Below are 72089 nucleotides of genomic sequence, written 5' to 3'. Positions count from 1 at the left end.
TCGATATGAGGTGGAACGTGCATATGACAACTGTGATAGGGGAGCCGATTGGGCGACTTCGGCTTACTGGAAGAATTTTAGAAAAGAGTAATTCACCTCTAAAGAAGACCACATATAGGACGCTGGTGCGACCCATTCTTGAGTACTGCTCGTGTGTTTGGGATCCGTACCAGGTCAGATTGAAGGAAGACAACGAAGCAGTTCAGAGGTGGGCAGCTAGATTTGTTATCGGTAGGTCCGAACAACACCTACGTGTTACGGAGATGCTTCGGGAACTCAAATGGAAATCCCTGGAGGGAAGGCGACGTTCTTTTCGAGAAACACCATTGAGTGAATTTGGAGAACCGGCATTTGAAGCTGACTGTCGAACGATTCTGCTGCCACAAACATACATTGCGCCTAAGGACCAAGAGAGTAAGATACGAGTAATGAGGGACAATCGTTTTTCCCTCGCTATGTTTGCGAGTGGAACAGGAAAGAAAATGACAAGTAGTGGTACAGGGTACCCTCCGCCAGGTACCGTACTGTGGCTTGCGGAGTGAAGATGTAGAAATGGAAGCAAGGTGAAGTGTCACTGCAAAAAGAGCGAGAGAATTTATTCGTATGAGATGTAAACTCTGTCTGGTTGCATACCTCACTGAACTCTGTTTATGATACTGTACCATACAGATATTAGTGCAACAAATTAATTAACTCGGCTAGTCAGGAGGCACTTGGCGTTAATTATGTTGTGTATTGTTTGTGGCTGTACTACACACTTGCTACAATGAACGACAGACACTTCACGTGATAACTTATCGATCAATCATTAAACAAAGGACTAAATAAAATACTATGACAGAAGCTAGACGGAAGATTTGCCGTATCGACGTTCTGTCATTCTTTTCGCTTATTTAAAAAAATATATTTGCAGATGTTACTGATGTATTGTAGACTACTGTTTTATACACTACAGTTGATTCTGCTTAATTTCTAAACCGAGCGAGGTGGCGCAGTGGTTAGCAACCTGCGCTCGCATTCGGGAGGACGACGGTTCAAACCCGCCAAACCCGCGCCCGGCCAACCTGATTTAGGTTTTCCGTGTTTTGCCAAAATCACTAAGGCAAATGCCCGGATGGTTCCTATGAAAGCGCACTGCCGACTTCCGTCCCCATCCTTAGCTAATCCGATGGGACCGATGACATCGTTGTTTGGTCCCCTCTTCCAAACCAACCAACCTTAATTTCTATGTGACTTTCAGTTTTTAAAGCACAGTTCCCATTATTGCACGAGAATTTTGGTTTGTTGACGTAACGTGATAGAAGGCAGTGATGTTAATCACTTTGCTCTGAAATAGTAAGGATGCTCTGAACTTCGGTCGAGAATGGAACGAGCGCTATACACAAAAATTCTTTGCCTCTTAGTTGCGTGGTATGCAGAATCTGAATTAATTGTGTATCCTCTGCAGAAAAATTACTACACTGCTCAACAATAGCGTATTATGCAACCATTTTCCACAGCACCATCCATCTATATGAAATTCGTATACAAATGAACTGTGCCTGAAATGTTTACTATGGACAAATTTTTTCATCACTTGTTAATACAACACCAATCTTTGACACTTTCTCTGTTGTCTGATGTAACGAAATTTCTTGCGTTATATTTGGTTTACTTCAACGTGAGTATTATTGCAAAATATTCTGGAGACCTTCTATACCACCTGCGTGTTCAGAGTTGGCGTTTTTCTAGACTTTCAGGTTCACCTTTAGCGCTAAGTTGTGTCATCGAGTTGGAAACACTGATCATAGTCTTGTTCCTAAGCCGCAATGAGACTGCTATGCAGCGCATTTGCGTCACTGTCAACATTATGTCGGTTTTACAAGCATATAAACGACATACGAATAAGGTTCAGAAGAAACTTACCCTGTATAAAACTCACTCAATTTTTTTTATCTCATCAAGATGCATGTGAAAATAGTCAATAGCACTTACGTTTAAGAAGAAATAAATTTAACATGTGTACTTACGGTGTTTAATCCATGTTAATCTACATTTTTCTGAATTTGACGACAAGTAACTTTACTCAGGTGCAAGGAGTGAATGGTCATTGAAATTAATCATATCAACCCCAGCATGTATGTGTTTCATGTTATGATAGCACACGACCAGCACTCTCCAGCTGTACACAGATAGGCGAGACTATTGGCCTTAAGTGACTATGGTAGTTTAGTGTTCCCTGAACTTTTGGTTTTCATATGCCCTCATGAAATGGAAGCTAGGAGGAATGAGCAACCTCAGGACGAAAACGGGTTGTTAATTAGAAATATGAAGAACTTGATGTTGCTAACACTTGTAACAAATAGTGTTTCTGAGATGGAACTAAACACATTTTGAATGGTTATCTACGAGGAAGGCAGAGACGCGAGTCAGAGATATTTATAGTAGAGAGTCAGTGAGTGTTAGAGTAGACGCCAATTGTGTGAAAGAAGGGGCAAGAAAATTAGAGTAATAAGAAGAATATGATTGTCAACTAGAAAAGATGTCAGTGATCAGGGTGTAATTGTGATGTAGTATGCAAGTGACAGCGACCAGAATACGTGCATGAAAATAAGTCTAACAAATAACGCAGAAAGACAGTGATTAGTGAAGTGTTGGGCGTATATACCACCTACGTTCACAACAGTAGCATATGCAATTGTAATTTAGTACAATATAAATGTACAACTTACTATTAATTGAATAGTATGTTTAGTCTTTACAGAACTGTGACTTATGAAATTTTCCTGGCGTATTTCTTCTTCTAATAATTTCCGGCGTCTACAAAATTCCCGGTGAATGTGGCTCTGCATATATTGGCCAGACGACAAGAACTGACCATGAACGATGTACAGAACATGAAAGATACACCCGTCTGCGGCAACCGTCAAAATCGGCAGTAGCAGAGCACTGTATTTCTTTGGGACATTCAATGGAATACAATGGAACAAAAATGTTAACTCCGGTTTCCAGATTTTGGGATTCCGTAATCAAAGAATCAGTGGAAATAGGTCTTGCCGATAATCTTATAAATCGTGACAACGGCTTTCAGCTGGATAAAAACTGGAATCCTGTCATTAAAATTATACAATAACAGCGGAATCGACAGCGTTATTCGATACTAAATGATTAGATGATCTTTTACTTTCACCACTGAGGGCAGCACATACAACTCGGCTATGCCGCGCATGTCCAACACCTGACGCATGCGCTCTAGGATGCCAGTACATTTCGCATGCGCGGCATAAATACCGCGACTGCACCTGGGCTCTTCAGTAGTTGTGTACTCACCTGATGATGGCCGGACGTCTCTGGGCCGAAATATCGTGGCAGAATGTCGACGGGATCCGGCTGCATACCCGGAAATTATTAGAAGAACTGTGACTATTCTACGCTTCTCCGAGTCGGACAATAACTGTAGGGTTAATTACAAAATTATATTTTGTAGAATGCAAATCCATAACGAACTGTACTGACTCGCAGCCTATCGATCTACACACAGATCAGGAGCCTATTCATAATCTAATGATACGTATTGGCCCCCTTCCATTTTTGATAATTTATGTACGGTATACACAAGTATATGCACTTATCTAGCCTCTCGCATCCCCCACCTGGCACAAGTTCTTCCTATACCGGTGGTACTGGCCCGCCGAATCCTGGCGGCACTAGGATATTTTGTGAGCACGGGTCTGCTTTTTAAGGTAGGATACGAAACCCTCACCCTTCCTCGTAGTCGTGGAGGTCTTGGACTAGTCCACGTACGCGACCGAGCAGTGGCTATTTATGTAACCACAATGATAAAGATGTGGACACGACACCAGACATGTCTGACGGGCACCTTGATAGACGAACTCGCTCCACCTTCGCGTTCGGCTCCGGTAGCGGTGGCTCACATCTCACCATCGCTTACCCATATGCGAACCTTTTTTGTGGAACACAGTTATGTACATATGGAACTACCGACTACCAGGACGGCAACGGCACGTGATATATATCACATCTTGACTCGACGACGGCCGAACAATGTCATAGAGCGCCGCCAACCAACAGTTACGTGGTCAGTGGTATGGCGTACAGTGCACCATCCACACCTTGATACGGGAACGCGCGCACTGTGGTATCAGGTTGCATACAATTCATTTGGCGGACGAGCCACTGTGTCCGCAGTGCAATGTTATAGACACAGAGGAGCATCGCCTGATATGCGGTCCTTCAGCGGACGTATGGTGTTTGGTCAAAAAAATGATCGCCTTCCTCCTTCGGGTGGGGCCGCAAACAGTAGAACCACGCACATTACTTCTCCCAGATAGGACATATTATCCCCGAACAAAGACAAACGCAGTGACTTGGATTCGAGGTTTGACTGTGCGTTATCTTTCCCGAGACGGCAATAAGAATGTGCTTGACTTCTGGGCCTTATTACAGGAACATCACTCGCAGCTTATGAGACATCCGAGATATCGAACATATTACGCAAATTTTTTAGGGAGTGCCTTGCTTGATCCCCCACCCAGTTGGGGTGTCCCGGGTAGGAGAATGTAATTATTGTCTATAAGTATTAGAACAAGAAAGGACCAGGACAGTGGAGAGGATCCACAAACACACGTGAAGACGTACCGCCAACGTATGGTATGACGGGATTAGCGAGGTACGCGCCTGAAAGAGGAACGTAGACCGTTGTTGTTTTGTCCTGACAGAAGCAGGATTTTTTTTTCACTCTTATGTAAAAAAAAAGTGGAAGTCCACTTATTTACGTTTCCCAGAAAAATTTTATTTTATGAAGTCATCGTCTTATATATTAAAAAAATGCTAGAAGCAGTTTATGTTTGTTATTGCAAAAAAAGGTGGATAGAGTGGTGTCTGCCATTAAAAAAAAGGGGGTCAACGTGACAGAATGTCCAAAAAAAAAAAAGTGGTCAGCGCGACAGACTGTCAATCCAAAGGGCCCGGGTTCGATTCCCGGCTGGGTCGGAGATTTTTCTCCACTCAGGGACTGGGTGTTGTGTTGTCCTAATCATCATCATTTCATCCCCATCGACGCGCAAGTCGCCGAAGTGGCGTCAAATCGAAAGACTTGCACCAGGCGAACGGTCTACCCCACGGGAGGCTCTCGTCACACGACATTTCATTTCATATGCGCACAAAGTGCTACACCCAGGTAATTGCAGGAGTTGGCCGATGACAACTGTGACCCGTTGATATTATAGTCACAGGATACTAAGTGATTTCGTTTTGCGCAGTTCACAGTTTTAAATATCTAAACATTTAAAGCAAGGTGCTAATATTTGTACCATCTTATCAAGAATTAACTGAATAGTTATGGAGCTTTTTGCAGACATTACTTCACTACAGATAACTGCAGCGGCTGCAAAAAGTCTGCAGTTACTATTAACATTGTCCGCAAGGTCATTAATATGTAACGTGAACAGCAAGGGTCCCAACACCCTCCCCTGGGGCACACCTGAAGTTACTTCTATATCCGACGATGATTCTCCATCCAAGGTGACATGCTGTGGCCTTCCTACTAAAGAGTACTCTATGCAGTCACAAATTTCACTTGATACACCGTATGATCTTACTTTTGACATTAAACGTAGGTGCGGTACTGAGTCAAACGGTTTTCGGAAACCAAGAAATACTGCATCTACCTGACTGCCTTGATCTAAAGATTTCAATATGTCATGTGAGAAAAGTACAAGTTGGGTTTCGTATTATCAATGTTTTCGGAATCCATGATAGTTCGCATGGAGAACTTCATTTTATTAGAGATACCTCATTGTCTTTGAGCTCAGAATATCTTCCAAAATTCTTCAACAAATCGATGTCATGGATACTGGATGGCAGTTTTGTGGATCACTTCTACTACCCTTATTGTAAAAGGGTATGACCTGTGCTTTCTTCCAGCTACTGAGCACGGTTTTTTGTTCGACGGATCTATGGTAGATTATAGACAGAAGAGGGGAGAACTCAGCGGTAAATTCAGTATAGAATCTGATAGGAATTCCATGGGGCCGTGGAGCTTTGTTCAGTCTGAACGATTTCAGCTGTTCTCAACATCACTGACAGTAACACTTATTTCACTCATTTTCAGTGGTACGATGATTAAACTGGTGCAAATATCTTGGGTTTTCCTTTTGTAAAGGATCGTTTGAAAACGGAGTTAAGCTTTTCAGCTTTTGATTTTCTACCCTCAGTCACACTTTCTGTCTCGTTCGCGACTGACGGGACACTAAGTTTGGTGTCACTAAAAGCCTTTGCATACGACCAGAATTTCTTTGGTTTTGTGAAAAATCGTTTTTCAGTTTCCTTACTGAGATACCTTATCTTGTTTACTAAAAATATATGGTTGTCCTTTGTACTTTGGTAATCATTACTGGCACATATGTGTCATGGTTACTGATACTAGTTTTGATGTGGACATCCTAAAAGAGGATTGGTATTGTGTCCGCTGCTTTTCCCGTTCTAGGTAGTTTTCAGAGACGACATTTACTAATCTTTCACAAGATGTATCATCACGCCCCCAGTAAGAAAACTGTAATTTTCCCAATTCATTGTTGGATGATTAACGTCTCCACCGATGATTACAGTATGACAGGGGAACTTATGTACAAGCGTATTGAGGTTTTCTGTAAAGTTTTCGCTTACTGCAGGAGGTGAGTTTTGGGGGGCGATAGAAAGTCCAATTACTATTTAATGCCCATCCCTGATACTAAGTCAACAGTCTCGCAAGCAGCTTCAATTTCTATTTGATTATCTTGCCTACTGCGGCGAATAAACCACCTCCTTCGCTAAGTTTTCCCCAAAAATTTCATCGCCTTCAATTTCGGTTTTCAGCCAAATTTCTATAACTAGAATTATGTTAGCTTCACTGATTTTCACTGTAATACTCTGACCTGTAGGGGCGTTCTTTTGGACCTCACACTCATACTTCTGGAAGTCCTACGACAGTCGTTATCTGGGCTGTATGGAGAGTCGCCTAATCTAAAAAACTCTTGGTTGCACCCACACACAGTTAGTTGGATAGCAGCCTCTGATATGTAGTGGACACTTGATCCGTTTACGGGAACCCTGTATTTCTGAACCGTATAGCGCAAGTCCAGGAAGTCGCTACCTAACTTGTCACAGGATCCTCGAAGTCTCTGGTTCAGTCCTTCCACTCGACTCGGAACCAGGGGGTCACGATCTGTTCTGCGAAGTGTGCTAAAAATTCTCCTCGAGCGAGGCTGGTCTTCTCAATCTTCTCTGCCAGTCGCTGGAATGATAGAAGTATGATCTTGTCACCCGGACGACAGGTATCGTTTGTTCCAACATGCGCCACAATCTGCTGTTGGTTGCACACTGTTCTCTCAATGGCTGTAGGAATAGCTTCTTCAAGATGTTCGATGAGCCACACTGAGTGCACCTGGTGTTCCTTTCTGTCCCTCGCTGTCATTTCACTAAGGGATACCATTATTCGTCGTACGCATTTCACTAGAGATACACCAGTAAATTAATCATTTACGAATCGCCTTCGCACAGACGAGCTGTAAGCTCATAAAACATTTGAATAAGTATTTTTCGCCTTTACTTTGCATTCCCCATGCATATTCAAGTAAATAACGGTCAAACAACTATTTGCACAGCCTTGATCCACGTAAGTATTTTTTAATAGCAGACCACCAGAGGATATGGAGGCCAACAGGAACGGGAAACAACTCTTGGATTTCTGTGCCATTATGGGCTTAGTAATCACAAACTTTTTTTTTAAACATAAGAACATTCACCGGTATACTTGGGAAGGCAGGGGAACCAGATCTGTCATTGACTATATAACAACAGATAAGGAATTCAGGAAGGCTGTGAGGGACACACGTGTATTCAGGGGATTCTTTGATGACACTGATCATTATTTAATCTGCAGTGAAATTGGGATTGTGAGGCCGAAAGTGCAGGAGGTCAGGTCCATATGTAGGAGAATAAGAATGGAGAAACTTCAGGATAAGGAAATCAGGCACAAGTACATAACAACGATCTCAGAAAGGTACCAGTTAGTTGAATGTAGTCAATTACAGTCATTGGAAAAGGAATGGACAAGGTACAGGGACATAGTACTAGAAGTGGCTAAAGAATGTCTTGGAACAGTAGTGTGTAAAAGTAGGATGAAGCAAACAGCTTGGTGGAATGACACAGTCAAGGCAGCCTGTAAAAGTAAAAAGAAGGCGTATCAAAAATGGCTACATACTAGAACTCAGGTAGACAGAGAAAGTTATGTTGAAGAAAGAAACAAAGTCAAACAGATAATTGCAGCATCCAAGAAGAAATCTTGGGAAGACTTTTGAAATGGGTTGGAGACTATGGGTCAAGCTGCTGGAAAACCATTCTGGAGTGTAATTAGCAGTCTTCGAAAGGGAGGTAAGAAGTAAATGACAAGTATTTTGGACATGTCAGGAAAACTGCTGGTGAATCCTGTGGATGCCTTGGGCAGATGGAGGGAATATTTTGAAGAGTTGCTCAATGTAGGTGAAAATACGATCAACAATGTTTCAGATTTCGAGGTAGAATGGGATAGGAATGATGATGGAAATAGGATCACATTTGAGGAAGTGGAGAAAATGGTCAATAGATTGCAGTGCATTAAAGCAGCTGGGGTGGATGATATTAAGTTGGAACTCATCAAATACAGTGGAACGTCAGGTCTTAAATGGCTACACAGGATAATTGAAATGGCCTGGGAGTCGGGACAGGTTCCATCAGACTGGACAAAAGCAGTAATCGCGGCAATCTTTAAACATGGAAACAGAAAAGATTGTAACAACTACAGAGGTATCCCTTTAATCAGCGTTGTGGGTAAAATCTTCTCAGGTATTGTTGAAAGGAAAGTGCGAGTATTAGTTGAGGACCAATTGGATGAAAATCAGCGTGGGTTTAGGCCTCTTAGAGGTTGTCAGGACCAGATCTTTAGCTTACGGCAAATAATTGAGAAGTGTTACGAGTGGAACAGGGAACTGTATCAATGCTTTATAGATCTAGAAAAGGCATATGACCGGGTTCCTAGGAGGAAGTTATTGTCTGTTCTACGAGATTATGGAATAAGAGGCAAACATTTGCAAGCAATTAAAGGTCTTTACATGGATAGTCAGGCAGCAGTTATAGTTGATGGTAAATTGAGTTCATGGTTCAGAGTAGTTTCAGGGGTAAGACAAGGCTGCAACCTGTCTCCACTGTTGTTCATATTATTTATGGATCAATGTTGAAAACAATAGACTGGCTGGGTGAGATCAAGATATGTGAACACAAAATAAGCAGTCTCGCATATGCGGATGACTTAGTTGTGATGGCAGATTCGATTGAAAGTTTGCAAAGTAATATTTCAGAGCTAGATCAGAAATGTAAGGACTATGGTATGAAGATTAGCATCTTCAATCGAGAAATGTTATAAGGGGGCTATGCTCCAGACTGAACGCTGAAAGGCATAATCAGTCTTAAATGATGATGATGATGATGACCACGTTCCTTCAGCGCTATTTGTACATGCTTCTGTTCTTGGACCCTTGGAATGAAGGCTATGGATTGGGGAGAAGGGCCTAAATCTTTCATCTTTCAGGCACTTACACAAACTTAAACAGATACTATTGTCGTCCCAAGGAATATGTATCCTTTTAATATGTCCAAAACTACCTCCTTTTCAAGAACACGAAAAAAGATTATCAGTGGCTGTTTCAGTAGCGCAGAATATCAATCGCCCCACTGCGTAACTGCGTCGCGCAAAATTTTTTCCCCCAAATAGGAATTTTTCAGTTTCTTCAGTTACTTCTTTCCCACCAAATCTACAATTTTTTTTCTAATCACATAGAGCTAAAAACGTCTCTGCAGTACTCCTTTCAATCAACTATGCATTGCTTACCAAGTTGTAACTCGTAAGAAAAATACGATGGTTGAATGAAAAGTAACACCTCCACCTTCATTAATTGGGTTTAGATGGGAATATCTTAATAAATCAATCGCAGAAATAATCCTTAGAATTTGATCTTTAATCACCAATATTCACTTTTCCACATAATCACCAGCGAACTGGATAGATTTCTGCCAACGATGCACAAGTTTTCTGAATCTGTCACGGAAGAAGTCGACATTCTGTTTCCGCAACCACAGTCTCACAGTTCTCTAAAATTCTTCATCAGAATCATAATTATGTCCCCATAGATCGTCTTTCATTATCAGGAACAGATGGAAATCAGACGGTGCTAAATCTGGACTGTATGGAGTATGCTGTACGGTGGTGAGATTCAAGTCTGTGCACTTTCATTTCAGGAGTGAGCATTCGCGGTAGAGTGCTACGACAGTCGTCCTAAATAAATCTGTCAACATTTTACTTGTGAAACTCGATCGTTGCTGTCACAGGATGTCCAACTCTTTGTTTGTCACTCAGGTCGGATGGTCCCGCCTCAGCATCTTTAAACTTACTCGCCCAATGACGCACAGTACTCGCATCAACACAGTCACCATAAACTGCTTTCATTCTCCGGTGAATCTCCTTTGAGGTGACACCTTCTGCTGTCATGAATTCAATAACTGGACGTTGCTTAAATCACATTGACCGGCCATTTGCGCAGGGTTCCATACCTGACACTGTAAAAACACAACCATTCAATGCTACGGCTTCTCGCCAACTGGAGCTGTAGAGAAGAAGCTACGGAGCAAGCCAATACCTGCCGCATACCAATGCTGCCAATTGTTGAAGAGTTACGAAGTTGGAGGCATTACTTTTCAGTCAGCCCTCGTATTTGGTACTAAATTTAAACATCTAAAAGTAAGCTTATGTCAAGTGTATAGTGGTACTTATCGTTAGTTTTCTACCTGCAGTCGAGGAACCTATCCTTACTGGGCGTTGTTTCTCGTGCCCATTATTTACTATTACGCGACACTTCCATATAAAACCTTCATTCAAACCCCTCTTCTGTACCCACATCATTTGTCATTGGCACACCAAACACCTCTCTTTCGCGAAGAAACCGCCAGCTATGACCCAGGTTTGGACTTGTTTTTCAATTTTCAGACTATACTAAAAATCTAAATCAATTCCCTGACTCATTGTTTCACCTAAGCATAAGAATTCACTACACTTTCTAAACCAATCACTAAAAAGCCGCCAAACTATTAACTTAGTGACAGTAGCCAAAGAGTTCGTTAACGATACCTTAGAAATAAGCCTAAGATCACGGCTTAGCGCCAAAATCTCCAAATGATTGCAACCTGTACAATATAAAGCGTACATTATACACTGGCGGGCCAAAACATTTTCACCACCTACTTAAAAGTGTGTTTGTCCACTTATGGAACGCAATTCAGCATTGATTATGCGTGACATGCATTCGAGAGTGCTTGATAGGTTTCCAGAGGTTCGTGGCACAAGATGCCCACTCACGGGTTGCACACTTCCCGTAATTTAAGACCGGTTGGACTGTGAGCGCGAAGCTGGCGCCCGATGCCACCCCAGTTGGGTTTCATCGGATTCAGGTAAGTCGAATTTTATGGACAAGACTTCAACGTTAGTTCGTTGTCGTGCTCCTCAGACCACTGCAGCACGATTCTGGCCTTGTGACACGCTCAAGTATCCTGCTAGAAGATGCCACCGCTGTTGGGGAAGACATTAAGCGTAACGAGTTGCAGGTGGTCCCTAAGAACGTTCACCTAGTCGACGGCTTCGATTACGACCACAGGTCCCATAAAAGTCCAAGTGAATGTCCACCATAGCATAATACTGCTCCCACCGGCCTGTGTGCGTGGCACGCTGCATGTTTCGAGCAGCCAAAAATGGCTGTGAGCGCTGTGGCACTTAACTTCTAAGGTCATCAGTCCCCTAGAACTTAGAACTACGTAAAGCTGACTAACCTAAGGACATCACACACAACCATGCTCGAGGCAGGATTCGAACCTGCGACCGTAGCGGTAGCGCGGTTCCAAACTGTAGCGCCTAGAACCGCGCGGCCACCATGGCCGGCCTTCGAGCAGCCCTTCGCCTAGATGACGGCGTACCTGGACAAGGCCATAGGCCTGCTTTAACAGTGAACGGTTTTCATCAGACGTGGTTACACGATTCCTCTGGTCCGCGGTCGAATCTCGATAATCCAGTATCCTCTGTGATCATAATTCACGATGTTGTTGGGTCAACATGGGAAAACGTCGGGAGATCTCTGCTGCGGAACACAGAATTGTGTGCGCTGAACGGTGTGCTCCTACACACTTGTGCAGATGGCAGCACTGTACTCTGCCGTCAGATCTCCCACAGATCGCCGCCTATCGTGCTTTAGAGGGCGGGCAAGCCTCCGATCCCTATGTTCCGTGAAGAGGTATGGATGTACAACTTCTTGTCACCGAGTCGTGGTTTCAGCATTCTTCAACCACTTTCCATAGATGCTCACGACAGTAGCACGCGAACAACCGAACAGCTTCACCGTTTCCGAGATGCTCGCCCTCAGGTATTGAGCCACAACACTCTGGCTTTTGTCACAGTCGCTTAAGTCGGCGGGAATCCCGCATTTGCGCCACTTATCATTACTAGACTGATTCCCTATTCGTCTGTGCTCCGCTCATATACACTACTGGCCATTAAAATTGCTACACCAACAAGAAATGGAGATGATAAACGGGTATTCATTGGACAAATATATTATATTAGAACTGACATGTGATTACCTTTTCACGCAATTTGGGTGCATAAATCCTGAGAAACCAGTATCCAGAATAACCACCTCTGGCCGTAATAACAGCCTTGATACACCTGGGCATCGAGTCAAACAGAGCTTGGATGGGGTGTACAGGTACAGCTGCCCATGCAGCTTCAACATGATACCACAGTTCATCAAGAGTAGTTACTGGTGTATTGTGACGAGCCAATTGCTCGGCCACCATTGGCTAAAATTTGCAAACGCGCGAAATTTGGCACGGACTTCAATGCGAGATGCCTTTAATAGGTTCCACTACGAAACATTGTCTCGAATTTTGGTAGAAAATCCGAAGAAATTCTGGTCGTATGTAAAGTACACAAGCGGCAAGACGCAGTCAATACCTTCGCTGCGCAGTGCCGATGGTACTGTTACCGACGATTGTGCCGCTAAAGCGGAGTTATTGAACGCAGTTTTCCGAAATTCCTTCACCAGGGAAGACGAATGGAATATTCCGGAATTTTAAACACGAACAGCTGCTAGCATGACTTTCTTAGAAGTAGATACCTTACGGGTTGCGAAGCAACTCAAATCGCTTGATACAGGCAAGTCTTCAGGTCGAGATTGTATACCGATTAGGTTCCTTTCATATTACGCTGATACAATAGCTCCCTACTTAGCAATCATATACAACCGCTCGCTCACCGATAGATCTGTAGCTGCAGATTGGAAAATTGCGCAGGTCACACCAGTGTTTAAGAAGGGTAGTAGGAGTAATCCATCCAACTACAGACCTATGTCATTGACGTCGGTTTGCAGTAGGGTTTTGGAGCATATACTGTATTCAAACATTATGAATCACCTCAAAGGGAACGGTGTATTGATACGTAATCAGCATGGTTTCAGGAAACATCGTTGTTGTGTAACTCAACTAGCTCTTTATTCGCACGAAGTAATGACCGCTATCGACAGGGGATCTCAAGTTGATTCCGTATTTCTAGATTTCCGGAAAGCTTTTGACACCGTTCCTCACAAGCGACTTCTAATCAAGCTGCCGGTCTATAGGGTATCGTCTCAGTTGTGCGACTGGATTCGTGATTTCCTGTCAGGAAGGTCGCAGTTCGTAGTAATAGACGGAAAATCATTGAGTAAAACTGAAGTGATATCAGGTGTTCCCCAGGAAAGCGTCATGGGACCTCTGCTGTTCCTGATCTATATAAATGACCTGGGTGACAATCTGTGCAGTTCTCTTAGGTTGTTCGCAGATGATGCTGTAATTTACCGTCTAGTAAGGTCATCCGAAGACCAGTATCAGTTGCAAAGCGATTTAGAAAAGATTGCTGTATGGTATGGCAGGTGGTAGTTGACGCTAAATAACGAAAAGTGTGAGGTGATCCACATGAGTTCCGAAAGAAATCCGTTGGAATTAGATTACTCGATAAATAGTACAATTCTCAAGTCTGTCAATTCAACTAAGTACCTGGGTGTTAAAATTACGAACAACTTCAGTTGGAAAGACCACATAGATTATATTGTGGGGAAGGCGAGCCAAAGGTTGCGTTTCATTGGCAGGACACTTAGAAGATGCAAAAAGTCCACTAAAGAGACAGCTTACACTACACTCGTTCGTCCTCTGTTAGAATATTGCTGCGCGGTGTGGGATACTTACCAGGGGAGATTGACGGAGGACATCGAAAGGGTGCAAAAAAGGGCAGCTCGTTTTGTATTATCACGTAATAGGGGAGAGAGTATGGCAGATATGATACGCGAGTTGGGATGGAAGTCATCAATGCAAAGACGATTTTCGTCGCGGCGAGATCTATTTACGAAATTTCAGTCACCAACTTTCTCTTCTGAATGCGAAAATATTTTGTTGAGCCCAACCTACATAGGTAGGAATGATCATCAAAATAAAATAAATCAGAGCTCGAACAGAAAGGTTTAGGTGTTCGTTTTTCCCTCGCGCTGTTCGGAAGTGGAATGGCAGAGAGATAGTATGATTGTGGTTCGATGAACCCTCTGCCGAGCACTTAAATGTGAATTGCAGAATAATCATGTAGATGTAGAATGTGCTGGCCAGGGCAGCAGTCGAACTTTTTATGTGTCCAGAAAGGCCCGTACAGAACCTGCAACATGTGGTCGTGCGTTATCCTGCTGAAATGTAGGGTTTTGCAGGGATTGAATGAATGGTAGAGCGACGGGTCGTAACATATCTGAAATGTAACGTCCACTGTTCAAAGTGCCATCAGTGCGAACAAGAGGTGACCGAGACGTATAACCAATGGCACCCCATACCATCACGCCGGCTGATACGCCAGTATCGCGATGACGAATACACGCTTCTAATGTGCGTTCACCGCGATGTCGCCAAACACAGTTGCTACCATCATGATGCTGTAAACAGAACCTGGATTCATCCGAGAAAATGATCTTTTGCCATTCGTGCACCCAGGTCCGTTGTTGATTACACCATCGCAGGCGCTCCTGTCTGTGATGCAGCGTCAAGGGTAACCGCAGCCACGCTCTCCGAGCTGATAGTCCACGCTGCTGCAAACGTCGTCGAACTGTTCGTGAAGATGGTCGTTGTCTTGCAAACGTCCCCATCTGTTGACTCAGGGATCGAGACGTGGTTGAACGATCTGTAACAGTCATGCGGATAAGATGCCTGTCATCTCGACTTCTAGTGATACGAGGCGGTTGGGATCCAGCACGGCGTTCCGTATTACCCTCCTGAACCCACCGATTCCATATTCTGCTAACAGTCATTGGATCTCGACCAACACGAGCAGGAATGTCGCGATACGATAAACCGCAATAGTGATAGGCTACAACCCGACCTTTATCAAAGTCGGAAACGTGATGGTACGCATTTGTCCTCCTTACACGAGGCATCACAACAACGTTTCACCAGGCAACGCCGGTCAACTGCTGTTTGTGTTGCAAACTTTCCTCATGCCAGCATGTTGTAGGTGTCGCCACCGGCGCCAACCTTGTGTGAATGCTCTGAAAAGCTAATCATTTGCATATGACAGCATCTTCTTCCTGTCGGTTAAGTTTCGCGCCTGCAGCACGTCATCTTCGTGGTGTAACAATATTAATGGCCAGTAGTGTACTTCTGTTACAGAGTCACGTGCCCTCGGCGCCGTCAGGCAGCATACAACCTCGCCGTGGACACTGGTCATAATATTTTGGCTTATCAGTGTATATCGATAACACACCACTGTCAAGATATAGGGTTCCTTTACAGAATGAAAGCAACAAAATGAACAAATAGTGCGATATAAATGTAATAAAATATATGTCATTGCCGTGAGTGATACTTCAGTTACCAATCAGGAAAAAAGAAAATTTTACACTATCATACAATCATAGACATGAGTGATGGGGTATAGAACTCAATACCTTAAGACAAGAGCTTCAAACATGATTGGAATGGCGTAATTAATGTTTATAACCTAACAGCTGAAATGTCATCTTCCAGTCTAGCTTACACAAACTAAGGTACGTATATACCTCACAGTAACTACAACCAATCTTTTTGCTTTCACATTCGTTGGCTTCGGCAACTCACAACTAAACTGATGCATTACGACCTAACCTAGACTTCGGGCTATGATACAGATCACTCTGCCAGCCTTCCCAGGTTTTTTTGCCACCACATTCGTTAGCTTCGCCATCTCAGAAACAAGTAGTTGTATTCCTATCTGAACTGGATACCGCGCTACACTACAGTTCAGTCTGTCGCCACTGCCAAGAGTATTCCTTTCACATTCGTACGCTTCACCAACTCACAACCAAACTATTGCATTTCAACCTAATCGAAGCCTCAGACAAAACTACATGTCAGTCTGTCACCAAGGCCAGGTATTTTGTTATCACAATTGTTGGCTTCGCCAGCTCTCAACCACCAAACTGTTTCTTTGCGCACCACCCTAGCCCTGAGGCTACAACACTGATCAGTCTGTCATCACAGAAAGGTTTTTCTTGCCGTCACATTCATTTGCTTCGCCACCTAACAATCAAACTGCTGCAGTCTAACGTTTTACCTAAACTAGACCTCGGGCTCTGCTAACGATCAGTCCATCTCCTCAGCCAAGTTGTTTGTTATCTTCATTCGATTCGACAGATCACAACCAAACCACAACACTTCAACCTAACCTAGACCTAGGGTAAGGTAACTGATCTGTGTGCCATCATAGTCAGTTTTCTGGCAATCAAGTTCTATAGCTTCGACAACCCACAACCAAACTGATGCATCCCAAACTAACCTAGAAGTTATGCTACACTAAAGATCATTCTGTCACCACAATCTAATTTTTCCTATGAATTCTGCTGCTTTCCATCTTCTTTTTTCTATAACTTCTGTTGCTTTCCATTAGAACATGCTATACATGGTACTAGCAATAAAAGAGAGCCTGGGTGGCTGACTAGTGGTAATTATATCACAATGTTAGAAGAAGTCACAATCAGCTACAGTAGCCCATTACAAACAGTATTGTAAGGTGCTTAAAATGTTATTAGGAAGGCAAAGAGTATGTGGCATGTAAACAGAATGGCTTATTCACAGAATAAAATTAAAACCATGTGCTCAGTTGTGAACGAAGTGTCTGGTCAACAGCACAAGGTCGACGATATAAAGTCAGTTCGTAGTAAAAACATTTCTGTTACAGATAAGTCAGATATATGTACAGTATCTAACATTCATTACCTGAGCATTTCTGGTGAATTAAATAAAAACTTAGTTTCTACAGGGAATCGTATAAACCTCTTGGCAAATATCTTTCCGAGACTGATGTCTGAAATACTCCTCTGTCTTACTGACAATGGGGAGATTGAGTCAATAACTAAATCACTGAAGATTAAGGGCTGTCATGGATATATGGAGTGCCTAGCGGAATATTAAAGTACTGTGCTGTACATGTTAGCCCTGTACTTATCCATATTTGTAATTTTTTCTTTAGGAATGGCCAGTTTCCTGAACGATTAAAGTACTCAGTAGTAAAGCCGCTTTATAAAAAAAGAGGAGGTGATAATGAAGACAATTTTAGATCTATTTCACTGCCGTCAGTGTCTGCTAAAGTTATTGAAAAGGCTGTGTACGTAAGGGTAATTGATCATTTTATATCACATAATTTGCTATCAAATGCACAGTTCGGCTTTTAAAGTCGTTTAACAATAGAAAATTCTATATTATCTCCTCTCTGTGAGGTAATGGATGGGTTTAAAAAAAAGTTTCGAACGCTAGGCATATTTTTTGATTGAACTACGGCGTTTGATTGTGTTGATCACAAAATATTCGTCCAGAAGTTGGGCCATTACAGAATACGGGGACTAGCTCACAATTCGTACAACTCTTTCTTTAGCAATTGAGAGCAAAAGGTCAGTATTCACAGTGTCGAGAATGGCTGTGATGTGGGGTGTGAGTGGGATACGGTCAACTGGGGGGTGCCCCAGGAATCAGTGTTGGGGCTACTCCTGTTCCTCTTATATAAATGATATGCCCTCTAGTACTGCGGGTAACTCTAAAATATTTCTGTTTGCTGATGGCACTAGCTGGTAGTACAGGATGTTGTATGCAACACTGGCTCGGTATCAAATAGTGCCGTTTGTGACATAAGTTCATTGCTTGTAGAAAATAAACGAACGCTAAATCACAATTTTCATTTCACAGAATGGGCATATGATTAGTGAACCAAACAGTTCCATTCAAGCCCAACCTTGACCGCAGGCAATGTTACATTTTAGTCTGCCACTACGCTCAAGTTTTTCGTTATGATACTCATTGCCTTCTCCACCTCACAACGAAACCGTTATGTTCAAACCTAACCTAGACCTTAGGCTACGCTACAGATCAGTTTTTCAATGCATTCTAGTTTATTCCCATCACATTCGTTAGCTTAGCCAACTGATAATTACACGTTAGATTCCGACCTCGGATATGATACATATTAGTCCGTTAACACACATAATTTTTACTAACACACTCATTGGCTTCGCCAACTCACAACCAAATTGTTACATTTCAACGTAACCTAGACCTTTGGCTACGCTACGAATTAGTCTCCCACTACCACTTCCCCCTCCCCCCCCCCCCATATTACGTTTACATTCCTTGACTTTCAACTCACTAGCTGGCTGTTGCAATCCAACCTATCTATACTTTGGGCTACGCTATGGGTCGGCCTGTCGCCACAACAAGATTTCTTGATTCACGTTCGTTTGCTTGACCAACTATCCACCAAAAACTTGCATTCAAATCTAACCTAGACTTCGATAAGTGTGTCACTGCAACTACATTTTCTCCTATCGCATTAGTTGGGTTCTCGAGCTGACATCCAAACTGTTGTGTTTTAATGTAACCTAGCCCTCAGGCTAAAATATGCTACTGATCAATCTTTCAACACGGCCAGGTTTTTTGTTATCACATTCGTTGGTTTCGCCAAGGCAGAGTCACACTGTTGCTTTCCAACCAATTCTTGACCTTGGGATGCGCTACAGATCAGTCTGTCGCCATAGCCAGTTCTTTTGTTCAAAAATGGCTCTGAGCACTATGGGACTTAACTTCTAAGTCTGAGTGGCTATCTTTTCCAGATCACCATCTATGTCATACTCCCCATCCCTATCAATATTATTACCAGCCCCACCCACAATCACTGCCTGATTCTGTTTAGTAAAATACATACATAACCCCCCTATGTTAACAGTCACCTGAGCCAATCCTGTGAGCCAATCCTGCATTAGGCTTCACAATGCTGGTGACCTGGTACTCACTCCCCAGCACTTCCTGCAACTGCTGGCCTACACCTCTGCCATGAGAACTACCTAACAGCAGAACTTTCTTCTTCCTCTTCGACTTTGCAACTGTTCTATCCACCGTAACTACTGAGGTCTGCTGCATACTTCCTACATCTACAGCTACTAGAGATTACTCTCCACTAGACTCTAACAGTTGGTCACATCTATAGTAAACAGCAATAGTAAAACTATCTGAAAATCTTCTTCTCGTAGCACATCTCTTGCCAACAGCCAGCTCCCATTCCCCAACCCCCTTCTCCCTCCTCATCCTATCTAGCTCCTCCTGTGCGTTTTTCAACTGCACCTGAAGAGCACAGATCTTACGCTCCTGCTCCTCTATCAACTTACTCTTGCCATATAACCTGCAGTTCCAGGAGAGGATCTCACCAGAGTGCCCACTGGCTTCCCCACTGCATTCCCCCAGTGAAAATACTTCGAACAAGTCTCACACCGCAATACACTACTCACGAACCTACGGCAAAGCCCAGACTTCTCGCTCATGGTAAAAGTTTACTTTTTCTAAGTTCCGTTACTACAATAAGAAGATGTTAAAAACCTGACTACAATAATCATAAACTTACTCTACAAGGGAAGTAATTACTATTATTAACAGTATTAATAAACAACAAATGTGAATATAACAAAAGACCAATACAGAAAGAGAATCAAACGTCTAATGACACAGTAACGAAGCTGAAAACAGTTCCCAAAAGGTTCTTCTGAAATTATTTCACCAGAAAACACAAAAACCTTCGGTTGAAGACTACTAAAGTTCCTAAATGAACCACTATACACAAACAATTAATTAGTACTTAGCTTTCGATGCGCCACTACAGCTGCAACTGGTCAGCGCGGAATGTAAACACAGGTAAGAGGTTACGTTGTTCGATACGAAACACAAATATCAGGTCACAACACAAGAAAGGCAGAGTTGAATGAAGAAACCACTAATAAGTCACTTATATAGTAAATATTAATACAAAAACCGTTAAAATATGTATCTGAAACCTCAAAATACAAAAAAACTTGGAGAGCGATCTCACACCAAAGAAGAAGTGTAGACTATCTCTTAGAGAGACGTCAAGCGAATTTTTATCTACTATTTTTAAATAGATATATTTTGCGTTTATTGTTGGTGTATTTGGATGTTGCGGTGGTCAGTCTCGTTAGAACGACCTTGTGGTCAGTAGTTCCTGTATATGTCATGAGACTTCCTATTTACTCAGGATTATTTGTTGCTAAGAGATCAAGTACGTTTTGCAAACATTTACACTTTGAGTGGAGTACGGAATTAATTGTTCAAAATAATTTTCAGAGAAAGACTTTGGCATGATTCGATTTCGAACGATGTTTTATGTCTATCGCCGCCTTTAAACGTATGTTTTAGCCAACATATCGAGAATACATTGAAGTCACCACCAACTATAATTGTATCAATGGGGTACCATTTGAACGATACTTAGGTTTTCTTTGAATGTTCAGGAAATGAGCCGGGAGGAGGGTGGTCGGTAAAAGAAACTAATCATTAATTTTTTTCTGATTATCAAGTGTAACCTCTAATCATACTAACTCCCAGGAATAAGTATATGAGTTTCGCTACAAGATAAAATTTGTCTAACAGCAAGAAAAACGCCATCACCAACTGTATGTATTCTTTTCAGAGTGGCATTGGGTCCTTATTTCCGGTGTTAGGCAGCTTTTGGTACCTATAACGATTTGAGCTTCAGTGCTTCCTATTAGCGCTGGAACCTCAGCTTGCTTCCAAATACAGCTACGACGATTTACAACTACAGTACTGATTGTTGCCATGTCTACCCTCTTCCTGCGTTCGTCCTGCACCCTTACAGCACTTTCCCGTGACCCTCTAACCTCTAAACCACCCAGTCCCCCGCACAGACCCCGCTACCCGTGCAGACACATCCTGTGTGTAGTGGATCTCTGACTTATTAAGGGGAACCTGAAATCCCCCCACACTATGAAAAATCTGCAACCTACATTGTCGCAGAATCGGCTGAGTCTCTCAAACATTGCCTCCATTCGCCCTGTACCAGAGGTCCGCAGTCGCTCTTGTTGACGATGCTACAGAGGGTGATCTCCGTCTTCATCTCGCATGCAAGATTGGCAATCTTTGCCAATTCAGGTAGCCACCTGAAACCAGAGAGAACCTCTTCTGGTTCAAAGCTACTCACGGCGTTAGTTCGACATGAGCCATCACCCGCATGTGGATGCACCCTGTGATCTTCGAGGCACTCGTTCCTCATTTGGAATGACTTCTGCCAGTATGAACACAGAGCGCATACTGGATTTCTTCCCCTCTTTGGCAGCCATATCCCTATGGGGCCTCATCACACGCCTGACACTGGAGCTCCCAACTACCAGTAATCCCACCCCTTGTGAATTCCCAGATCGTATGGTTCTAGAGGCTGCATCTAGCTCAGATAGCTCCCGAGAACCGATTGTCAGAGGAACTAGGGAGGCCTCTAGATCGGTCCTTCATAAAGTGTTTTACTGCCTGCTATACCTTGAAATGACCTTCCAGTCTGTGCACACAAGGGATGTGCTTTAGGTACATTCGACGTCTCAGCGATTTCCGTTGGCAACAGCCTCAAGCTGAGTGCCCGAAGCCAGCACTGCCTGATACTGTGAGCGAAGCGTCATTAATTGAGCTTGCATCTGAATCCAGCAATCTAGACTGAAGATGATGGAGTCATAGACTGCTCGGGAGATGCTGCCCAACTAACGCGGTTTACAACTGTAACTGACTGCTCACACGAGAACGAGGCCTGTCGCGATGCAAATGATGGCAATATACACTAAATGCGTAACAGTGGCTTCTAGATACACAGACACGCAAAAATTAAGTAATTTAGACTACAGTTCACACAGTCGCTTCTAGTTATTAGAAGCTCGTTACAACTCACAAGGGGAACACTGTGCTCTGATTTCCTACTGAACAGACGACAGCCGATGTCCACCTGAGGTCTGCCTACAGGATGTCGAAGCCAACAAATATGATAGGAGAATACCTGACTGTGAGAGAATGAACTATAGTGTAGGCCGCAGTCTAGTTTACGTTGGAAACCAATAGCATGACTGTGAGTTGGTGAAACCTACAAATGTGATGGCAAAAAGCCTCGCTGTGGTGACAGACTAATCTGTATCGTGGCTCCAGTTTGTAAGTTTGGTTGGAATGCAACAGCTTGGCTGCGAGATGGCGAAGCCAGTGCATATGGTAGTAAAATACCTGGCTGTGGTGACGAACTGATCTGCAGCATAGCCAGACGTCTAGATTGCATTGAAATGGAACAGTTATATTGTGAGTTCGAGAAGGTAACCAATGTGACAGGAAAAACCAGAGATGTGATGCCTGACTAATCTGAAACCTAGGCTGAAGATTAGTTTAGCTTGGAATTTAACAGATTAGTTGTGAGTCAGCAACGCCAACGAACGTGATATTTAAAAACTCGTCTGTGTCATTGCTTGAAGTCAAGGTGTGGTTGGCAAGCAACAGTTCGGTTATGAGCTGGCGAATCCAACGACCGCGAAAGCAAAACAGCTGGCTGTAGTGGCAGATTGAACTGCAGCGTAGCCCGAGGTCTAGCTTAGGTTGTAATGCAACAGTTTGCTTTCGTGTTTCCGAAGACAACAAACGTCACAGGACACAAGCATTCTGTGGTGACAGGCTGATCTCTAATGTAGCCTGAGTTCTAGATAACACAGGTATGCAAAAGTTTGTTTGCGAGTTGTCATAGCCAACGAATATAACAGTAAAAAAAACTGGAAGTGCTGAAAGACTGATCTCCAGCATAGTCAGGGGTCTAGGTTAGGCTAAAGTGCAATACTTTGGTTGTGGGTTGGCAAATCCAACGAATGTGAAAGCAAAAAACCTGCCTTACGTGACAGACTGATCTTTAGTGTAGACCCAGGTATAGTTTACGTTGTAATCCAATAATTTGCTTCTGAGCTGGCGAAGGCAATAAATGAAACAGCAAATAATCTAGTATAGTGACAGACTGATTTTTGGCATAGTCCGAGATCTAGGTTATACTGTAACACGTAGCGCCAAGTCTAGGTTAGTTGGGAACGTCAAAGCTTAGTTGTGAGTCGGCAAAGCCAACGAATGTGGCAGCAAAAATCCTGACTGTGGTGACAGACCCTTCTGTATCATAGCTCGAAGTCTAGGTTTCCTTATATTGCAGCAGTCTGGCTGTCCTCTAAATAAACCAACTAATATGACAGCAGGAACCCTTGGTTGTGGTGATAGACTAATCGGTAACACAGCCTGAGGCCCGAGGTTTACTTAGGATGGAATGTAATAGTCTGGTAGTCGAACTCAATATATATGATAGCAGAAGACTTTCTGTCGTAACAGACTGGGCTTCGTGTAGCCCAAGGTTTAGGTTAAGTTGAAATGCAATGGTTTGGACTGAGGTAGCGAAACCAACGAATGTGATGGCAAGAAATCCGACGGTGGAGGCAGACTGCTAGGTCACATAGCCTGAGTTCTATCTTCGGTTGGAATGGAAGAATATGGAAGTGAGTAAGCGAATCAAACGAATGGTATGCTAAATATCCTGGCAGTGGTGACAATTTTATCTGTAGCATAGTCTGCATTCTAGGTTAGGTTAGCTTGCAACAATTTTGTTGTGAGTTGGCCAACGATTGTGGCAGAAAAAAAGTGATCTGTAAGGTGCACAACATCTGTGTTAGTTTAGGATTCAGCAGTACGGTAGTGATTTAGAGAAACCAAAAAATGTGAAAGCAAAAAAATTGACTGTGGTGACGGGGTGGGATGTAGCATATACCGAGTCTAGCTTTGGTTAGAATGCAACAGTATGGTTGTGAACTGGGGAGGCAATGAATGTCAGTACAAAAGAACTGCCGGCCGTAGTGACCGTGCGGTTCTAGGCGCTACAGTCTGGAACCGCGCGACCGCTACGGACGCAGGTTCGAATCCTGCCTCGGGCATGGATGTGTGTGATGTACTTAGGTTTCGATGCGCCACTACAGCTGCAACTGGTCAGCGCGGAATGTAAACACAGGTAAGAGGTTACGTTGTTCGATACGAAACACTCACAAATATCAGGTCACAACACTCGGACTGGCTTCACGAATGTGCATTTCGTGGAACTGTTTCAGCGTCCCGATCGGCCTCATCTTAATACAGCCGTCAGGCGTAATAACATGAGACTTGGAGTGCGCTGATGACAGAAAGAATGGGTCACATTTCAGTGGTGTCGGTGGATTGTATCAGCAGGACGGGTTTCACTAGACATGGACTGCACCTCAACAGATATGGGAAAGGGAGGTTGGCAAAGCTTATAGGTGACAGCATAGGTGGGGTTGGTGGGATCACTCATGGGAAAATTCCTGCAGTGGTGGGTGTTAGAGCTGCACCTTTTTTTGGCTGAAGTCAGCTGACAGGTATTCCTGCTTAAGGGAAGTCTCTCTAACAAAGGAACCACTTTTGACAAAGCTTAGGTATCCGAGTAATGAGGGAATTAGAATATTTCATCAAAATATACAAGGTATTAGAGGTAAAGTTAGTGAACTGTTTATCGATGTTGACTCTGAAATTATTGGTATATCTGAACACTTCTTAAATAAGGAGATAATCCAGAGGCTTCCTTTACCAGGATACAGGTCGGCTGGCAGCTTTTCGAGGAGCTCTTTGAGGTGTAGCAGAGTCGCCATGTATGTGAAAAACAGCATCCTATTTGTGTCAATTGATGTTTCAAAGTACTGCACTGAAAAGTTGTTTGAATGTTGTGCAGGTGTGGTTCAATTTAACGGAGCTAAACTTCTAACTGTTGTTATTTATAGATCCCCAGACTCCGATTTCACAACATTTTTGCTAAAGCTACAGGAGGTTCTTGGTTCACTTTATAGGAAATACAAAAGTTAGTTATATGTAGTGACTTCAATATTAATTGTATAAGTGATTGTGCAAGGAAGAGGATGCTGGTAGACCTCCTTAATTCATATAATCTTATGCAAACCGTATTCTTTCCAACGAGTGTGCAAGGGAACAGCAGAACAACCATAGACAACATTTTTGTTCATTCCTCATTACTAGAAGGGCATTCTGTTAGCAAAAAGGTGAATGGCCTTTCAGATCATGATGGACAAATTTTAACTCTAAAAGATTTTTTTGCTGCAACACGTGTTAAATATAGTCATCAGTTGTTTAGGAAAGCTTATCCAGTTGCTGTAGAGACCTTTGTAAACCTTATCAAGGAACATGGGTGGCAAGATGTTTACAGCGCTGATACAGTAGACGATAAATATAATGCTTTTCTCAAGACTTTTCTCGTGCGCTTTGAAAGTTGCTTTCCGTTAGAACGTTCAGAACAGGGTACTAGCACAAACAGGCAGACTGGGTGGCTGACTAGAGGGATAAGAATATCTTGTAGAACAAAGTGGCAATTATATCAAAACGTTAGAAACAGTCAAAATCTAAATGCAGCAGCCCATTACAAACAGTATTGTAAGGTGCTTAAAAATGTTATTAGGAAGGCAAAAAGTATGTGGTATGCAGATAGAATAGCTAAGTATCAGGATAAAATTAAAACCATATGGTCATTCGTAAAGGAAGTGGCTGGTCTGCAGAGACAGGTCGAGGATATAGAGTCATTGCGTAGTGGGTATGTCTGTGTTACTGATAATCACATATATTTACAGTATTTAATAATCACTTTCTGAATATAGCAGGTGAACTATATAGAAACCTACTCCCAACAGGGAATCATATAGCGCTCTTAGAAAAAAGTGTTTCGAAACTGTTACCTGAAATGCTCCTCCATGATACTGACAAGAGGGAGGTTGAGTTAATAATTAAATCACTAAAGACCAAGAACTCTCATGGATATGACGGGATATCTAGCAGAACAGTGAAGTGTTGTTCTATGTATGTTAGCCCAGTACTTAGCCATATCTGTAACTTTTCCTTTAGGAGTGGTCGGTTTCCTGACCGATTAAAGTACTCGGTAGTGAAGCCACTGCATAAAAAGGCAGACATTGATATGTCGTCAATTTTAGACCTATTTCTATGCCATCGGTGTTTGCTAAAGTTATCGAGAAGGTTGTATATACAAGGTTACTGGAGCATTTAAATTCACATAATTTGCTGTCAAATGTTCAGTTTGGTTTTAAAAATGGTTTAACAACTGAAAATGCTATATTCTCTTTTCTCTGTGAGGTTTTGGACGAATAAAAAAAAGGTTGCGAACGCTAGGTGTTTTCTTTGATTTAACGAAGGCTTTTGACTGTGTTGACCACAAAATACTACTGCAGAAGTTGGACCATTATGGAGTAAGGGGAGTAGCTTACAATTGGTTCGCCTCTTACTTTAAGAACAGAAAGCAGAAGGTAATTCTCCGCAATACTGAGAATGGTAGTGATGTTCAGTCCCAATGGGGCACTGTTAAGTGGGACGTTCCCCAAGGGTCGGTTCTGGGGCCACTGCTGTTTCTTATTCATATAAATGATATGCCTTCTAGTATTACAGGTGATTCAAAAATATTTCTGTTTGCTGATGACACCAGCTTGATAGTGAAGGATCTTGTGTGTAATATTGAAACAGTATCAAATAATGTAGTTCATGAAATAAGTTCATGGCTTGTGGAAAATAATTTGATGCTAAATCACAGTAAGACTCAGTTTTTACAGTTTCTAACTCACAATTCAACAAGAACCGATATTTTGATCAGACAGAATGGACATATTATAAGCGAGACGGAACAGTTCAAGTTCTAGGCGTTCGGATAGATAGTAAGCTGTTGTGGAAAGCCCATGTTCAGGATCTTGTTCAGAAACTAAATACTGCTTTATTTACCATTAGAACAGTATCTTAAATAAGTGACACATCAACACAAAAAGTAGTCAACTTTGCATGTTTTCATACGCTTATGTCGTATGGTATTATTTTTTGGGGTAATTCTTCTGATTCAAAAAGGGTATTTTTGGCTCAAAAACGGGCTGTTCGTGCTATATGTGGTGTAAGTTCGAGAACCTCTTGTCGACCCCTTTTCAATAGTCTGAGAATTCTGACATTGCCCTCACAGTATATATTTTCTTTAATGTCGTTTGTTGTTAGCAATTTTAGCCTATTCCCAAGAGTTAGCAGCTTTCACTCATTTAATACTAGGCAGAAATCCAATCTGCATGTGGAATGCACTTCCTTGACTCTTGTGCAGAAAGGAGTGCAGTATTCTGCTGCATCCATTTTCAGTAAGCTACCACAAGAACTCAAAAATCTTAGCAGTAGCCCAAACTCTTTTAAGTCTAAACTGAAGAGTTTCCTCATGGCTCACTCCTTCTATTCTGTCTAGGAGCTCCTGGAAGAGCTAAAAAATTAAGCAAATTCCAGTGTTACATTGTTGATATTCTTTATTTAACCTTACGACTTGTCACCTGAATATGTTTTTTTTTTTAAATTTCATTTTATCTGTTTCTAATATCGTGTTATAATGTCATGTATTGACTCGTTCCATGACCATGGAGACTTCTCCTTAATTTGGTCCCACGGGACAATAAATAAATAAATAAACAGCTAACACGATGTGTGTAGACCAGATGTCACTTGAATTCTGCGAAATAGTATCGGCGTCAATTTAGAGATTTATACCGATGAAAGATGATAATGAACTCCTATAGTACCTATAGTACACAAAACAAGTCAGGATATTGTTACTGAAGAAACGAAAAAAGCATATAAAACTTAAAATAACGCAAAATATCCACGACTGACGATGTTTATGCTGAAGCTCGAAACTTAGCGTGGACTTCAGTGGGAGATGCATTTAACAACTTTCACAACAACACACTGTTGCGAAAATCGAAAGAGACTCTGGTTGTTGTAAAGTATACCAGCAGCAAGATAAAATCAATACCTTCAGCGTGCGTGGCAATGATAATATTGCCAATGACGGCCCCACTAAAGCGGAGTTGTTAAACACATTTTTCCAAATTTCTTCACCAACCAACAAAGACAAAGTAAATATTCCAGGATTCGAGTCAAGAATAGATGTCAACATGAGTGACAAGTCGATATCGTCGGTGTAGAGAAGCAGCTAAAATCACTTAACAAAGGTAAGTCTTACAGTCCAGATAGTGTACCAATTATGCCGGCCGATGTGGCGCTTCAGTCTGGAACCACGCGACCGCTACGGTCGCAGGTTCGAATCCTGTCTCGGGCATGGATGTGTATGCTGTCCTTAGGTTAGTTAGGTTTAAGTAGTTCTAAGTTCTAGCGGACTGATGACCTCAGATGTTAAGTCCCATAGTGCTCAGAGCCATTTGAATTTTTTTGTACCAATTAGGTTTCTTTCAAAGTATGCTGGTATAATAGCCCAATAGCTAGCAATCATTGTTCGAACGTTACGAAGTCACTCGAAGGCAACGGTCTATTGACATGCACTCAGCACGGATTCCGAAAATATCACTCTTGTGAAACACACTCACTCTTTATCTGCACTAAGTAATGAACACTATTGATAAGGGATCTCAAACCGATAAATATTTCTCGATTTCCAGAAGGCTTTTGATATCATTCTTCAGAAGAGTCTTCAAATCATACTGCCTGTTTATGGAGTATCAGCTCAGTTGTTTGACTGGATTCGTGAATTCATGTCAGAAAGGTCACAGTTCTAATAACTGACTAAAAGTAATCGAGTAAATCAGAAGTAATATCTGGCATTCCCCAAGGAAGTTTTATAGATCATCTACCATCCCTGTTGTAATAAGTGATTTAGAAAACAACCGGAGCATCCCTCTCAGATAGTTTGCCGATGATGCTATCATTTACCTTCTTATAAAGTCGTCAGAAGATCAAAACCCATTTAAAAGTACTTAGACACGATATCTGAGCGGTGAAATGGCAGTTATCTCTGAATAAGTAAAAATGTGAGGTCAACCACTTGCATATTAAAGAAATGCGTTACATTTCGATTACATGATAAATCACACAAATTTAAAGGCTGTCAATTACACTAGATACCTAGGGATTACAGTTACAAACAACTTAAATGCGAACTATCATATAGATAATGTCGTGCGAAAAGCGAGTCAAGATTTCTGTTTATTGACAGGTGCCTGCACTACCTTTTTCCGTCCTGTTCTAGAGTACTGCTATGGGGTATGGGATCCTTACCTGACAATATTAGTATTGGGCCAACCTATGCTCTGAGCCACTCTCCATTGTTGGCTGATGTATCCAAGATGGTGGTTATGACATCAGCCAAGATGGTGCTATATAGACTTGTTATTCAAGATGGTGGTGATGGCGTCATTCAAGTAGGCGGATTTTGGCGGGAAGATTGTATTTTGGCAGGAAGATGGGGCAATTGGGCTACCTCCACTAACCTAACACCCCTGCCCTCTCCTCCGCCAGAAAAATGGTGAGAAGTTCAAATTCCAACAGGATAATGTATCACACCACAGTTAACTCTAATAACCTAATAAAAATCGCGGAAGATAAGTCACTTGTGCTACCTAGGCTAACCTAAGTCATCCGACTGCCACCTCTTCCTAGGAACTGGCGCCAAGTTTGAATCATGGTTGTAAAGAAAGGTCGATTCCCATATCTACATCTACATCTACATCTACATCTACATGACTACTCTGCAATTCACATTTAAGTGCTTGGCAGAGGGTTCATCGAACCACAATCATACTATCTCTCTACTATTCCACTTCCGAACAGCGAGCGGGAAAAACGAACACCTAAACCTTTCTGTTCGAGCTCTGATTTCTCTTATTTTATTTTGATGATCATTCCTACCTATGTAGGTTGGGCTCAACAAAATATTTTCGCATTCGGAAGAGAAAGTTGGTGACTGAAATTTCGTAAATAGACCTCGCCGCGACGAAAAACGTCTATGCTGTAATGACTTCCATCCCAACTCGTGTATCATATCTGCCACACTCTCTCCCCTATAACGCGATAATACAAAACGAGCTGCCCTTCTTTGCACCCTCTCGATGTCCTCCGTCAATCCCACCTGGTAAGGATCCCACACCGCGCAGCAATATTCTAACAGAGGACGAACGAGTGTAGTGTAAGCTGTCTCTTTAGTGGACTTGTTGCATCTTCTAAGTGTCCTGCCAATGAAACGCAACCTTTGGCTCGCCTTCCCGACAATATTATCTATGTGGTCCTTCCAACTGAAGTTGTTCATAATTTTTTAACACCCAGGTACTTAGTTGAATTGACAGCCTTGAGAATTGTACTATTTATCGAGTAATCGAATTCCAACGGATTTCTTTTGGAACTCATGTGGATCATCTCACACGTTTCGTTATTTAGCGTCAACTGCCACCTGACACACCATACAGCAATCTTTTCTAAATCGCTTTGCAGCTGATACTGGTCTTCGGATGACCTTACTAGACGGTAAATTACAGCATCATCTGCGAACAGTCTAAGAGAACTGCACAGATTGTCACCCAGGTCATTTATATAGATCAGGAACAGTAGAGGTCCCAGGACGCTTCCCTGGGGAACACCTGATATCACTTCAGTTTTACTCGATGATTTGCCGTCTATTACTACGAACTGCGACCTTCCTGACAGGAAATCACGAATCCAGTCGCACAACTGAGACGATACCCCATAGCTCCGCAGCTTGATTAGAAGTCGCTTGTGAGGAACGGTGTCAAAAGCTTTCCGGAAATCTAGAAATACGGAATCAACTTGAGATCCCCTGTCGATAGCGGCCATTACTTCGTGCGAAGTTTGAATCATGGTTGTAAAGAAAGGTCAATTCCCATATCTCTACTAAGGTAAGAAACTGTCGCAGAAGAAGGGACGCTTGGACTACCTCCACTAACCTAAGTCAACCGACCACCACCTCCTAGGGATTTGTGGGAAAAGGACTCGACCAGTGCTGGACATAAGTCTTTATTTTGCATACGCCAGACTTAGTTAAAAAATTTCATACAGTACAGCCATCCAGTGTGTTCACTGCTAGGTCTGGACTCCAACTGACCTAGTACACACTACCACCAATAGAGGACACTGTCGTCCAATCTGTGACATAAGCCACGATGGCAGCCATGACGTCAGCTGATGACGCAAGTACCGTGATCCAAATGTTGGCAGACAGTGTGTATCCCACGAGGTCTGGACCTAGTACACAGTACCACCACCAGAGAGCGCTGTCGTCCGTTTCGTGACATAACCCAAGATAGTGGGGGGTATGATGGGATAACGACTCTGCCTCTGCTGGACATAAGTTTATATTTTTCATGCAGTGTCTCCGCCATGAGATCTAGACTCCAACTGACCTAGTATACAATACTGCCACCAGAGGGTGCTGTCATCCCTCCTGTGACATAATCGAAAATGGTGGCCTGGAGGGGGAAAATGGTGCGAAAATGATTCAGCTTGCGCTGTGCTGCTGGATAGAGTAAGGAAGGAGTTTACTTTATTGATTTTGAAACAATTTATTTGGCGATGGAATATATTTACACCCTGATACAAAAAACCTGCTTGGGGTCACGCCACACAGCCCACAGACCTGTAAACTATTCCTATATAATGCTCTGCAGACACACAAACAACTCCTAATTTAATAAAATAATTTCAGTACAGACATGCAGACTCCTCCTAAATAATGCAGTACACTGATGTGTAGACACAGTCAGTAATCGTAAACTGTCCAAATAACGCATAGCACAGCCTACAGACCTGCTCACAACATACTGTAACAGACATGCAAACAACGTATGCAGACACCGTTTGCGACCCCCTGTCCAGTAAACCACACAGAAGGCTACCTGCAACCCCACAAAGTGACGCAGCCATCAGCTTTCAAACCACGCACAGATGCACTCAAGTATGAGGCAGCGACATCCCTTTCATACTTGGTACCTGAGAAATTTCTCTCGAAATACGTGTTCACCTAAGTACCATTGCTGACGTGACCGGGCGGGAGTAAAGATGCTCCAGAGGCAAGTGCGCATCATCGTCTTGAGCCACTGCCAGAAGCAACCCATCGCTCTCACGCCACTATAGGTGGAAGTTGTTTCTATTTTAGAGTATACAGTCAGTGTTATACTGACGTCACAGGACTCCAAGCCACGCTCACGCAGGTCTCATACGCGTGATGCCTCTGGGCAGCACGTGTCTTTACCATTGATGAGAAAGAAGCACAGGGCGCATTGTTCCTAGCGCGACATGAGGGGGTGTCTAACTGTGCTTAACTGCCCAGCATGACTGATGCAATGCCGCGAAGTGTGCGTGCGTAGCTACAAACCATCACAAGCACATCTAACAAGGTTCTCAATCTTATATCATGTCACATGATTATCGAAAAAATAAGAACCCAGTCGACCTCACGGAAATTGTATAGTGTCCCAGAAATAGTTAACGCTCGCTTTCTTGATGTCTCGACTGGTATGCACGGAAATTCTTGCTCTAACAGAACCTGTTTACGAAAGTACCAGAGAATAATGTCGAATGCAGTCTTCCTTGCGGACCTAACGTGGTACCCCGTCCATCACGTGTTACCCTTCCTACTTTCAACACACACAAACGTTCCCTCCAATATGTAGAGGCTCCTATATTCCAGCACAAAGGAAGTGAATGAATCGAGCATTATGATTGGCTCTTATCGAATTTACCTGCCGAATTACTGATGCCGATAGTGTCGATGCACCTCCGCCTTTTTTCTTTCTGCAGACGAAACTTTTCTGCAGTTATTCTGCACAGATCGCTATATTGCAGTGGCAATTAAATTTTACGAACTACCATACGTATTGTCAAATTCATAATGACTCTTACTCATTTACATTGCTCTCCCACAGAGGACAGGAGCTTGAATATTAGGATGTGAAACCGACCTGCGTCCCATCAATATATCACCGCGTACCCTACATAACGTCAAACACGGAAAGACTCCTACTCAATTACACTGCTCTCCCACCGCGGACAGGAGCTTGAATATTATTGTGCAAAACCGATCTCCAACCCAGCAATATTTAACTGTGTACTGTGTCAATGTAGTAAACATACAATTCGTATAATGCGCTGAACAAAATGTTCACTTTTATATCATTCGTACATATACCAAGAAAACGGACAGTACCCTATATACTCCCGACAGCACTAGATATTTTCCCGCAGCCGACGACCGCAAGTCATCCACCACAAATGCACACCAGAGCATACTCAGAGGACCGAAGTGGCTCTCTGAACTGTTCTACAAATTTGGGCTCGTTTTCCCTCGGCACAAACACTTTACTGTTACTGGTGAGAATCTGCTTCCTTGCTTGTTCACTTTTCTATGCACATCTTCACACTCAGGGATTACAAGAACACATGTATTTTCGCACGGTTCGCCTAAATATTATACCATTTTCGTTGTACTTCTTGATATCAAGCACTAGGCAGCATTCTACCGACCACTAACGCAACATTATTTCCAAAATATAGACTGGAAATTATTTCTCTACAAACCCAAAACTTTAGCTAGGTGGGGCGTGCTGTAAACCACCGACGAACTAGAAACTTGTCATGTCTGTGAACACATTTACTTGGCAACTCGAAACAAATAGTGGAAGTTGATATTTCCACTCTCAAATACCGATGTCAGTGATGTAATAGATTCCAAATCATCCCTATAATTCATAAGGTCAACTAAAGTGTTTCTCATGTCTTGAGGACCAGCAAACGTCTCTTCAACACCAGATGGACACACCACAATCGACCTTCTCTCAACTAAATAAAGGCACGAAATATGCAGAAGCAGTCAACCAAACAATTTACATGGGAGGGAATGCACAAATGCACCTCCATATTCAATCTTCTCAAATCTCCACGCAATCACGAAAGCTATCCAATACATACTGAGTATTAGTTCGCTATTCGGTCGTCTAGAGGACAACACGGTTAATTCATCTACATTCCTACACTCCAACAGGCAACTCCAGTCTGACAGATCCTTTCGTTAATGGCAAACGTGAATCACCCCCGCACAGGCCACCGGCGCTGCAGGCCGAGCATGCTCAGGTAGAGTGTGTATCCTAAGACATCTTTCACACATATATTTTATCCCTGTACTTAAAACTAAATGTTACGATCGCGGTCTCAGTTGAATGACATTCGACAATGAGTGAAGTATCGGAAATACACTCCCTTGAAGGCTGTGGCCCTGGAAATAGAAATATCAGTAACATTTTTATGACTTGACATACTCTTCCCATGCTATCACAATACTCCACACCAAATTCATACCTTCCTTACGACTGAACATAGTCATTTCCTTTGCACATGTCGGAACACAACACATACTTTATAAGCCTGATGCTCAAATGCGAACATATCACACGCCCCCTACTATTAAGTATAATAATTCGTCAATAACTGATCGCTGGCGATACGAAATAATACTGAGAGAAAATCAACCATTGGTGGACAGGTCTCATAAGTTTTTCTTGTGAGTGCTACCACTGTGTCCTAGAAAGAGAGACGTAATCGGCCTGATGTTAAAAAAACTCGATCCCAGCAACTACTGTATGTCACTGTCACAAGCGATCATAGTTCTAACGGTGCACGCAAGTATCCATGTTAAAAGATATACTGGCTTTATAAATCAAGGGCCGGCCAGACTGGCCGAGCGGTTCTAGGCGCTACAGTCTGGAGCCGCGCCACCACTATGGTCGCAGGTCCGAATCCTGCCTCAGGCATGGATGTGTGTTAGATCATTAGGTTCGTTAGGTTTAAGTAGTTCTAAGCTTTAGCGGACTGATGACCTCAGAAGTTAAGTCCCATAGTGCTCAGAGCCATTTGAACCATTTATACATCAAGGTCCGACATTACCTCTGAATGAGGTAGTTTTTCTATCCAGACAAATGCCGAGACGGTGATCGCTGGAGTGTATATTATCAGACCACCATTCCAGTTACATGTAGCACACGATGAAACCTCGTTAGAAAATCGCTGCATTTTGAAAGTGGTTCGGCTAAGGGACGTGGTATGTAAGCAGTATGTCCGACTCCCTCACACTGCCCCAGCTAGATATTTCTATAGTACTTGTAACATATTCTGACTCAATACCATATCAGAGGTTCTGCGATTTATCCACTGAGTTATAGGCGATGAATGATTCAGAAGGAACACAAACAGTAGTAGTAGATGATGTGCTGATTGAGGTCGTAAGAAAAAGTACACCAGCTTTTCAGATCTCTAGTGTTACACTATCTGCTAGAAATGATGTCCAATATTTGGAATCAAGTCTTTCCATTCAACCACATGCCTGCGTTGGATCACACCGACAAGTGAATCATATTTCTGGCAGTCTCGTATCTCCAAAAGACTCACTTTTCTCGAACCTGTCTGTTACAGTAAAATTCCAACCTGGTTTTAGTCAGCCCCCTACGTATCTTGCAACTGCTGCCATTTCCACAGTTTTGCGCATGTGATCGTTCCAATTTAAGTCAGAACTGAGCAGAAGTCGGAGAAAGACATATCCACCACCTTCTGCAACCCATGTAGAAAAAGAACGACCTGAGTTGGTGCAAAAGGAGCGTGTTTTGACCATTTGGTGGAAATTCGGGCGTTGTGGTGCACCTCCAAACTAGATACAGATACTACGGTCCGAAGCAGATCTGCGTCCATTCACATCTATCTCCTCAACATGCTATCATCGTTATTCTGTACCATCTCACACAGAAAAATTACGAACTATAATAGATCCACTAACTGCACCCGATATAGAACTCACCTATCGCCGTCGCCAGCGATATGACGCATACCTGTAATACGGGTCTGGCGCAGAGAGAGAGTTGTTGCAATGTTTCCCAGAATAGCATTCCTAACGGAAAACACCGTACGTCATCGAATTTATTTGTCAAACTGTTGCTGTTGCCGATGCAGAACGATCCTTATTAAATATACAGCTTTTGATCCATTGCAGAGGTGCAGTTTAAGGTTTAATCACCCGTACTATAGGAGGATGGCCGTATCCCACAGACTATACTGTAAGTCGCAAAAGAGGCTACCTGTGACCCTGTGTCGTTGTTTCAAGCATTGTTTTCTAACAAACTTCGTACACTGTCATACATTTTGTTTTTCTGCCACGATTTCGATGTCTATGTCAGGTCCTAAACTGACATTAAGACGCTCTGATCCAAGGCCTCTCGCAGAAAACTAGACATTACACAATGTAAGTCATATTGTTACTGTGGCTACCATAACACGCCACCAACAATGGATGATTCTGAATAAAAGATAGTTACAACATAAGCAACCTGGAAGAGTTTTATGGCTTTGGTGTAGGTTTCCAAACTACATTTAAACTCATCTGTCATAGTCATGGAATAGCTGATGGCTCTGCATCCCCTATCGACTGATTCCTCATACTGAACTCACGTACTCGATCAGTGTTTCGGTGCTATACACCCCAGGAGGTGCTGTTCACCCACCAAAACTCTTTTAGTATGTGTTGGATAGCTTTCGTGATTGCGTGGAGATTTGAGAAGATTTAGTGCCTTTATTTAGTTGAGAGAAGGTCGATTGTGGTGTGTGCATCTGGTGTTGAAGAGACGTTTGCTGGTTCTCAAGACATAAAAACACTTTAGTTGGCCACCATTTCCCCCAACATCTTAGATTACATCACGAAACGGACTACAGCGCACTCTGGTGGTGGTACTGTGTACTAGGTCCAGAGCCCGTGGTGAACAAACTGTTTGTCACCATCTTGGATTACAGTACTTTCATTATTAGCTGACGTCATGGCTGCAATCTTGGCTTACGTTACGGAATTGGTGACAGCACCCTCTTCTGGTGGTAGTGTGTAGTAGGTCAGTTGGAGTCTGTACTTCATGGTGAGCACACTGGATGGCTGTACTGCATGAAATTGTTTAAATAAAGTTTGGTGTATGCAAAATAAAGACTTATGTTCAGCTCTGGTCGGGTCCTCTTCCCACGAATTCCTAGGAGGAGGTGGCGGTCGGGTGACTTAGGTTATTGGAGGCAGTCCAAGTTTCCTTTCTGTCATGCCATTTTCTTACCTTACAGAGATATGCGTATTGACCTTTTTTTACCACCAATATTCAAACTCGGCGCCAGCTAGGATGAGGTGGAGGTCGGAACTTAAGTTAGTGGATGTAGCCCAACTGACCTGTCTTCCCGCGAGTTTTCTTAGGTTAGCAGAGATAACCATGATTTGAGGTACTATCCTGTTGGAATCTGAACTTCCATTTCTGGTGAGGGGCGGGGAGGGGCGTTAGGTTAGTGGAGGTAGCCCAATTGCCTCATTTTCCCACCAAATTTCAAACTCCCTGCCAAAATCCGCCCTCTTGAATGACATCATCGCCGCCATTTTAGATGACATCATGTGCTGTTGCCAAGTCTACACTCCGCCATCTTCGATGACGTCATCGCCGCCATCTTGGATACATCTGGCGACAATGCAGAGTGTCTCAGAACATAGGTTGTCCCAGTAGTAATATTGACTGGTACCATCGAAAATGTCCAAAGAAGAGCTGCTCGTTTTGTATTATCGGGATATAAGGGTCTTAGTGCCAGGGATATTAAAAGAGAGTTGGTGTAAAGAAAAAATCGTTAGAGCAAGGGCGTTTTTTGTTGCAGTGAGATATTTTCACCAAACTTTCTGTTCTGAGTGCGAAAATATTTTATTGCCGCCAACCTACAAAGGGAGAAATGCTAATTGTAATAAAATAAGTCAGTGTTTGAAAGGAAAGAGCTGAGTGTTCATTTTCCCCTTTCACTGTTAGAGAGTGGAACGGTAACGAAACAGTCTGAAGGTGTTCCGAAGAACCCTCTGCCAAGCAGTTAAGTGTGAATTGCTTAGCAGTCATGTAGATGTAGAGGCAGATGTAGAATCCAGATATCAGGCTACGATAGTGATCAGTCTATCACCATAGCCAGGTTTCTTCCTTTCAAATTCGCTGGCTTCGCCAGTTCACAACCACACTGTTCCTTTCCAAGCTATACTAGACCTCGGGCTATGCTACAATCAGTCAGTCACCACAACCAACGTTTGATTCCTATGACATTACTTGGCTCTGTCAAATGAAAACCAAACTGTTGCATTCCATCCTAACCCATACTTCGAGCTACAGTACAGATCAGTCTGTCACAAAAGCTTACAAATATTAGAGCTTCGCCATCTCACAACCACATCGTTTCGTCCTATGCTAACATAGACCTCGGGATATATTGCAGGATAAGCTATCACCTCAACCAAAGTTTTCTGCTATTACATTAGTTGTCATCGACAACCGAAACTGTTGCATTCCAACCTAACCCAGACCTCGGGATGCGCTGCAGATCAGATAAAGGCAAGTTTTTGTGTTCACATTCTTTGTCTTCGATAATTCATGGCTAAATTGTTGTTTAACCTAACATAGATCTCTGTCCACTTTACAGATCGATATGGTCATGAGCCCAGGGGAGGCGCTGAAGGCGACGTTTTGCTGCTAGAAAAGGCACTCGCGTCCCTCGTCTGCTGCCATAGCCCGTTAACCCCACATCTCTTTGCAGTGTCCCAGAGGATACGTTCGTAGTACGTGCCACATTGTTTTCTGCCGCTATTTCACACATTGTTGTTTATCTGTTAACGCTGACAACCCTACGCAAACGCCGCGTGTTCAAATAGCTCTGAGCACTATGAGGTCTTCAGTCCCCTAGAACTACTTAAACCTAAGTAACCGAAAGACATCACATGGTTTAAGTATGGCATTCGTGATGTGTGTGAGGTAGTCTACTGCTTTGTCAGTGAACTCCTGCCCGAAGCAGGATTCGAACCTGAGACCGTAGCGGTCGCGCGGTTCCAAACTGAAGCGCCTAGAACCGCTCGGCCACACCGACCGGCCAAACGCCGCTGTTCATGGTCTTTAAGTGAAGGCCGTCGGTTGCTGCGTTGTCCATGTAATGCCCGAAATGTGGTATTCTCGGCACCCTCTTGACACTGTGGATCACGAAATACTGAATACTCTAACGATTTCCGAAATGGACTGCCCCATATGTCTAGCTCCAATAACATTCCGCATTCAAAGTCTATTAATTCCTGTCGTGCGTCCATACTCACCTTCGAAACCTTTTCAAGTGAATCACCTGAGGACAAATGACAGCTTCACCAATACACTATCTTTTTGTACCTTGTGCACACAATACTACCGCTGCCTGTATATGTGCATGTTGGTATCCAATGACTTTAAGTCACTTCAGTGTACACTGATAAGCCAAAACATGACAACTGTACACCGCGACTTTGGATGGCGCCTGGTAGAGTTGCTGACACATGACGCGGTAGCAAAAGTATGTAACGGACGGGGGATCACACTAGCGAAGATATAGGCTGCAAATGGGGAAATATATTATGATAAACGACTTTGATAAGGTCAGATTATTGTTACGCGGAGCCTGGGAATGAGTATCTAGAAAACGAAGAAACTGGTAGAATGTTCAAGTGCTACTGTACTGGGCTTCTAGAGGTAAAAGTACAGTGAAATTACCACTAGACGCTAAATTGTTGGACGTCCACGACTCTTTACAGAACTAGTGGTTCGGAGGATTGTCTGCTCTGTGAATTAGAATGGATGTTGATCTGTGGCATCTCTGCCGAAAGAGCGCAAAGCTGCTGCACGCACAAGTGTTTCAGAGAACACCATTCATCGTACATTGTTGGACTCGGCAGGCCGGTCTGGGTGGCCGAGCGGTTCTAGGCGCTACAGTCTGGAACCGCGCGACCGCTACGGACGCAGGTTCGAATCCTTGCCTCGGGCATGGATGTGTGTGATGTCCTTAGGTTAGTCAGGTTTAAGTAGTTCTAAGTTCTAGGGGACTGATGACCTCAGCTGTTAAGTCCCATAGTGCTCAGAGATATTTGAGCCATTTGAACTCGGCAGCAGACCTCCCCTACGCGTTCACAAGTTGACTCAATGACATCGTCAATTACTACTCCAATGGGCACGGGACCATCGGGATTCGACCGTCGATCAATGGAAACGTGTCTACTCTTCTGGCGAATCACATTTTTGCTACACTAGGTCGATGGTCTCTCCATAAACGCCGAAATCTAGGTGAACGGCGATTTGAAGCGTGCAGTGCGCCACGAACCTAGGGTGGTGGGAGCAGCATTATGCTATGGTGGACATTCTTCTGTGCTTGCATGAGAGCTGTGATAGTAATCGTAGACCCGCAGACAGCTCCGAGCCACCTGCATCGCTTCATGCTCGATATCTTCCCCGACGGAGAAGTTGTCTTTCAGTAGTATAACTATCCATGCCTCGGTGCCAGAACCGAGCTACTGTGGTTTGAGGAGCATTATAGTGAACTCACATTGATGTATCGGCGATCATATTCACCTGATGTAAACCTATAGATCCCATCTTGGTCGCTATCAGGCGCCATCAATGCTTACGCAAATCAGCGTCCCATTATTTACGCGAATTACGTGACCAGTGCGTAGACATCTAATGCTACGTACCTTCACAAACCTACCAACAGACTGTCGGATCCCTGACACGCAGAATCAGTCATGTATTTAGTTCCAAAGACTGACATACAAACTATTAAGCAGGCGCCCACAATGTTTTGGGTCATCAGTGTAGATGTAGGATGTGAAAGCCTTTGACATATTCAGGTTAGTACACTACTGGCCATTAAAATTGCTACACCAAGAAGAAATGCAGATGATAAACGGGTATTCATTGGACAAACATATTATACTAAAACTGACATGTGATTAAATTTTCACGCAATTTGGGTGTATAGATGCTGAGAAATCGGTACCCAGAACAAGGACCTCTGGGCGTAATAACGGCCTTGATACGCCTGGGAATTAATTCAAACAGAGTTTGGATGGCGTGTACAGGTACAGCTGCCCATGCAGCTTCAACACGATATTACAGTTCATCAACAGTAGTGACTGGCCAGTTGCTCGGCTACCATCGACCAGACGTTTTCAATTGGTGAGAGATCTCGAGAATGTGCTGGCCAGGGGAGCAGTCGAACATTTTCTGTATCCAGAAAGGCCCGTACAGGACCTGCAACATGCGGTCGTGCATTATCCTGCTGAAATACAGGGTTTCGCAGGGATCGAATGAAGGGTAGAGCCACGGGTCGTAACACATCTGTAATGTAACGTCCACTGTTCAAAGTGCCGTCAATGAGAACAAGAGGTGACCGAAACGTGTAACCAATGGCACCCCATACCATCACGCCGGGTGTTACGCCAGTATGGCGATGACGAATACACGCTTGCAATGTGCGTGCACTGCGATGTCGCCGAACACGGATGCGACAGTCATGATGCTGTAAACAGAACCTAGATTCATCCGAAAAAATGACGTTTTGTCATTCGTGCACCCAGGTTCGTCGTCGAGTATACCATCGCAGGCGCTCCTATCTGTGATGCAGCGTCAAGGGTAACCGCAGCCATGGTCTCCGAGCTGATAGGCCATGCTGCTGCAAGCGTCATCGAACTGTTCGTGTAGATGGTTGTTGTCTCGCAAACGTCCCCATTTGTTGACTCAGGGATCGAGACGTGGCTCCACGATCCGTTACAGCCATGCGGATAAGATGGCTGTCATCTCGACTTCTAGTGATACGAAGCCGTTGGGATCCAGCACGGCGTTCCGTATCACCCTCCTGAACCCACCGATTCCATATTCTACTAACAGCCATTGGATCTCGACCAACGCGAGCTGCAATGTCGCTATACGATAAACAGCAATCGTGGTAGACTACAATCCGACCTTTGTCAAACTCGGAAACGTGATGGTACGCTATCCTCCTCCTTACACGAGCATCACAATAACGTTCCACCAGGCAACGCCGGTCAACTGCTGTTTGTGTATGAGAAATCGGTTGGAAACTTTCCTCATGTCAGCACGTTGTAGGTGTCGCCACCGGCGCCAACCCTGTGTGAATGCTCTGAAAAGCTAATCATTGGCATATCACAGCATCTTCTTCCTGTCGGTTAAATTTCGCTTCTGTAGCACTTCATCTTCATAGTGTAGCAATTTTAATGGCCAGTAGTGTAGTAGGACCCATGACTTAAGATGGTGTTTGGATATCATGACCGAACTATTTCGTCCGATTTCACGGAAAAAATCAGAAATTTTTCATGCACAAATAACGAGTACCTAAGAAAGTTTTGATTTGAGCGGCATAATGGGACCCGAAATACCCGAACCGCATTGGCTGGCCTACATCGAAAGGGATATCACTAGCAAATACGTGGATTGCATGCAGAGGGTCGACTCTCGTAAGTGCGCGTCCAAACAACCGACAGAAAGATATCTGAAACTCAAAAATACATGTACCCAAAAAAGGCGATAAACCCATAGCGAGAGGATGAAGTGGTTCTAGGGAGGAAGAGTGAGAATCTTGAAACTATATAACTACGTTATCTTTATAGAGTCAAACGAAATAATAATAATAATGAATACGTTAGAAAGAAATACATGGAAAAAATATGGAGAGAAAGAGCAAAAGAATCAATATCAAATATCTTACCTTTGCTGATGACCTGGCTATAATTAAGTGGATTACCTCTAAAGCCAGACAAGCCCTGGACAAGCTTCGTGAGATCTCTGTCAAAAGTGACCAAATCTATTGTGAGAAGTCACCATATATGGACTGCAGACACGCGAATCTGGGATCATTCAGGACGGAATATGGCAACTTCACTCAGGCTTAACACTTTTGCTTCTTGCGTGAAATTATCGGTAACACGGGCAATGACGAAGGGAGCAACAAAGCTCGTGCAGAAAAACTATGTTAAGCCTACACAATAACCTGGAATATTTATAACAACTCTCTTTTCACCAAAGGCAAATTAGGCCACAAGCAAAACGTCCTTCTCCAAGAAGCGTTCTATGCAGCTAGGGGATCATAATTGACTATAAATTTTAATATCACCGAGAAAGTAAAACGACAGATATTGCGCAAAATATTCGCACCCAATATCGAAGATGGTATCTGGATGCGAGGAAGTTCGGATGCATTCGGTTCCCTAATGGAACGATTTAGTCTCATTGCAAGGAAGACATCTGACAGTTTATGAACATATAGCACGAATGAACGACTTAGGATTATCCGAGAAAGTCTTCGAAATAATAAATGGGTCCATAAAAACTGAAGTACGATGGCTACCCAACAACCGGAAGGATGTCAAGAAAGTCGCTGTTGACCCACTGGGACACACAGACAGAAGGGAGGCCCCCGTAAGTTCACGTTCAGAAAACTGACAGAAGGAAATTTGGAACTCTGAAACACGTGGACCGTTAACGAGGCGATGATGAAGTTTTGGTGAAATAAGAAAAACAAGAAGACTAAAACTAAATAGTGGTTCTAAGTGCTCTTTAAAAGACCAAAAGAAGTAATAATAATAATAATAATAATAATAATAATAATAATGCCTGGAACAGACAGCATGTTAGGGAACTTATTACAAAATGAATCATTTCTGACGGTGTGGCCGAAGGGTTAGGCGCTTCAGTCTGGAACCGCGTGACCGCTACGGTCGCAGGTTCGAATCCTGCCTGGGGCATGGATGTGTGTGATGTCCTTAGGTTAGTTAGGTTTAAGTACTTCTAAGTTCTAGGGGACTGATGACCCCAGGTGTTAAGTCCCATTGTGATCAGAGCCATTTGACTCAGTCCTTTCTGAAACTGTAATGGAAGCGATGGAAAGAGAAAATATTACCAGGAGGATGCCTCATTATGATTACGCAAGGAGGTGGTCGATGGTGTGAAATGCAACAGGTATGTTGAAATGTAGAAGATTGCTAATAAGCTTTGTCCAAAGCAACAGCTTTCCATTGGAGTGCTCAAGCGTTTTTGGATGCCAATGGCAGATACGCCTCATATTGGATGTACGAGGGTTGTCTGGGAGTAATGCACCGCATTTTTTCTGCAAGAATTCTTTATTGAACACAATGAGAATCACACACAAGAAAGAATGGTGTTTTATCCACACAACCTATCTTTCTACGTAATCTCCATCTCGATCTATGGCCTTCCTCCAGGTCGGTACCAATCCTTGTCCAGGTGGCGGAGCCAGTGCTTCATTGTGTGAATCACCTCCTCATCGTCCTCAAAATGTCTTCCACGAATGGCATCCTTTAAGTACCCTGTTTTTCGACGTGTTCAACAGTCCTCAGACCTGTGTGGGGGTCGAGCGTTATCGTGTTGCAGCAAAACATCTCCTGGTTTGCTGTGGCGCCGAAGTCGCCGGAAGCGCGTCTTGAGTTTTGTTAATGGGTTGACATACGCTCCTGAATTAATGGTACTGCCTCTTGGAATCGCATCAATAAGGATCAAACCATCACAGTCCCAGAACATGGTGATCATGGACTTACTGACGGAAGCAGTTGCTTTCAGTTTTTTCTTCTGTGGGGAGTCGGAATGGCGCTATTCCATCGGTTGTCATTTTGTTTCGGGCTCAAAATGGTGAACCAAGGAATCATCACCTGTCACAGTCCAGGACAAGAAGGTTTCCCCCTCAGCTTCAAAACTTTGCAACAAATCAAGACAAATGTTTTTCCTGTGCGATTTGTGATCCTCCGTTAGACACCGCGGGACCCATCTTGCAAACACTTTTGAATATCCAACAGTGCGGATAACTGCATCCACATTTCCTTTGCGATTGACAGATGCAGGACCAATTACCGAGTCGTAATGCATCTGTCCTCGCGAATGACAACATCGGCTCGCTGCAACATGTCAGCCGTGACAGCCGCGGATGGTCTCTCCGAGCGCTGCAAATAGTGGAGCTCCGCCGAACCGCCGTCTGATGATCTCAGCCTCCGTGCCCAGCGACTAACTGTACTTCTGTCGACTGCAGATGCTCCATAAACTTTGCACAAACCATTGTGAATATTCCCCACAGTTTATTTCTCTGCAGTAAAAAGATTCAATGACGGCACGTTGCTTGTAACGTACACCACCTAGAGAAGCCATTTTGAAACCGTCCTGCAGCTACGCTATCTGTCGAAAGTGACGGAAACTTGGCGTGCTCGCTCAGGAGACTTCAAATAATACATACGAAACGTTTTGCAGTCGTAGCATTGTTTTCGGCTGTTCGGCTGAGAAAAAAAAATGCGGTGCATTACTTTCTGGGCAACCGTCGTATGTTCAAATGTATGAGAAAAGAATCCACAGGAACACTGCCGACTGTTGGTGTTATTTCGTGATCGAATACGGCGTATGAGGCTGAAGAAGCACGTAGCATATCTCTGCGGCCAGGAAATGTATCGCAGCACGTAGAAATTAGTCGGCAACAGCCGGAAATGCCTGCCGCTGTGTCCGAGCGGTTCTAGGCGCTTCAGTCTGGAACCACGCGACCGATACAGTTGCAGGTTCGAATCCTGCCTCGTTCATGGATGTGTGTGATGTCCTTAGGTTAGTTAGGTTTAAGTAGTTCTAAGTCCTAGGGGACTGACCTCAGATGTTAAGTCCCATAGTGCTCAGAGCCATTTGAACCACGTTTGAGCAGCCGGAAATACAGCAGTGACTTATTTCGTCACCAAATACATCGGAAGAGACGGAAGATCCACAACTCCTAAATGAATGAAATTTGTCCGATGCATAGCGGTCTACGGCTGTGTGGTATTTTACGAAAGGCATGGTGGAAAACACACCAACAACTAAAAAACGTATCTCTCTATTGTGTTACCGAACTCGGTCAACATCATTTGTAAATAAAACATCAGCTTAGTACATGTACATATAATTCATCATGATTTCGATAATGATCATCCCGCAACAAGTTTAAAAGAATTAATTTCAGATACGGTTTTATATTTGAAATTATATGTTGAACGTATGTAATGGGTACCTGTAAACAGCTTAATTTCAGAAACCAACACCTACTCAGCCACTTCCATCCTGTAGTCGGAAACCTTGTACTGTCGATGAGCAAGACGTAATCGTAGTATTTGTCTTTTCTTGAAATGTCTTACGTTCCAATTTATCAGTTCCTCAGTGCTCAACATTACATGTTCTCACACAAACTGCTGATTTAGTTACAAGGAATGTGGCACCGAGAATTAGACTTGTACGTAACACGTTGCAAGAATCGATACATGAGACAATTGCGTCTTGCTCGTCGACTGTTTCTGCATCTGATACAAACAGACAAGTGTTTCGGTACTCGCTGGCTTATTAAATTGAGCTGCTTAATGACGTAGATCACATGCGCTCAACCAGTAATTCCGCTCACGTGTGGCATTCCAAAGGCCGACGTTTAGAAGCAGATTTGATCTTTCATGTTTTAAACTTGAGGCAGGATGGTCATTATCGAAATAATAATGGAGTATACACACAATTTTGTAAGAGATTTTTGTGGTTTGATTATGGTATTCTAGTTCGAAAGTATGAAATGCTGTGAACAGAAGAGAATTAAAAACATCTGCTGTTTAGCCGATTTTTTTAATAAAGGATTGTGAATAAAACGCTGAGAAACATAATGCAGAAGAAATTAGCTGAGGAGGAGTTTGGTTTTTAGAAGTAATGCAGGCACAGTAAATGCAATATGTTCTTGCGTAATTGAACTGGGAAAGTCATTTGAGTATATGTCTTGGAATAAGCTTACAATTAGAAAGAGGGAAAAGAGAGTGGAGTGGAAAAACAGGTGACTTATGAACTCGCTGAAACAGGAGCGAGACAAGACGGCTTCTTGTCTCCTACCCTACTCAGTCTTTACTTAGAGAATATGACTGATCACTATTAATGCACTAAAGGGGGAAGGAGAATGTAGTGTTTGAGGTCTGTAGACACCATGAATCCGATTTAGCAACAGAAGAAAAGAGTTTCTAGAAGCTAAGTTGCATTGAATCTAAGGGAAAGAGCTACTAAATGAAAATAAGAACAAAGAATCTAAAAGAATGCCACTGAGAAAAAAAATTAAAAAGTAAAGATTAATGGAGAAATACTGGAACATGTGCGAGGTTTAAGTAATTAGCAAGCAGAATAGAAAGTGACTAGAAGAGAAGCACAGTACAGCAATGGCGAAAGAGGCATTTTATCAGAAAATGAGAATCTTCTGCAGCAATGCGGACAAAGATTTTAGGAAAAGAATGATAAACTGTTTTGTGTGAAGAGTCAGGTGCTGGAACGTAGACACTAAGAAAGAAACACAGAGGAGGGCTCGAGGCTTTTGAGATGTGGACGTGGCGAAGAATGAAAAAATAAATTGGATGGATAGAGTAGAAAATAAAGAGGAATGTGATGCATGTAATTAAAAACAGGAAAAGAAATTGGATAACAGTTTCGTTGACGGAAAGAAGCGTTGGTACTAGAATGTAGCCCCTCCGCCACACACCGTCAGGTGGCTTGCGGAGTATGGATGTAGATGTAGATGTAAATGTAGAGTAGCAATGGCTCAGACATTCTGCAATAGATGCGAAGTTCCTCATTACTGTACAACTAATATAAAGCCTTAACAGTTGACATTCGTCCAGTGTCACCACCAGATCCTCTGCCATCCCCTTCAGTTGAGATCACCGTATCACAGTGCCACGGGTCCCGGCATCGACACTTCCAAACCCACAGATGGAAAGAATTATTGCGAAAGTAGGGCAGGCTTATTAAAACGAAATAATATGTAGAAGGGAAGAGAAGGCGAGAGAAGAAGAAATTTAAGATCGTGGACGATTTTCTGGACGGCAGCACATACAACAGGACGAAATTGGAAACGGTGGGCTACCTAAAGTGAAAAATAAATTGGATGGATAGAGTAGAAAATAAAGAGGAATGTGATGCATGTAATTAAAAACAGGAAAAGAAATTGGATAACAGTTTCGTTGACGGAAAGAAGCGTTGGTACTAGAATGTAGCCCCTCCGCCACACACCGTCAGGTGGCTTGCGGAGTATGGATGTAGATGTAGATGTAAATGTAGAGTAGCAATGGCTCAGACATTCTGCAATAGATGCGAAGTTCCTCATTACTGTACAACTAATATAAAGCCTTAACAGTTGACATTCGTCCAGTGTCACCACCAGATCCTCTGCCATCCCCTTCAGTTGAGATCACCGTATCACAGTGCCACGGGTCCCGGCATCGACACTTCCAAACCCACAGATGGAAAGAATTATTGCGAAAGTAGGGCAGGCTTATTAAAACGAAATAATATGTAGAAGGGAAGAGAAGGCGAGAGAAGAAGAAATTTAAGATCGTGGACGATTTTCTGGACGGCAGCACATACAACAGGACGAAATTGGAAACGGTGGGCTACCTAAAGTGAAGACGTAAATAAAAGCTAAAACTGCAGGAAACTGATGGTGATGATAACGAGTTCATCTACATCTACATCTACATGACTACTCTGCAATTCACATTTAAGTGCTTGGCAGAGGGTTCATCGAACCACAATCATACTATCTCTCTACTATTCCACTCCCGAACAGCGAGCGGGAAAAACGAACACCTAAACCTTTCTGTTCGAGCTCTGATTTCTCTTATTTTATTTTGATGATCATTCCTACCTATGTAGGTTGGGCTCAACAAAATATTTTCGCATTCGGAAGAGAAAGTTGGTGACTGAAATTTCGTAAATAGACCTCGCCGCGACGAAAAACGTCTTTGCTGTAATGACTTCCATCCCAACTCGTGTATCATATCTGCCACACTCTCTCCCCTATATCGCGATAATACAAAACGAGCTGCCCTTATTTGTACCTTTTCGATGTCCTCCGTCAATCCCACCTGGTAAGGATCCCACACCGCGCAGCAATATTCTAACAGAGGACGAACGAGTGTAGTGTAAGCTGTCTCTTTAGTGGACTTGTTGCATCTTCTAAGTGTCCTGCCAATGAAACGCAACCTTTGGCTCGCCTTCCCGACAATATTATCTATGTGGTCCTTCCAACTGAAGTTGTTCGTAATTTTAACACCCAGGTACTTACTTGAATTGACAGCCTTGAGAATTGTACTATTTATCGAGTAATCGAATTCCAACGGATTTCTTTTGGAACTCATGTGGATCATCTCACACTTTTCGTTATTTAGCGTCAACTGCCACCTGACACACCATACAGCAATCTTTTCTAAATCGCTTTGCAGCTGATACTGGTCTTCGGATGACCTTACTAGACGGTAAATTACAGCATCATCTGCGAACAGTCTAAGAGAACTGCTCAGATTGTCACCCAGGTCATTTATATAGATCAGGAACAGTAGAGGTCCCAAGACGCTTCCCTGGGGAACACCTGATATCACTTCAGTTTTACTCGATGATTTGCCGTCTATCACTACGAACTGCGACCTTCCTGACACGAAATCACGAATCCAGTCGCACAACTGAGACGGTACGCCATAGCTCCGCAGCTTGATTAGAAGTCGCTTGTGAGAAACGGTGTCAAAAGCTTTCCGGAAATCTAGAAATACGGAATCAACTTGAGATCCCCTGTCGATAGCGGCCATTACTTCGTGCGAATAAAGAGCTAGCTGCGTTGCACAAGAGCGATGTTTTCTGAAGCCATGCTGATTACGTGTCAATAGATCGTTCCCTTCGAGGTGATTCATAATGTTTGAATACAGTTCGAAACTATTAAGACAGTGAAGAGTTACTCTAGGGAGATATGTGTGTGTTTTGTGTCACGTATGAGCACCTACATGAATGCGAGCGGCCGGACTTGAGAGCCGCAGCGCCTTCGGCAGACTGCGCCGCGCCGCAGCCAGTGCTGGGCTCCTGGGAGGGCGGCGGGACGCGGTGACGTCACGGGGCCGGGGCGCATGTGTCCCGCAGATAAGGCGGTAACGCGGTTACGCCTGGGCGCCGCCGCCGGCAATCATCGAGTTAGGCGGCGCAGATGCGCCCTTTGTGGCCGCTATCGGCCGCAGACACCCCGCGACGCCCATATTTTATTCCGGCGGACCCGGAGCCGCCCACGCGCCCCTGAATTCACCAGGCCCTGCCGCCGCTGACGTCACGGGGCGGGTATAAATGGTGGCCGCTGTGCCCAGGTCGGCACCAGTCCAGCGGAGCCCGAGGAAGACTCGCTCCTGAGGACGCTCACTCCAGAGGACACCGCCAGCCGCACCGTCTCTCTGAGAACGCTCCGGTCGGCCGAACCTCTCTGCAACAGGTGAGGACATCCTCAGTCCTGCACGGACAACTCGTACCCTTCCCCGTCCAACTTCACCAGTCACTCATCACTAGTCCCTCTGATCTCACCTTGTGTCGTGTTCACCACTTCTCAATTACGCCTGATCCTGAGATCGCCCATTGTAATTCCGTCGATGGAAATATATCTTGCCACTAGAATTTAGCCCCAGAAGCTGGCAATGGCTATGAGAGTCTGCAACTCCCTCATTGTCTTACAACTAACAAAGACCCTTAACAGTTAACACTGTTCCAAGTACATCAACCTCTCACCACCAGTTCCTCTACCATCCCCTTCGACTGAGATCACTGTATCACAGTGCCACTTCGACCCAGCATTGACACTTCCAATCCCACCTACAAATACTTCACTCTAGATGAAGCATCTGTTTCCTGGGTTCAGTCAGAGGCTGTAGGAGGTAGTTGGACGCCATAGTTTAAATGAAGACTGTAATAGGCAGGTGGTTCAAACCAATACATGTCCTTCACCATTCACACTCTTCCAGTTCATCAACATCTCGCCAGAAGTTCCTCGGGATCCACTTTCAGTTGCTGCCGCCCGATAGCTTCAGCCCTCAATCAAATGTCTCTCCAGCTCTCAACCCAGCGTCTGTGACCGTTTTGTCACTGATACTTAGGGCGCTTCCAGCAGTCATCCGTGGCACCTCTAATGCTGCACGAGATCACTGCAGCCGTAGGTCATCCTGAAATGATACGCATGTCTCTTGAAAGCGCTAAGCTCGATATGGTCTCCACATTGAGAAGCAGGTTCTGTGTGCCGCTAAGCAAGTACTAACACTCCTTTGCCCGCCCGGTTGGCCGTGCGGTCTAACGTACGGCTTTCCGGGCGGGAAGGAGCGCCTGGTCCCCTGCATGAATCCACCCGGCGGATTTGTGTCGATGTCCGGTGAACCGGCCAGTCTGTGGATGGTTTTTAGGAGGTTTTCCATCTGCCTTGGCGAATTCGGACTGGTTCCCCTCGTACGCGTACACCACCATTACTCCACCACACAAACATAGGGGTTACATTCGTCTGGTGTGAGACGTTCCCTGGGGGTCCACCGGGGGCCGAACCGCACAATAACCCTGGGTTCGGTATGGGGCTGCGAAGGGGTGAAGTGGACTGCGGTAGTCGTCGTGGGGTTGTGGACCACTGCGGCTGCGGCGGGGACGGAGCCTCTCCGTCGTTTCTAGGTCCCCGGTTAACATACAATACAACACTCCTTTTGTCCTTCCTAAATATAATGACCCATAACTGCACGGGATTTTGTAATCACCAACTGTCGCTAGTGGATGACGTAGACCTTCTAGAGTTCTCATGTATTCTTTTATTTTTTCTGGTAGGCCTGAAAACTGTTTGAATCCCATGCTAGACCAAAATTTTTCCAATGCAGTCAGTAATATAGTTGATAAAAGAGAGGAAAGAATTCCCTGTTGGCAGCCGTTGCTCCTCATTTGTAGCATGTTTTTATCAATGAATATAGAGTTTTGAACTCAAGTCACTCTTTTTTAAACACCCTGTATATCAAATGTATTTGTCACTGAACCACACGTACACATGCAAACTGAGAAACTTGGTAAGCAATATTGTGTAACAGTGTTCGATATGTATTGTTCCCGCTCAGATGTAATCCTGATGTCCGTCACCTGATTGGGCTTATTAAATCACTGCAAAATTAAATATATTCGTATGAATTTGTTAGTTTTATTTGCCACTAGAGGACTGGCCCCAGAAGTTTGTACAGGTACTTGGAGAGTACGATCCGCCCATGTTCAGGATGCGCTGCCGACGCTTGGGGGCGGCCGCGCTGCTGCTGCTGCTGGGCTGCGCCGTGCCGTCGCTCGCCTGGGCCGACGCCGGCGCCGCCCCCTGCCCCCGGCCCGGGGGCGGGACGCAGCCCGGGGGCCGCAGGAATGACCTCTACCGCCGCAGGGACACGTGAGTACCGCCGCGTCCCACTCCCAGACACTTGTAGTCTCGCCCGCGGGAGTTCCTTAGGGCTCAGTTAGGTGCGGATGCACAGTGAGGGGAGCCAGTGCCTCGGGCAGCAGCTGCGTACGGATGGTAGCCGTGCGGCGCCGAGCCGTCATCGTAGCTGCTTGCCCGGTGGATCGCGCTGAACAGCGTCACACGCGAATACGAGTAATACACCTGTCTGCAAAACTTTCGGACGAAAGTAACTTTTGCACGATGTGTCACTGTCAAGTAATATACCTCTATGAAACTTGGACCTTGTTTACGATGGTCATTCAGAAATTAAAGTCCGATCGGTTGCGAAATGGAAACCAATGTGAAATTCAAAAATATTTTCTCTGCAACAGTTACCTACACCTTCCAGCTATTTCTCTACAAATTCGCAGCTCCGACTTAGACATTTTTCACGACATTGTACCAACTTCCCAATACCCTCGTCACAAAAGGCAGCCGTCTGTGCTTTCCACCACTTCTCTGCGGTGCTATGCAGTTCTTTGTCTGTACATAGATAGTCAGCGGTTCATGTGAGCACAGATGAACATCAGAGAGATCCAAGTCGGCTGATGATCGGGACGCTTCCCATCGAAAATGCTGCAGGGGTGTACTCCTTGCTCCTGCAGTGTGTGGCCGAGATCTGCCATTAAGAGCGAAAAGCATGACAGTATGTTACGTGGGGTTGCATGAAATTAGGCGAAATCTCGCAACGGGCACCCATACTTGGCGGAAGACACTATTGTTCTAGGCAACTTTACATGTCTACCGTGTGCTCAGAAACGAAAAGAGCGACAGGGATACTAGAGACACTACCCGGCCTATTTGTGCAGAGCTTCGTTGGAATTTCACGGTCGTTTCCATTTCGCGACCTATCGGACCTTACTCTCCGAACAGCCCTCCTACAACGAGCTGCTACAGTATCACAGAACCTAACTGAAAGAAATATGCAGAGTGACGAACAGAAACTAAACTTTTATTGAACGTTCCCCGGACAATACAAAGGGCAAGACACGGCTTTTAGTGGATTGTGTGATCTCTAGGGATGGCAATGTATGGTCTGCAACCTGTTCCCACGGTGGGCACGTGGTTGGTAAGGAGTTCTTGTGGTTTGGTATCCCACTCCTTCACCAGCACCTTGACAACTGATGGTGCACTTGGACATGCTGCAATATGTCTCCCCATTGCGTACCACATGGGAACTGGAGCAAGGGCAGGACATTAAATTCATCCACCTGTGCGGTTCGATGCAGCCGAGCATTGGCACCCATAGAAATGACGCCACGGCCGAACGTACGCCTGAAAACACACATACGTGGGACGAGTACAGTGTCAGAGATATCGGTGACCTATGAGTTCAAAGATTTGGGATGGTGCCAAGACCATAGCGACTGGACCAAAAGGAGTGGTGTCGCTTACTCTTCTCTGATGCCGGCCGGTGTGGCCGAGCGGTTCTAGGTTCTTCAGTCTGGAGCAGTGCGACCACTACGGTCGCAGGTTCGAATCCTGCCTCGGGCATGGATGTGTGTGATGTCCTTACGTTAGTTAGGTTTAAGTAGTTCTAAGTTCTAGGGGACTGATGACCTCCAATGTTAAGTCCCATAGTGCTCAGAGCCATTTGAACCATCTTCTCTGATGAGAGTAGATTCACTCCGTGTTGTGATTCTGGACGTGGCATTGTCGACCGTGGTCATCACACAGCCTATTAAGAACCATGCCCTGCCTTTTGTAATGTCTAGGGGACCATGAACGCGATGATTCCAGTGTCATTATTGCCTTTGAATAAAACGTCATTTCTATTCGTCTCACTGCTTATTTCTTTCAGTTACCTTCTGTACTACACTGCAGCAGTTCATCGTGCTTTGTTAGTTGGCAGCGACACATCATGCGAATGTTACTTTCACCATTAAGTGTTGAACATCAGTGTAGTATTCTGTTTCCTTTTCCTTTGTTGTTCTTTCATTCCGCAATCCCTTACGTCCCAGAGTGTTCCGCCAGCAGTACGCTGTACTACTCCTCAGTTGTAAGTATTTGCACTAAAACAACAGGTTTAAGACATAAAAAATAAAATATTTGCACAGTTTTTTAGATGTATTAAAATGATTTCACTTTGATGTTTTATAGAGGAGATATTGAAAAAAAAAACTGACGGTACCCTACGCTGCACTGAAATGACATGGGCATTTACTGGCAAGGGAGAGATTGAATGATTCTGGTAGTGTGACGTGTGAATTGTCACTGGAGCAGTAGCGCTAATGTCTGAGAACGCTTGTAATGCGGGAGGGTCAGTGTTGGGGAGGCATAGGGTTTGGAATAGCTGTAACTGAGATGGAGGCCAGGCTGTGAAGAAGAAAGACGATAGGGAGTGTGTTGGATCTGGAAAGGAAGCTAAATGTCGTCGCGAAATTCAATGATTGAGGGAGGAAGTCTGTTAGAAATGCACAGGGAGACGATTTGGAGAGTGTGCAGATGAATGTTTGGTGGGATTTGATGGTTTAGGCGCATCAGCTTTGTGCAATTGGATATGAGAGACAGGAAACAAAGGTATTGTTCCAGTCACGCTTGCAGGATGTATAGCATGTACGAAGGTGTTCAGTGCGTGTGAGTAGGGAGGAGAAAGAGATGATGTGTGTTTGTAGACTGAAGCGTCGAATAAAAATTTGTATCAAGGCCGTGTTTCGAACGCAAGTCTCCTGCTGTCTGGCCGGATGCGCTAATCACTACGCCGCCCTGGCGCAGTGGCTTTGCACGACTGCACGCACTGCCCTAGCACGCCTCCCTATTCAATCCAAATTCCCATTCACGCCTCAGCCCACTTGGTGTTGCCTCTAAACTCTGACAGCAATGTAGAGGCTCCGCAGTTTATTGGAATATCATCTCAGCAGCGAACGAAAGGTGGGATCCTGCCTGAAGCCCAGGCATAGGTGCTTTAATCAAATGAAACTATATGGTTCCAGAGACGTTTCCAATTTTCAAACACCTGTGGTATATATATGCAGACTGAAGAGATGAATAAAAATTTGTACCAAGGCAGGAATTCGAACCCGGCTCATCTGCGCACTAGTCAGATGCGCCAATCTCCACGTCAGCCTGGAAAGAGGTGAACCGGTAAAGGATTCGTGCAGGGGAGGGTAGACGGATGCGGAAGGCACTGCAGAGTGTGTAATAACGAGGATTTCGAGAGAGTGATGGAATTTCACTGGAGCGGACATACACGCCATGTTGGCACAAAAGACGATGCGACGGATCAAGTCTTTGTAGAAGTATGTGATTGCACCGTAAGTGGATCACGTCTATTGTAGATATTAGTTCAGGAAGGGCATCGGCCACATGACTCCCCAAAATCAACGCCATTGGTAACGTGCTAGGTAGGCAGTAATCTGAACAGGAACCCACGTCCGCAGGCGAACACAGCATCTTGCATGCAGTAGGTGCAGGTGAACAGGTATGTCCTTTCTTAATAGCACTCCGAAAGGACTTTGGAAAACTAACATAACCTTGACTGATAATCTACAATGAGCGCACGGAACATAACGAGCGTGGTGGGGCAGTGGTTAAGACGCTGAACTCGTTTTCGGGAGAGCGTTAGGTCGAATACTGGCCAGCCATCCAGATGTAGCGTTTCCGTGGTTTTTCTAAATCGCCAGGGCAAACACTGAGATTGTTTCTTCGAAATGACTCGGCCGATTTCTTTCCCCAGTCCGAGCTCGTGCTTCGTCTCTAATGATTTTTTGGTCGACGGGACGTTAAACGGCGATGTTCCGTCGTTACATCAAGTACGCCCACAGGTCTGGGCATAGGCTCCTGTTTAAGGCATCTGGTGTGCCCCACACGGCCTAAACGTTTATGTGGCGAATTTAGTAACACACTGTGCAGTCTACTAGCCACTGCAGAGTCGTCCCATACAGCATACTCATCATTGCTTGTCCAGTTGTCCGACCTTTACTCATTTCACACGTATTCAAAGGACAACAATTAATGTGTCGAAAGGAATCTCATGCAGGTGACCAGTGAATGGATCTGACTCAATCACTCTTTTCGAACGACCACACTTGGATTGGCTTCCTAAGGACTCTGTCACCCTCCTTCCCAGTTTCCGGAGATTGACTACAGCGTCGCTGGGCGAACGATCCAGCGTCAGTCTCTGGAAGGCGACTCAAGCGTTCCTACTTATTTATGGTCCGAAGAACAGTTACTGCTTTAGCTAGGAGTTATGTACCTACTGGTCGACAAAACCAGATGGGTGACAATGGCGGATCAGCAGTTTCAGACACCAGGAGTGCCACTGATCATACAGGGCCAGCCGCCGTATTCCTACCACAGTCCTTCAGCTGAGGACACTTACCGCTCGGCACTAACCCTTGGGTCATCTCTTTATGCTACTCCTTTATCAGGGGATGGACCATTTGCAGATTACCAATGTGGAGTGGTAAGATAGGTGAGTTTAGTTATTTGTCTTCCACTTCTTTGCATATGGACTGCCTTAGGCAAACACTTCCTTTGGTGTTTCAGGATGAATCTGACAGCGACTTTCACAAATTGCGAAACTCTCATCAGGAATGCCAGACGTTCTCAAAATGAACTTGATTCGAGCAATGAATTTTATTATTCCTTACGCAGAAAATGAATCGAAAATGAATCGCCAGGTCACGATGTTCATTGTATAGAGACGTATTCTCATTGTTTAAGCAAGATATGTTGTCAGATTTATTGTGTGACGATTTTGTGTACGATGTCCCCATACGAGAAGAAAGGTCCATCGTCGAAAACATCTCTGAAGATGCTCAGAAAACATGAGGAGGAAGTCGGCCATGTGGTTTTGAAAGGAATCATGAAGGCATTAGCTTTGAGTAGTTTAGGGAAAGCACGCAAAACCCAAATACTGGAGACCGGACAGCAACTTTACCCACAATCCAGTGTCTTAACGACTCTGACACGCACCTTACTATCCCTCTCAGAATCGTGTGAAGTCTGTTCACGTGTTCTTCTGTGGGATTCTAATCATCAGCTCTCCAGACAATATGAGAAACCATCTAAAAGCAACACTCATGTTGATCACAGTACCAGACCAATCAGTAGACGCAGGTCTGGTCTACTTCCCTGCCTCACTAACATATTTTCTACACGTTGAACTCATATAGTTTATAATTGATTCTTATGAGCTTGTAATTGTTTCAGCTCTTCCCAGTACGTTTGAAGCGTTGCAAGGTTGATGCTATACGGTCTCAAACTTACCGTCAACTCGTCAAATCTTAGTACATGTCCTTACTTACCACATTCATAGATGACTGATGTTGTGTTTCAGGTCACCTGACGACCCTTGGACAGGAAAATACTGCAACTCATGCCAGCTACAACGCAGCCTCACTAGCGCAGATAAGGACTATGACAGCGGGATGTACATCGGCAACAACAGCATGTGCCTCAAACTCCTTGAAGCAAACCAGTCTTCGTGTGCCACGTGGCCGGTTCCCACACTCACTGTGATCACCCCAAGACTCTTTCATGAGGCCACAGTGAGCGGACTGATAGACAACTGGCATATGATATCTGAGCCGCTTCATGAAGTAGAGATGAAGACAGATGTCAAGGAGTTACCAACGGCAACCTTGCGTTCGCTTGAAAGACACCCTTCTGGGCACATCCCCTCAGATCGACAAGCGAACACACCACGCCAGAAAACATTGCCAGCCTCACAACAGTCATCCAGAAAAGCTCCTGCAAGGCAGTCAACAGTGAAGACGACAGTCTCGGAACGACGAGCTAAACGTGCGAGCGACAGGAAGGCTGATGTGTTAGAGCAGCTTTCAGGGCCATCTGCTGGGATACGAGTCGTAAGACAAATGAACTCAGTGAGTAATCGTCGAGATGTCAGGACTGGGAGACAGTCATGGCTGAAACATTCTTCAACAGATCGACGGCTCGAACGAGATACAGATCAGCTGTATAGGAATTCTATTGAGAGACTTGTACCTGTAACTTCTCTTTCTCTCAAGAGCAAACAACTGGTAAGGTCTACAACCTCAAATACGCACAAAAACACCATGTCTCTCTCTTTGGACCATCGTCGAGAAAGACAAACCACTTTTAGATCTGTCTCGCTGGATCGTCGGGAAGAACGAAGTGCTGAGCGCCTATCTCGAGAATCATCTGAAAGGAGATTACTTGCGATGTCTTTGGTACAGGATCGTCGCCAGGACCGGAATATGGAACGACTTTCCAGGGATACATCTGAAAGACGATCCACTGTTAGATCTGCCTCCCTGAATCGTCAACAAGAAGAAAGTTCTGAACGTCTGTCTCGTGGATCTTCTGGTAGGCACTCACGTGTGAGGTCTCTGTCATTGCATCGTGGCCAGGAACGGAATATGGAACAACTTTCCATCGATAATCGAAAAAGGCACTCCTCAACTCGAACTGTTTCATTGGATCGAAGTGCTGATAGCATGTCTCGAAAATACTCTGAAAGAAGGTCACTTGCAACGATATCTGCACAAGACCGTCGCCAGGAACGCAATATGGAACCGGTTTCTAGGGATGCCTCAGAAAGACGATCTAATGCTAGAGTAGTCTCCCAGGATGGTCGGCGAGAACGAAGTGCGGAACGTCTGTCTCTAGAATCCTCTGAGAGGCGGTTACCTACTAGGTCTTTGGCACAAGATCGTCGCCAGGAACGGAATGTGGAGCGACATTCTAGGGATGACTCTGAAAGACGATCCACTTCTAGGTCTGTCTCCCTTGATCGCCGACAAGAACGGAGCGCTGATCGCCTATCTCGAGAATCCTCTGAAAGGAGGTTACTTGCTAGGTCTTTGGAACAAGATCGTCGCCAAGACCAGACTACGGAACGACTACCTACGAAATCCTCTGAAAGACGTTCCACTGTTAGATCTGTATCCATGGAGCGTCGACAAGAACGAAGTACTGAGCGCCTGTCTCAAGAATCTCCTGAAAGGCAGTTACTTGGGACGTCTTTGGCACAAGATCGTCGGCACGAACGGAAAGTGGAGCAACTTTCTAAGGATGACTCTGAAAGACGATCCACTTCAAGGTCTGTCTCCCTTGATCGTCGAAAAGAACGGAGCGCTGATCGCCTATCTCGAGAATCCTCTGAAAGGATGTTACTTGCTAGGTCTTTGGCACAAGAACGTCGCCAGGAACGGAATGTGGAGCGACTTTCAAAGGATGATTCTGAAAGACGATCCACTTCCAGGTCTGCCTCCCTGAACCGTCAACAACAACGAAGTGCTGAACGTCTGCTTCGAGAATCCTCTGAAAGGAGGTTCCATGCTGGGTCTTTGGAGCAAGATCGTCGCCAGGAACGTAAAGTGGAGCGACTTTCAAGAGATGACTCTGAAAGACGATCCACTTCTAGGTCTGTATCCCTTGATTGTCGACAAGAAGGGGGCGCTGATCACATATCTCGAGAATCCTCTGAAAGAAGGTTTCTTGCTAGGTCTTTGGCACAAGATCGTCGCCAGGAACGGAATGTGGAGCGACTTTCTAGGGCTGACTCTGAAAGACGACTCACTTCTAGGTCTGCCTCCCTGTATCGTCAACAACAACGAAGTACTGAACGTCTGTCTCGAGAATCCTCTGACAGGAGGTTCCATGCTGGATCTTTGGAACAAGATCGTCAACAGCAACGGAAAGTGGAGCGACTTTCTAGGGATGACTCTGAAAGACGACCCACTTCTAGGTCTGTCTCCCTGGATCGTCGACAAGAACGGAGCGCTGATCGCCTATCTCGAGAATCCTCTGAAAGGAGGTTACTTGCTAGGTCTTTGGAACAAGATCGTCGCCAAGACCAGACTACGGAACGACTTCCTACGAAATCCTCTGAAAGACGTTCCACTGTTAGATCTGTATCCCTGGAGCGTCGACAAGAACGAAGTACTGAGCGCCTGTCTCGAGAATCCTCTGAAAGGCAGTTACTTGGGACGTCTTTGGCACAAGATCGTCGGCAGGAACGGAAAGTGGAGCGACTTTCTAGGGATGACTCTGAAAGACGACCCACTTCTAGGTCTGTCTCCCTGGATCGTCGACAAGAACGGAGCGCTGATCGCCTATCTCGAGAATCCTCTGAAAGGATGTTACTTGCTAAGTATTTGGCACAAGATCGTCGCCAGGAACGGAATGTGGAGCGACTTTCAATGGATGATTCTGAAAGACGATCCACTTCCAGGTCTGCCTCCCTGAACCGTCAACAACAGCGAAGTGCTGAACGTCTGCTTCGAGAATCCTCTGAAAGGAGGTTCCATGCTGGGTCTTTGGAGCAAGATCGTCGCCAGGAACGTAAAGTGGAGCGACTTTCAAGAGATGACTCTGAAAGACGATCCACTTCTAGGTCTGTATCCCTTGATTGTCGACAAGAAGGGGGCGCTGATCACATATCTCGAGAATCCTCTGAAAGAAGGTTTCTTGCTAGGTCTTTGGCACAAGATCGTCGCCAGGAACGGAATGTGGAGCGACTTTCTAGGGCTGACTCTGAAAGACGACTCACTTCTAGGTCTGCCTCCCTGTATCGTCAACAACAACGAAGTACTGAACGTCTGTCTCGAGAATCCTCTGACAGGAGGTTCCATGCTGGATCTTTGGAACAAGATCGTCAACAGCAACGGAAAGTGGAGCGACTTTCTAGGGATGACTCTGAAAGACGACCCACTTCTAGGTCTGTCTCCCTGGATCGTCGACAAGAACGGAGCGCTGATCGCCTATCTCGAGAATCCTCTGAAAGGAGATTACTTGCTAGGTCTTTGGAACAAGATCGTCGCCAAGACCAGACTACGGAACGACTTCCTACGAAATCCTCTGAAAGACGTTCCACTGTTAGATCTGTATCCCTGGAGCGTCGACAAGAACGAAGTACTGAGCGCCTGTCTCGAGAATCCTCTGAAAGGCAGTTACTTGGGACGTCTTTGGCACAAGATCGTCGGCAGGAACGGAAAGTGGAGCGACTTTCTAGGGATGACTCTGAAAGACGACCCACTTCTAGGTCTGTCTCCCTGGATCGTCGACAAGAACGGAGCGCTGATCGCCTATCTCGAGAATCCTCTGAAAGGATGTTACTTGCTAAGTATTTGGCACAAGATCGTCGCCAGGAACGGAATGTGGAGCGACTTTCAATGGATGATTCTGAAAGACGATCCACTTCCAGGTCTGCCTCCCTGAACCGTCAACAACAACGAAGTGCTGAACGTCTGCTTCGAGAATCCTCTGAAAGGAGGTTCCATGCTGGGTCTTTGGAGCAAGATCGTCGCCAGGAACGTAAAGTGGAGCGACTTTCAAGAGATGACTCTGAAAGACGATCTACTTCTAGGTCTGTCTCCCTTGATCGTCGACAAGAAGGGAGCCCTGATCGCCTATCTCGAGAATCCTCTGAAAGAAGGTTTCTTGCTAGGTCTTTGGCACAAGATCGTCGCCAGGAACGGTATGTGGAGCGACTTTCTAGGGCTGACTCTGAAAGACGACTCACTTCTAGGTCTGCCTCCCTGTATCGCCAACAACAACGAATTGCTGAACGTCTGTCTCGAGAATTCTCTGGAAGGAGGTTCCATGCTGGATCTTTGGAACAAGATCGTCAACAGGAACGGAAAGTGGAGCGACTTTCTAGGGATGACTCTGAAAGACGACCCACTTCTAGGTCTGTCTCCCTGGATCGTCGTCAAGTACGAAGTGCTGAGCGCCTGTATCGAGAAACCTCTGAAAGGAGGTTCCATGCTGGATCTTTGGAACAAGATCGTCAACAGGAAAGGAAAGTGGAGCGAGTTTCTAGGGATGACTCTGAAAGACGACCCACTTCTAGGTCTGTCTCCCTCGATCGTCGTCAAGAACGAAGTGCTGAGCGCCTGTATCGAGAAACCTCTGAAAGGAGGTTACATGCTGGGTCTTTGGAGCAAGATCGTCGAAAGGAACGTAAAGTGGAGCGTCTTTCTAGAGATGACTCTGAAAGACAATCTAATTCTAGGTCTGTCTCCCTTGATCGTCGACAAGAAAGGAGCGCTGATCGCCTATCTCGAGAATCATCTGAAAGGAAATATCTTGCTAGGTCTTTGTCACAAGATCGTCGCCAGGAACGGAATGTGGAAGGACTTCCAACGAAATCCTCTGAAAGACGTTCCACTGTTAGATCTGTCTCCCTGGATCGTCGGCAAGAACTAAGTGCTGAGCGCCTGTCTCGAGAATCCTCTGAAAGGAGTTTACTTGCTAGGTCTTTGTCACAAGATCGTCGCCAGGAACGGAATTTGGAGCGACTTTCTAGGGATGACTCTCAAAGACGATCCACTTCTAGGTCTGTCTCGCTTGATCGTCGACAAGAAGGGAGCGCTGATCGTCTATCTCGAGAATCCTCTGAAAGGAGGTTACTTGCTAGGTCTTTGGCACAAGATCGTCGGCAGGAACGTAAAGTGGAGCGACTTTCTAGAGATGACTCTGAAAGACGATCTACTTCTAGGTCTGTCTCCCTTGATCGTCGACAAGAAGGAAGCGCTGATCGCCTATCTCGAAAATCCTCTGAAAGGAGGTTACATGCTAGGTCTTTGGCACAAGATCGTCGCCAGGAACGGAATGTGGAGCGACTTTCTAGGGCTGACTCTGAAAGACGACCCACTTCTAGGTCTGTCTCCCTGGATCGTCGTCAAGAACGAAGTGCTGAGCGCCTGTATCGAGAAACCTCTGAAAGGAAGTTCCATGCTGGGTCTTTGGAGCAAGATCGTCGCCAGGAACGTAAAGTGGAGCGTCTTTCTAGAGATGACTCTGAAAGACGATCTACTTCTAGGTCTGTCTCCCTTGATCGTCGACAAGAAAGGAGCGCTGATCGCCTATCTCGAGAATCATCTGAAAGAAGGTTTCTTGCTAGGTCTTTGGCACAAGATCGTCGCCAGGAACGGAATGTGGAGCGACTTTCTAGGGCTGACTCAGAAAGACGACTCACTTCTTGGTCTGCCTCCCTGTATCGTCAACAACAACGAAGTGCTGAACGTCTGTCTCGAGAATCCTCTGAAAGGAGGTTCCATGTTGGGTCTTTGGAACAAGATCGTCAACAGGAAGGTAAAGGGGAGCGACTTTCTAGGGATGACTCTGAAAGACGACCCACTTCTAGGTCTGTCTCCCTTGATCGTCGACAAGAAGGGAGCGCTGATCGCTTATCTCGAAAATCCTCTGAAAGGAGGTTACATGATAGGTCTTTGGCACAAGATCGTCGCCAGGAACGGAATGTGGAGCGACTTTCTAGGGCTGACTCTGAAAGACGACCCACTTTTAGGTCTGTCTCCCCGGATCGTCGTCAAGAACGAAGTGCTGAGCGCCTGTATCGAGAAACCTCTGAAAGCAAGTTCCATGCTGGGTCTTTGGAGCAAGATCGTCGCCAGGAACGTAAAGTGGAGCGTCTTTCTAGAGATGACTCTGAAAGACGATCTACTTCTAGGTCTGTCTCCCTTGATCGTCGACAAGAAAGGAGCGCTGATCGCCTATCTCGAGAATCATCTGAAAGAAGGTTTCTTGCTAGGTCTTTGGCACAAGATCGTCGCCAGGAACGGAATGTGGAGCGACTTTCTAGGGATGACTCTGAAAGACGATCCACTTCTAGGTCTGTCTCTCTTGATCGTCGACAAGAAGGGAGCTCTGATCGCCTATCTCGAAAATCCTCTGAAAGGAGGTTACTTGCTAGGTCTTTGGCACAAGATCGTCGGCAGGAACGGAAAGTGAAGCGACTTTCTAGAGATGACTCTGAAAGACGATCCACTTCCAGGTCTGTCTCCCTTGATCGACGACAAGAATGGAGCGCTGATCGCCTATCTCGAGAATCCTCTGAAAGGAGGTTACTTGCTAGGTCTTTGGAACAAGATCGTCGCCAGGAACGGAAAGTGGAGCGACTTTCTAGGAATGACTCTGAAAGACGACCCACTTCTAGGTCTGTCTCCCTTGATCGTCGACAAGAACGGAGCGCTGATCGCCTATCTCGAGAATCCTCTGAAAGGAGGTTACTTGCTAGGTCTTTTGCACAAGATCGTCGCCAGGAACGGAATGTGGAGCGACTTTCTAGGGATGATTCTGAAAGACGACCCACTTCTATGTCTGCCTCCTTGAACCGTCAACAACAACAAAGTGCTGAACGTCTGCTTCGAGAATCCTCTGACAGGAGGTTCCATGCTGGGTCTTTGGAGCAAGATCGTCGCCAGGAACGTAAAGTGGAGCGACTTTCTAGGGATGACTCTGAAAGACGCCCCACTTCTAGGTCTGTCTCCCTGGATCGTCCACAAGAACGAAGTGCTGAGCGCCTGTCTCGAAAATCCTCTGAAAGGAGGTTACTTGCTACGTCTTTGGAACAAGATCGTCGCGAGGAACGGAATGTGGAGCGACTTTCTAGGGCTGACTCTGAAAGACGACTCACTTCTAGATCTGCCTCCCTGTATCGTCAACAACAACGAAGTGCTGAACGTCTGTCTCAAGAATCCTCTGAAAGGAGGTTCCATGATGGGTCTTTGGAACAAGATCGTCGCCAGGAAAGAAAAGTGGAGCGACTTTCTAGGGATGACTCTGAAAGACGACCCACTTCTAGGTCTGTCTCCCTGGATCGTCGTCAAGAACGAAGTGCTGAGCGGCTGTCTCGAGAATCCTTTGCAAGGAGGTTACTTGCTAGGTCTTTGGCACAAGATCGTCGCCAGGAACGGAATGTGGTGCGACTTTCTAGAGATGACTCTGAAAGATGGTCTACAGTTAGATCTGCCTCCCTGGGTCGTCGACGAGAAGGAAGTGGTGATCGTCTTGCTCGAGAATCCACTGAATGGCGGTTACTTGCTAGGTCTGTTATGAGCTATTTACCAGCTGGTCGACAGAACCAGGCGGGCGACATTGACGGATCAGCAGTTTCTGACACCAGGAGTACCGCTGATAATACAGGGGCAGCCGCCATATTCCTACCAAAGACTGAGTCCTTCAGCTGGGGACGCTTACCGCTCGACATTAACCTCTGGATCGCCTCTATAGTGTTAATCCTGATTCAATGGATGGACCACTCGCAGAAAGGGGTGCAGAGACACTGGAGTGTGGTAAGATAAGCAAGATTGGCGCTTTTTTCTCTTCTGCTGCTTTTCATCTGCACTGCCGTAGTCTGACACTTTCTCTGGTGTTTCAGGACGAATCCGCGGGTGAGACTTCATTTGGAAAGATGAACTGGGACGGAGTTGGCAGGTACTTCCACCGAAATTTGTAGTATAGACTGTTATAGACAGCAATAGTTCGCTATGCTCCAGTTATAACCCCTTGTCCCATTACTTCACATTATTAACTGCAGCGGCACCCAGTTCTACTTCGAGACGATTGAAAGTTTCACACATAATATGAAGGGCTTATTTAAATAGTGGTTAAAGTCCATTTTTGTTCATATTGAGATACAGAGTCCTAAAGTTAAATGAGCGCTGAAAAATCTGCAGTTGAGATACCAGAAATATTCAAGCATATGGCTTCTTGCTAGAAATGAACCTTTCTTTGTTTATTTGGGTCATTAATTTCAGAAGCATTATGGACAGAAAAGTGGAGGGAATGGACTTTTACCACTATTGAAATAAGCGTTTCATATGTTTGGTAGTTGTGCAGTGAGGGAAGTATGCACGATACTTGCAAGGGAAAATAATCATGTCTAAGAGAAGCACGGCTCGTAAAACTATTAAACGAAAAGGAACAATAGGGTCTAATATCTTGCAATCTCCGTTATTGAACTTCACTAAACGCTCCACATCAGTGTTATTTTCAGGAGACTCTCTCTCTCTGCACTATACTTTTTCCTTAGATATGGAAGATGGTGTTACGATTCGCAGCCAGTGTTCCCAGTTGTCCACGATTTTTCAGTCCTCTTGTGCCTTGTGGATTGCAGTTCCTGATCAATTTACAGTCTAGATGGTAAAAAAAATAGAAAATAAGTAGGTATTAAGTAAGTGGCAACAATAAAGACAAACAAGGTCTTACTGACGAGCAGATTTAACGTGGATCGACTACATTTATAGCTAGACGCGGCAAATACAGGTCCCACAAGAGAAGCGATCAGTATCGCAAAGAATGTTACATTCAAAATTCACACAGGCTTAGGTTAGGCACATATTGTTTCCTCCGTCCTACAGGACGCGAATTGCTACGACGTTAAAAGTGGGGGAATCCGGCTGCATACATAGAGCTACCGAGAATATTACAGCCACTAGTAGTACAACATCCACCCCGTGGATCCTTCAGCACTGGCCGTACTGTGGCTAGCGAAGTGAGGATGTATTCTAACTGACCAGAAGAATCCCGACACCTATTAGCGGCGATTCGCCGTTATCATAGCTTGAACTCTGTTAGGAACACCTTGAGCGAGGCGTCTAAATGTGTGTAGAGGAATGGCAGCCCATTCTCCCTCAAGATACGAAACCAGGGAAGGTAGTAATATCGGACCCTGGGATTTGGAACGAACTAGGCGTTATAACTGATCCGAAGGTGTTCGGTTGGATTCTGATCGAGACTTTGGACAGGCTATTCCATTTCAGTAATATTATTGTCCACAGAGCACTGCCCCAAAGATGTAACATGTGACAAGGACCATTGTCATGCTCACACAAAGAGTCCTCCTCGGCACAGTACCCATTGCTGTGAAATTCGTTCATATGTTTCCTCATACAGTGATTTCTTAAGCGCACCGAGAGGAACGCATCGTAAGCACGAAAAATACCTCCCGTATCGTATTTCCATCTGGTAGATATTTCACTGCTGACACTGCAGATGATGGCATGTAACGTTCTCTAAGCATTCGCCAAACCAAAAGCCTTCCATGGAATTTCTACAGCAGATAGCGTGACTCATCACTCGAAGTCAGTGATTTCCCGTCACCCATTGCCAAATGGCTCTTTACGTCACCTCAAGCGCCGGTTAGCACAGACTACAGAAATGAGGAACTGCCCCACCACTGTACCCCCCTTCTTTTAAATTCGCTACGGTCAGCCATTGTGCGAGCTGGACTGCTAGTGGAAATTTGGAACTTACGAATGATTCTTTTCGCTGATTTCGTGCGTTTTTTACAACCACGTTCCACAATGCTCGACAGACTCTGTCGGTGCGTACAAGAAGTCTTCCTGACCTTGGTTTACCTGAGGTTGTTCCTCCGCGTTCCGACTTCACAGTCGCGTCACCAATGGTTGAAATGTTCCTGATGGATTTGTTACTAACGTGACATCCGATACTGATCCATGTTTGAAGTAGCTAAGCTCTTCTCACCGATTCATTCCGCTCTTACTGCTTCTCTACTGACAACAGAGTAGTCTCCGCCATCTTTTGTACTGGCGGTCCACCTGTCTTGACATTGAGGGAGCAATTACGTAATACGTGAGGGTGTTCCCATACTTTTGACCAAGTAGTGTAGAGGTTAGCCAGAGACGGTAGCACTCATTTTAAAATAGTCCTAGTTGCAAAGGCACTTCGTTCTCTATTCACAGTGCGAATAAATTTGAGGAGACCACGTGGAGGGGACGTAACAAGAATAATGAAATAATAATAACAATAATACGACGAAACTCTCATAGCACTGGCTTCAACCTACACTGATGACGAGAATCTTTGCTGAAACATAGCGTCATTTTCGCTCCTGACGTTCCTTCTTATGTGTAAGGAGCGGTTCGTTGCAACATTGCTCACCTTCCAGTCAAACTGGTCAAAACTATGCTGTATACAGGATGACAAGTATTTAAACCGACAAACTCTGGGATGTTGTAGGGGACATCAAAACAAATATTTTTTCCTAGTGTCATTTTTTCCTGTGAGGAGTATTTAAACCGGTAAAGGAAGATTTCTCTGGTGACATATTAATTAAACCAACAAAAAAGTCCAGAGGGGACATATCTGGGAATCGAGCAGGCCATGGTACAGGACCACCTCTGCCAATCCACGTTTCTCGGAACCGTCAGTCCAGGAATCGACGCACACTACGACTGAAATGTGTCGGCGCCCCGTCATGTTGGAACCACATGCATTGTCTTGTAGGGAGCGGGACGTTTTCCAGCAATTTTGGTAATGCTCTGGCGAGAAAATTGTAGTAGTGCCTGCCGTTTAATGGCCTAGGTAGCAGAAACGGCCCAGTTAAACAGTCCCCAACAACACCGACCCACACATTATCGAAGAACGGCACTTGATGGGCGCTAGTAACTGTGGCATGTGGGTTATCCTCACTCCAAACATGCGAATTGTGCATGTTGAAGACTCCATCACGCTAGAACGTTGCTTCATCGGTATACAACGCAGAGGATGGAAATGTAGGATGCATTTCACAGTGTCCCAGGTACCACTGCGAAAACTGTGCTCTAGGGGATACTCAACTGGTTCCAGGTTGTGGACACGCTGTAAGTGAAATGGACGTAACAATTGCTCTCGAAGGACTGTTCTTACATTCGTGTGATTCGTCGCCATGTTACGTGCAATTGCACGAGTGCTGATTGAAATATCCCGCTCCGCATGCTGCAAGACAACTTCCTCAAATTGCAACGTTCTTACCGTGCGTCGGCGTCCCTGTCTAGGCAATCTGCTAAATGGCCCAGTCTCACGCAGACGTTAGTACACAGCAGCAAAGGTCGTATGATGCGGGATACGGCGATTAGGATATTGTTGTTGATAAACCCGCTGTGCAGCTCGTCCGTTGTGGTGCGCTACGTAGTACGCACCAACCATATCAGTGTATTCACTTCAGGCACAACGCTCCATTAGTAAACAGAGACAATGCACTACTACACTGGTGGACAGCAGTTGCCTACAACTGAAGAGCGTTATACGCCCTCTAACAACTGAAGATCGTAATACGGCCTCCACTGGTTTAAATACTCCTCATAGGAAAAAATGACAGTAGGGAAAAATAATTATTTTTATGTCCCCTACAACCTCCCAGAGTTTGTCGGTTTAAATAGTTTTCACCGTGTATGTGGATCACTTCGCCGGCTGCTGAAAAGTAAAGGCCTTCCGCCATACGAACTTCGGATGTTTATGTGACGCATGGAAGTAACCCCAGTTACTTACTCCCCTTTAGAATACTCGTACTTACACCGATTTTCATTCTCGGATTGTATCCCATTCATGATGCCTTCATATTCATTCCACAAAGGGAACCTATGTCTCTCTCAGCTCAGCTGTCTCTGTCTCGATCTTCTTTCTTCGAAGCACCATTTTTTGTGAGGGTGTTCTCATTCGACATGAAACAGTTACCGTTATGTGGTTGGCCTTGAAAATGATGGGGAACGAACTTGATCTTATGTCGAACGTTTCCTATATGAATTGTTGCAGGGAAAGTGACTGATTCAAACTCGTTCTCGAAGCTCTGTTTCTGAGTTGCAGTTTACCTGTTTCGTTGTTAGCTGATGAAATGGGCGTGGCATGCGCAAACCTGCGGCGATGACCACGCCCACGCGACAAAGCCACGCCCACCTGGCGCCGTCAGTGGCTGACGCTGAATCGATTTCAGTCCCCGATTACAGAGGGAGGCGCGCTCAGAACTGCACTGCCGCATGACCATTAGTACTCCGTTTAGCATACAGGCTAGGAATGCCAAGTTGTCGGAAAAGAGCGGTGTTCAATGACGTTCATGACAAATTAGTCAATATCGAAGTCACATTTCCACGAATGTTCTCTCTTTCCCTGAACCAGTTTTCTTGCTGTTAGGCGTAAAGGGTGGTATTATGTTTTGAAATCAGAGATCCTTGTTCTAAAATATTTTCAAGTTCGTTACAAGTCATTGGCTATGGTGAAAACTGGTGCCATTTAATACTAGCGTTAGTCTTGTGTACCTATTCTATCATACAGTTAACATCTGCTTGTATATTCCCAAACTGAGGCCAATGTTTTCCTAGATACGTTGCTGATACGTATTTGTGACACAAAGTAACTTTAGGAAATATACGAGTCTTTGCTGTACGATTGTAACTTCTTGATTTGTAATATATCACTGACTCACTTTGAAATACAGTTAACCCGCTGTTTTCATTTCGAACTACATATCGTGTGAATACTATACACTAATTATCCTGGTTTAAAGTGTTTGAAGATTATAATCTACTTTCCCGTCAACATCGGGGTCATTAAGGGATAGATTGCAGATATGATCAATTAGTCTTAAAGACTAAGGAAGAGTCATCACGGTTAACGCCCACCTTATATCAGATCATTAGAGACGGAGCACAGGCTTGTAAATGTGAAAAGAAAATCAAAAGCTGGATGGCCAGACAGTATATTCGAACCATGGACTTTGCGAATGCGGGTCCAGTGGCATATCACCGCGCCACTTCGCTCGATGAACACGCTTATATAGTGCTCTTCCCTACAAGAGGATCACCCGCGCAAGGCAAGGCTCAGGGTTCGGAGCTCGATAAGCAGTTTCAGCCTTTCAGGGAATTTCTTAGAAGCGTACACTGCACTACATAACTATTCCTTCTAGCATTCTTAAGTGTATTAAAAAAAAGAGCGAGTGCCAGTTCATGCCCAGCCGTCCAGCTTCACGTTTTTTTCTAAATCACTCCAAATGAATACTGGCATGATTCCTACGCTCTAGCCAGTCTGAGCTAAGTGCTCCGTCTTTAATTATCTCGAGATCGACGAAACGCTAAGTTTTTTTGATAACTGACTCTGCCTCTGCTTTTGACAGGAGCCTGTGGCAGCTGGCCGGGGGAGGCACCGCCTCCGCGCTGTCCGCTGCCTGAGCCGCCCCCGACGCCGCCTCTCCGCCCCCCGACGCCGCCTCCAGCCTCGCTGTAGTGCAGACCCCAGCCGACGCTTCTAGGGACCACACTCGTATACAAAGACGAGAACAAATTATTTTTCTCTCAGGAAAAAAAAAAACCAAAATATTTTTATTTCGAAGATAACTGTCTGTTCACTGATTTGTAACGTCAGACTTTTATCGATCTGTTATTGTGTTAATCGATAGTGTATTTTACAGTTCGTTTTAGTGTAGAACCAAGAAACGTAGTTAGTATTCAGATTACGAGTAGTTCGTGTAGCGCTAGCTAGAACATTCCTGTATATTCCACCTGTATACTGCTGTGACAAATTCTCCTGTACCTGTCATGTGGTAAATACGACAACATTAAACGATAACATGGAAGCATAAATTGTGTATTCAATTCCTGCTCACATTTCCATAATCTCCTAATTCCTCTTCTACATTGCAACCAGTCCGCAACATAAGCTACGAAAGAAAATTTAAATTGCTGCCTATATTTTATGCAATTAAGTAAACAGGAGTGCTGCATATTTTCGGGTTAGCCTCTGTACTGGAAAAATCAAAACAATAGTGGCCAGAACGAATCCTGAGAGACAGTCATCTGAAGCAGCGTCATCGAATGTATCATATGTGACACATTCATGTTTACTTTCTCTGGACCATAATAAGTTGTCAAAAGTCACGTACTTCACACCTATCAGATAGGTTGTAGTTACATATCCTGAAAATTTCCTACGGGTCTCTCTTGCGTGCATATGCGCTACTGATAGATTCCTTTGTTGATGATATGTGTTAATATCTATATGTCTCGAGAAATTCAAGAAGTATCCATAACTAATCAGTATCTTCATTGTGGGAA

The 72089-nt window shown here is 44.5% G+C and overlaps 1 protein-coding gene across 1 annotated transcript; it reads left to right on the top strand.

The window, feature by feature from the left end:
* Positions 1–50170: 50170 nt before the first annotated feature.
* LOC126335968 (trichohyalin-like) lies at positions 50171–71612 on the top strand. Its single transcript, XM_049999445.1, has 9 exons — positions 50171–50233; positions 50402–50523; positions 52318–52479; positions 57812–59314; positions 59963–60529; positions 62312–62473; positions 64742–65555; positions 65642–65697; positions 71153–71612. Exons 1-9 carry the CDS (start codon positions 50171–50173, stop codon positions 71205–71207), a joined length of 3504 nt encoding a protein of 1167 aa, XP_049855402.1. The 3' UTR covers positions 71208–71612.
* The last annotated feature ends 477 nt before the right edge of the window (positions 71613–72089 follow it).

This window comes from Schistocerca gregaria, chromosome 2 (assembly GCF_023897955.1).
Source record: "Schistocerca gregaria isolate iqSchGreg1 chromosome 2, iqSchGreg1.2, whole genome shotgun sequence".
Classification (NCBI taxonomy): Eukaryota; Metazoa; Arthropoda; class Insecta; order Orthoptera; family Acrididae; genus Schistocerca; species Schistocerca gregaria.
The sequence above is the reverse complement of the archived record's forward strand: the minus strand, read 5'-3'. Positions and strand labels throughout refer to the sequence as shown.

What these genes read in the sequence shown, in the direction of transcription:
- LOC126335968 (XM_049999445.1), top strand. Translation starts at nt 50,171, where the DNA reads ATGTGTCCCGCAGATAAGGCGGTAACGCGGTTACGCCTGGGCGCCGCC. An exon ending in GCCGAACCTCTCTGCAACAG is followed by an intron (nt 50,524 to 52,317) that starts GTGAGGACATCC and finishes GCCCATGTTCAG; the next exon opens with GATGCGCTGCCGACGCTTGG. An exon ending in GAAAGACGACCCACTTCTAG is followed by an intron (nt 60,530 to 62,311) that starts GTCTGTCTCCCT and finishes ACCCACTTCTAG; the next exon opens with GTCTGTCTCCCTCGATCGTC.